This window comes from Dromiciops gliroides, chromosome 1 (genome assembly GCF_019393635.1).
Source record: "Dromiciops gliroides isolate mDroGli1 chromosome 1, mDroGli1.pri, whole genome shotgun sequence".
Classification (NCBI taxonomy): Eukaryota; Metazoa; Chordata; class Mammalia; order Microbiotheria; family Microbiotheriidae; genus Dromiciops; species Dromiciops gliroides.
The window spans coordinates 296245985-296318073 of record NC_057861.1 but is presented as its reverse complement, the minus strand read 5'-3'; the positions used below and the strand labels follow the sequence as shown (position 1 = coordinate 296318073).

The 72089-nt window shown below is 37.5% G+C and overlaps 1 protein-coding gene across 1 annotated transcript; it reads left to right on the top strand.

Annotated features, from left to right (window-relative positions):
- The first annotated feature begins 44385 nt into the window (after positions 1-44385).
- LOC122735514 (fatty acid-binding protein 12-like) lies at positions 44386-54957 on the top strand. Its single transcript, XM_043977107.1, has 5 exons — positions 44386-44458; positions 45196-45198; positions 52568-52740; positions 53923-54024; positions 54907-54957. The coding sequence occupies exons 1-5, from the start codon at positions 44386-44388 to the stop codon at positions 54955-54957; spliced, it is 402 nt and encodes a 133-aa protein (XP_043833042.1).
- Positions 54958-72089: the final 17132 nt, after the last annotated feature.

Below are 72089 nucleotides of genomic sequence, written 5' to 3'. Positions count from 1 at the left end.
AAATTGTCTATATGTTTTCCCTACCTTCCTCTAATTTCCAATGAATCACTTTTAGACCATTTTTAGCCTTATATATGGTAGTATAATACAAAATGTATCATGTTCTATTCCAAGTGGTTGATTGCAATTATCTACTTTTGAGTGGTTATCACAATGCTTTATACATAGTAGGCAATTAAGAAAGATTTGTTAAATGGAGGATACCATTGGGGTAGTTTCAAGGGTGGTCCAGATAGAGACTTTATGAGCTTTTTCATTTGGAGCCCATCCCTAACACAAATGAACATCCTGGACCAAACCAGAAGGTCCTGTCCCAACTAGACATTCAGGCAAGCCAAGATGCATCAGCCATAAATGCAGCCAGGGTTGGAGATGAGAAGAGTTGGCAAGAACACTACTGCACTGGAACATCATGGAGCCTCAGGAGGACCTTGGCCTTGATTGTTATGGGGGACACGTTATCTGAGCATGGCCTTGTAACAGAGATGTAGTGAAATGGAGAGGAAGTTTTTGTCTCTTTGCAAACAGCTTTATGCTCTTACCACATAAGGTGGTAAGGTTATTTTAAGGTGGTTTTTCCCTCTGAACAGTGTTTTTTTGTTGTTGTTCATTTGTTTGTTTGTTTTTTAGGGATTATTTGATAACTTGAATAAGTTTTCTCTTGAATAAATAAAATAGCATATTATTAATTTGAGAATCCTCCCTTATTGCTTTCTTCTCTTTTCACTCATTTTAGTAATAGCACTTGCAATTGTTTCATTTGGTCTGGAAAAGGAAGTTGTAAAATTAATGCCACAAAATCCACTGGGACATCATTAGTTTCTTATGTTCCGCTGGGGAGTGCTTTGGCCTCAAAGAGTAAGGCTTTCCCTTTGTGCTAAGAACTTTCCCTTCACAAATAAAATTGTGATCTGGACAATAAAAGGAAGCACACCACATTTTGCTGTAAATGTTCTGAGCAAGACCAGCAGGCTCTATATTGATAATGTATTGAAAAAATGTCTTTGACAAGCACTACTGACATTTAGCATTGATTTGCTGCTTAATTTAATTGCCTCATATGTGTACATTTTGTCTATCTTTACTGTAGGCTCCCCAAGAGCAGAGACTATGTTTGCTCCATTTTCTGAATATTTTCTAATGTTGATAACAAAGTAGATTCTCAAAAAATACTCGTCTAGTGGAATTGAGCTGAATGAAAGGCACAGCAGGATTTGGCTATAATTCTAATGTAGACTCATATATCAATACCCAATATGATTTTGGTTAAGTTGCTTGGCATCTCTCTGGCTTAATTTTCATGGAAATAATGCTAGCATTTATTTATGACTTTTAGACATGTTATAAATGTTGTAAAATATTATAAAAGGTGCTTTTCTCTTCTGTCCTTCAAGCTTAGATAAAGTACTTCCAGTTTGAACAGTTTCTGGAAAACTACTAAATCACAAAATGTTTGAGTTGGAAGGAACACCAAGGATCATCTATTCTAACTTGAATCAAGTCAATTCAAGAAGCATTTATTTAGTACCTACTGTGTGCCAAGTATTATGTTAATTGCTGGGGATACAAAGAAAGGAAAGAAGGAAAGGAGATAAAGAAAAAAGGAAAAAGGAAGGAGGAGGGAGGAGGGAGGAGGAAAAAAGGAAGGAGGAGGGAGGAGGAAAAGGAAAGAAAAAAAAGAACACCAAAATTCTCCAAAACACCCCCAATGACAACAACAAAAACAAAATAGTTCTCAAGAAACTCACAGTCTCATAAGGGAACACCATATACACAATTATGTATAAACAAGATAAACTGTAAATACTCAGTGTACTAGCATTAAGAAAGATTGGAAAAGACATTGCAGAATATGGGATTTTAGCTGGGGCTTGAAGTAAATCAGGGAAGTCAGGAGATGGAGATAACAAGGGAGAGAATTCCAGGCATGGGGCTAAGGGGTGGGGGTAGGGGAAACAGCCAGTGAAAATGACCAGTGTCAGGAGATGAAGTGTAATTTGTAAGGACCAGCAGGGAGGCCAGTGTCATGGGACCATATAGTATGTGGATGGGAGTAAGGTGTAAGAAGACCGGAAAGGTAAGGTCATAAAAGGGTTTAAAAAGCAAAATAGAAGAGTTTATATTGAATCCTGGAGGAAGGGAACTCTCAGAGTTTATTGAATAGGAGGGTGATGTCTTCATTTTATGGTTGAAGAAACTAAGATCTAGGGCAGCTAGATGGCGCAGTGGATAGAGCACCGGCCCTGGAATCAGGAGTACCCGAGTTCAAATCTGGCCTCAGGCACTTAACACTCACTAGCTGTGTGACCCTGGGCAAGTCACTTAACCCCAATTGCCTCACTAAAAAACAAACAAAAACAAAAAGAAACTAAGATCTACTTCAGTTATGGTTAATGCCCTAATAGAAATCTAGTAACTCTTGGTAAAGTTAATATCCTAATACTATATCAAAATGAAAGTCAATCCAAAGTCATATGGTGAGCCATTTAAAAGTCTAAAGAATTTTGGTCTTGTATGCACCACTGAATACCACTTCACATGAATGAAGTTTATTTTATTAAGGTGCCATTGTCAGTTTTAAAGCTCTATGTAGTGAGTAAGCAAACAAAGTAGTCAAGGATCGAGGACCTCATGAACTATCCTTTATCAAGCTCATAGAGAACAATTTCCAGAGATGGAAGGGGGCAGTGCGTGGGAAGTGACCCACTGAGTCACCTGCATAGGTTTCTACCACCCACTCTCTGAACAAAGGCAGATTTTCAAAAACTAAATCAAATGTGTGGTTTTGGCACAAGTCGTGGGCTGAATTGATGAGGCAAATGTTAAATGGTAAGAATGGTGATTTAAAATTAAAAGTAAGGATTTTGAGGAGTCCATACCCTTGAAGTATTTGTAAATGCTCTTATGAGAATAGAACCAAGTGTTAAAAAAGCAGGATTTAGGATTTAGATAGTCACTTAACCCCAACTGCCTTACTAAAAACAAAACAAAAAAACAGAACAAAAAAACAAAAAAAGCAGGATTTGGAGCAGAGGCTCTGGGTTCAAATTCTTTGGAATTTCTTGCCTGTGTGATCTTGCACAAATCACTTAACCTCCCTGGGTTTACAATTAAGGGTTGGATTAGATGACTTGTAAGGTTGTGTCTAGTTCTAAATCTTTGATCCTATGATCTTAATTTTACAGCTGCTGCTACCATTGATTGCCTCCCTGCTACCATCATTAGGTTGGTTTAGGCAAAGCTTGGACCTGGGATAAGGGAGAGTGAACAGAATGAACCAAGTATAAGAATGATTCCTTCTGTACAAAAAATTAATTATTAATAACTATAACTAACCTGGAAAAATTATAATATAATTGGATTTATGAAAAATTATGATTATATGAAAAATGATAAGTTTAGAAAAATTATAAGTGGGCCATAAGTCCCTTCATGGTCGCCATTAAAATGTGAAATATTTTTGACTTGACTAGCCTAATTTGGGGGGCTAATCTGACTGGAGGACTAATCTGGGGACTGTTGACTATTTAGCTATCTGACTTCGTTAATTTAATGTGGGCCGTTTATAAAGTTCCACCATACTGCTCCAATCCCAAGTTAATAAGCAAAATATTAAGAAGCCTCTTAACTAAATAATCAAAGCAGAGTTTATTTATGAGATACTATTTAAAATTAAGAATACAGGGAAATAAAATGTACAACCTGACTGCTTGCCTGCGGTCTCTTTCCACTATGTCTCTTTCCCACTGAACTTCTTGAATACAATAAGGGCCTTAGCTGCCTCAGGCCTCAGGGCACGTTACACTTTCCCTGGTTTGTAATAAGGCCTGTAACCTTGTCAGCCCCATCTCTCCTTTTCCGAACCCAACTCTCCTCCGTCCTTGTCAGCCCCTCCTTGCTGTAGTCCATCCTCCTCTAGTCCGTCCTCCTGGTCTATATATACACCTTTTCTTCTCTCCACTCAAATCTCGGGGCTTCCTTCACCCCCACAGACCAAGCTAATCCGCCAGCCAGAGCTGCAGCTGGTGGTGGTGGGGGGGGGGTGCTCTCGAGCCTCATGCCTCAGCACAAGCTATCCTTCAGATAGCTCCGCTCAGGTTGGAGGGAGCTGGGGGCTTTTTTTTCCCCCAGCTGTCTGACCTGGCGTCTTGTATAGCCCACGGGGCTTTTTCTCCTCAGCTGAAGCTGAGGAGGAGGGGGAGAGACCCTGAGGGCCTAAGGCTTTCTAATCTCAGCCTAAAGGTAGGGTCCCCAAATCAAAATAAATTTCCACACTTCCAATCTAGCCCTAATATAGAAAGGTAATTAAATTATTAAAAATTTGCTGTTCATATTCAAACAAAAACCAAAACCAAATTTGTTTAGCCCTTGCTCATGTTTTCAGGCTAATGTCTTACAGGTATAATTTTATGGTTATGAAAAATATTGTGCATTTCCCCTTTAAAAACATTATATGATACTTCTGGGGACTGTCCGTTTTAATCTGTATATAACAACTCATATGAAATCCGATATGGGATATATGAATATCATAGGATATTATTATCATGACATATGATGAGATGTCACATGTCATATGAAGTGCTGTCTAGATAAAACTACTCCATATTGTACTTGTGTTGATTGTTTATCCTTTTATTTTTCTGTAATTATCAGTTCTTTTAGCCTGCTGAAATCTTTTTGGATCCCACTTCTATCATCTGATATATTGACTATCCCTTCTGGCTTTGTATCATCTCTAGTTTGGATAAACATACCATCCATGCCTTTTTGCCATATTAAAAACATTTCACTTATACTTCTTTTAAAAAAATACCACAGTCCCTTCCTAATGCTACTCCCACTCTCCAGTAGTATCATCCCTGATCCACCCATGCCTTTTTTCAAAGCATCGATAAAATTCTGAATAGCGCTGGGACCAGGTGCTAGATCCCTGTGTTATTCTTTTAGGAAACTCCATACAAGTTGGCATTTGTCTATGGATACAATGGAAATAACATTTGTGAACATAACCAAAAAAACACAAAATTCCTTTTCTCCTATTCTGCTCCCTTGTGACTACTTCAGGACTGCTGTCAGAGGTCCAGTCTATAGTCATAGAACAGTTTTTCTCTGTGTTAAGCTAACAAGTACACGTAAGTATCAGGTCTTTGCTTTGTTACTACCGTATCCTGTCCAAAAGGACTAAGTAGAAAAAACAAGAGATACTATTCCTAAAGAGCATATAATCTAGCCAGAGATAAAATATATGCATACCTGAAGAAGACTTAAACATACTTAAAAGCCAAGAAGAGACAATCTACTTATTGATGGCCAGTGTGTGCCATGACAGTGTGGTGTGTCCATTTTAGACTTTACAGCATCCTATCAGAACAGGCATTTTCAATGGAACAAAGGTAAGGATATTGACCTACATTGGTAGACTGTTAACAAATGCAAGGAAGGTTTTCTCTGCCTTATATGCTACTTTTACTCATCATCTGAGGAGGGAAAAAGAAGTAGTTCTCATCTCAAGACTCTCTTTTTTTAAGCATTTCTCATTCCGAGGCTCATAATTTGGGGTCCCCAAACCAAAAGCCTCCACTTCAGAGTTTTCTTCTAGTAAAACATTACCTCCTTAAGGACAGGGGCTAGTTTATTCTTGTCTGTATATCTCCAGTATCCAGCACAGTGCCTTAAAAGGAGTAGGTGCTTAATAGTTGATTGCTAACGTGACCCTGAGGTAAGAATTCCCTTTCTTTTTGGTGCCATTTGGCTCCTTCCTTTTGGAGGAGTTTTGAATGAAAGAGTGTATTCCTCAATTCATTATTTTCCTCTTTTTCCAGGTCAGGGCCAGATAGTTTGGGTAGGGAGGGGAAGCTGCTGTGTAGACTCTTCTACCTACAGAACCTGGCTTTTCCAACTTGCTGTGTGATGCAATCTTACAGTGAAGGAAGGATTGTCATCACACCTTGGTGTTATCGATGTGGTATGATTTGTTTAGTATGGGCACACCCCAGTTAGTAAGCCACAATAATAAGAACCTGTTTGATGGTCATCTCAGTTTCTACTAAAGCTCTATACTGTTAAAACAGCATTAAAAACCGGACAAATGGGCAATAATGGTGTCAATAGTGTTGACAAAAGAAAAAGTTTAGTCTACTCAATCTATTTTTTTCCCAGTAGGTAGATCCCTATGTTAATAGACAACACGAAGATCATTAGTTTTTCAACCTTGGGTCTCAATCCAACTAGAATTCACGAGATTTGGAATTGAAACTCTGCTACTATATACCTTGGGTCATTTAATATTTCCAAGTCTTAGTTTCTTTGTAAAATAAAGATGTTGGACTAGATTACCTCCTAGGCCTCATCTCAATCCTATGATCATATCTACTTGAACAGATGAAGAAACATAAAAGTTCAAGTTGAAAAGAGCCCCCCCCCCCAAAAGTCAACATATGCTTTGGTATTCAATGACTTTAATAGGAAAATGAGAACAATAAAAACTATGTTGGAAAATAGAATTCAGGATTAAGAAATGAAAGAGCCAAAAGCTAAAGGATCAGGCCATGCAGAAACCTCATAACCATTTCACAAGTACTTTCTTCAGTATCCAGAATGGTGCCTGGCACATAATGGATGCTAGAAATGCTTGTTGACTAATAGATTCATTCAAGACTGGAACTGAATGTGACAAGCATTGAAGAACAAGAAACAATAATGAAATGCACTATTCCTTAACAGACAAAAAACTACTGGTTTGGTCACTTCAGAATGTACTCTGTGTGCAGTCAGGTTAGCAAATGGTTAGTGCATGCATAGATCAAAGTATATGTTTGTTGATTGTTGAAAGTAAACACTAGATTAGAGGAAAAGCTATAGTTCAGAAAGTTATATATGTATGTAATATATTATATATAAAATCATATGTGTATGTGTCTCTGTCTCTGTCTATATTTATCTAATCTATCTATCTATCATCTATCTCCAGCCTGACCTTTGTATATAACCCCAGTCTGACCTTTTCAAAGGATCTGTCAACTTTGATAGTGTTGTTGTTCAGTTGTTTCAGTCATGTCTGACTCTTCATGATCCCCATTTGGAGTTTTCTTGGCAAAGATACTGGAGTGGTTTGCCATTTCCTTCTCTAGCTCATGTTATAGATGAGGGAACTAAGGCAAACAAAGCTAAGTAACTTACCCAAGATCACACAGCTAGTTAGTGTCTGAGGTTGGATTTGAACTCAGGTCATCCTGACTTTAGGCCCAGCACTCTATCCACTATTCTACCTGGCTTCCCTAACTTTGAAAATAGCTAATGAATAAAAACAAAGATGTTAACTTTGATCATTATAATTTCCTAGAAAAGTTTAACCCATGCGAAACTAATGCCACAACTAGAATGTCAAGATTCGGTAATAGTCTTAGCCAGCAATATCCTTCTTGTACATAACTTTATTTATAGACAATGCAGAAGGAGAGGAGGGGATATTTTGCACAATGATGTCTGGCATTTCTGTGAAAAGAACTAAAGAAGAAAACAGTGAAAACAGTGAAAAGAAGTCAAGAAGAAAATTAATTTGCAGAAAATTGGGTCTGAGATCCAGCTTAGACACTTTAATGGATATATGACCTCACTGATGTGCATATCTTCTCCAACAATGCAAATTGTAACCCATCCAGCTGAACCAAATTATTCCAAAACCATTTATTCCAAATTATTCCAAAATCTCAATGGTCACCTCAGCACATCTACAACATAAATTTTAGTCATTCTGAGAGAGATAGCATCCTTAGTTAGGGAAGTGACAGTGTTGCCATAGTTAGAACACATTTTTTAGGAGGAACATTGATAAACATTGATAAACTTAAATGTGGCCTGAGGAGGGAAACAGGATGGTGAAGGGACTGGAGATCACACCCTACAAAGATAGAAGGAATTAGGTACATTTATCTTTCACAGAAAAGGCTTGGAGGGACATGATATTGGAATAAATACGTCTTGGAATATTTGAAAGGCTGCCATGTGGAAAGGATCCAAGGAGACAAGATTTGTTCAGCTTATTCCCAGAGGGTATAGTAGGAGCAATGGGAGAATTTGCAGAGAGACAGACTTTGGCTCAATATAAGGAAAAGTATCCTAATAATTTTGTTCTTGTCGTTCAGTCATTTCACTCACATCTGACTCTTTATGACCCCCTTTAGGGTTTTCTTGGCAAAGATAATGCTTTCCCATTTCCTTTTCCAACTCATTTTGCGGATGAGGAAACAGGATTAAGTGACTTGCCCAGGATCATGCAGCTACTAAGTGTCTGAGGCTAGATTTGAATTAAGGAAGGTGTTTTCCTGACTCCAGGTCTGGCACTCTATCCACTGTGACACTTAGCTGCCCATCCAAATAATTAGTGCTGTCCAAAAATGGAATTTGTTGCCCAAAGAGGTAGGGTGTGTTCTTCCTTGCTAAGATTTTCAAGTAAAGACTGAGTGACCACTTGTCTTGGATAGAAAGGATTCTTGGTCAGGTACAGATTAGACTAGATGGCTACTGAGGTCTCTTCCAACTCAGATATGATGTCATTTTATTGTCTAGCACCTGTGTAAGGGCCAGCTATATGACAAACTGGAGAAATTTGATAAAGACAATATAGATTTTCTGGCACACATAAGAGGATTCACACAAGATGGAGGCCTTAATTTAATAAAAGAGGTGGGAGTAGGAGAGGAAAAAAATACTGGATTTTGAGCCAAGATTACCTGTGTAAACACAGGCAAGTTATTTAACCTCTCTGGGTTTCAGGCAATTTTCTAAAATTATGCTATAGATAATCTGCAAGGGTATGTGTGGTTTGAATAGGTATAATGGTAAAATTTCATGCCCTTGCAGTATTGATGTTGTGAATTTTTATGTGTTTTTAACCTTATTTAAGCCCATTTGGGTCTGGATGGGACTAGGTATTTTATAAGATGCCTTTCAATTATTAAATTACTGGCTCCCATCATTAACCATAATCTATTCCTGGTTATGTATGTATGAGTGAATAAAGCATTTATTAAGTAATTATAGCAAAACACTGTGCTAAGCCTTGGGAATACCCTACCTTCCTCAGCAAAACTCCTGAAGCCTCATAGGAAAGCTCTGTTTTATGTCATATCAGTACTGTAGAAGGAAATGGAGGAAGGAAGACTTTTGTTCAAATCCAGCCTCTAATACCTACTGGCTTTGTGGCTTTTTGTAAGTCTCCGGGCCTCAGTTTTCTTTCTTTCCTTTCTTTCTTTCTTTCTTTCTTTCTTTCTTTCTTTCTTTCTTTCTTTCTTTCTTTCTTTCTTCCTTCCTTCCTTCCTTCCTTCCTTCCTTCCTTCCTTCCTTCCTTCCTTCCTTCCTTCCTTCCTTCCTTCCTTCCTTTCTTTCCTTCTTTCTTTCCTTCTTTCTTTCCTTCTTTCTTTCTTTCTTTCTTTCTTTCTTTCTTTCTTTCTTTCTTTCTTTCTTTCTTTCTTTCTTTCTTTCTCTCTTTCTCTCTTTCTCTCTTTCTCTCTTTCTCTCTCTCTCTCTCTCTCCCTTCCTTCCTTCTTTCCTTCCTTCCTTCCTTCCTTTCTTTTCTCTTTTTTTTTTGTGTGTTTTTTGGGCCTCAGTTTTCTTGCCTGTAAAATGAGGCAGTTCAACTTGGTAGCATTTAAGATCCAAACACACACAGCTCTAAATCTATTATCTCATGATACTCTGGAACTATTTCCAGTAATAATCCTTGACAATGCTAGAGAAAACTTGATTCAAAGACAAGGAGAAAAAAATTCCATCCTCTCTCCTCTGTGTGATGTCTGTTTTCCTTTTCTTTTCAAAGAACTGCCTCTGAATGTTATCACGTCCTCACTCACTGGAAGATCCCTGATTCTATACTGTAGTATGGCTGGGAGGAGAGTTCTTCAGCTGTGTTGGGCAACAGAGTTAGATGTTGGGTTTGGGGTTTATATTCTCCCATGAGTATTGGGCAAGCTAATGATAATCTATCATCTGACATCCTCTGAACATTGTTTTTATGTCATTGTGAACACACTAGTACAAAGCTTGGTAGGACAAGAGGCCTCTTTTCCAGTAGTATACATTCTACTAGTCTCTGCCTTTAAAGAAGCTATAGTTTAGTGAGAGAGATGGGTGAAGGGAAGAGTAATTTTTTTTACTTCTTTAATACCTAATATAGTCCTTTGCATATAGTGAGCACCTAGTAAGTATTATTGACAGATACAAGTGGGAATATGTACAGAGAATAAGCACAAAGAAAATATACCAGCAAGTACAAACAGTACAATTCTACAGAAACACATTGGATATTCCTTGGAATACTTTCTTTAGGATCCACATTTTTGGTTCATAAGTTCTTACACATACTCTGCTCTTAAGAAATATGCATCATGATCAACTATGGTAGACTTAGCTCTTCTCAGCAATACAATGATCCAAGACAATGCCAAAAGACTCACGATGGAAAATGCTATCCACTTCCAGAGAAAGAAATGATGGTGTCTGAATGCAGATCAAAGCATACTGTTTTCATTCTCTTTGTTTTTTTCATTTTTTTCTTTTGGTTTCTTCTTTCACAACATGACTAATGTGGAAATATGTTTAACATGATTGCACATGTATAACCTATGTTGCTTGCCATCTTGGGGAGGGGAAAGGAAAGGGAATGAAGGAGAAAAATTTGAAACTAAAAATCTTATAAAAATGAATGTTGAAAGTTTTCTTTCTATGTAGTTGGAAAAAACAAAATACTATTTACATTAAAAAAACTAAAAAAAGAGGAAGATATGTCATCCTCTTGCTCAGCTTTTGGGAGGATCAGGAAGTCCTTCAGATATGGGCCATCTCTTTTTTAAATCTCTGTAGCTATTGGTAAATGAGGGGTTTCTTTGGCTATGATTTTTGTGAAATATTATGGCAGAAAAAATTTCAACAGTTGGTGCCTCCTATTTTCACAAACCAGAGGAAAAATGACAACAAACTCAAATACTAGGGTTGGTTTACTTGATCATATAAAGCTCTTAACTGAAACTGCAGACTCCTTGAGCATAGGAACTATGTGATACATTCTGTTGTGGGCCTAGGGTAGGTCAGAAGGTTCTTTCTGTGCTAATGGGGCAGACGTGACTCAAGGGTAGAAGAAAAGTAGATGCAATACAAATTAATAACAGGAGGCTAGATATGCATATTGACTACAACCGGGAGGTTGGGATGACCCAGGAGCTCAGGAATGTAAACACAATTGTTTCAAGTATCTCCTGGCCCCTAAAAGCTTTAATTTTCCATTTTCAAGTCTTCCCCATCTACCCCCCTATAAAAAGTATTGTCTTCTGGCTGGGAGAGAATGAGGTCTTAACTTCTCCTCCAGGCCACATCCCTTCACACCAAATAAAACCTTATGCGATCTCTCTGATTGGAGTGTGTGTGAGTTTAATTCTTTAACTGAGAATATCCAAGAACCAGCCCGCCCACCTGTTACAATTCCTCTTAAAGTTTTCAATGTTTGAGAGATGGTGGTTTGCTCATTAGAAGTATTCAGGAAATGCAGTGAATACCTTCCTTCCTGCTGCTCTATCCAGTTGCCATTTAAAAAAATTTAACCTTTTGTGTTTGCAGTGCTGCAATCCATTTTGGATCATTCAGTGTTCAAAGTCTGGATCCAATCCACAGAGTCACCACTGTCCTGTTTCTATCTTATTCTTAGTTCTGATCTTTTCCCTCTCTATCTCCTCCCCTCTGAGGTGCCTTCTTAAACCAGGAGACTATACACTGTTGGTCACATTTTAAGGCTATCCCTTTCTCAGTAGAGGATCAGATCTGGCACAATGAAATATTTAGAACCTAAGTTTGCAAACAACCAGTTGCTTTACTGAGATGCATAGGAAATAAGCACCAAAGTTTCATGGTTAGCACAGACACAAAGATGGCTAGTGAAAGAAAATATGCTTGGTGATCCTGAGTGAAGGTGACTTGTCGTGGAAACAAATGCTGTTGGAGGCAATCCTGAGGATATGTAGAGGAAGCCTTCGTGGAGCTAAATTGCCAAAGGTCTTAGAAGTTTCTGAGGAGGAGGTAGGGTAGCTCTTATATTCTCCTCAGGAGGTCCCTGTCTATCAGATCCAACACCATCAGGTCTTTTCCTCTGAAGAAGGTAGCTCATGCTAACTGCTTTGGTTTTTATTGTTTAGCTCCACCTTAGCCTAACTCAGATCCCACCCTAAAATGCCTTTTATTTCCAAGTAGAATAAAGCCAATATCACCTGGGCAAGCCTTGATTCTAGTGAACTCCAGTTAAGGGTTAAGTCAAGGATTCACTCATCCAGCCTTTGAAAATGTGGTAGTAGAAAACTTCCTTCCTTTCCTCTCTCCCTCCTATTCCTCTGCCCACATAGGGAATCATACCCTTAACTGCTGGTGCTTTACCCAACGGAACATAAATTTTAATTGCAAGATATCAGGGGGTTGTGCAGGCTAGATATATTTTTTTTAAGGACCATGCCTTAAAACCAAATTACTCTGGCTCTCACTGATTGGCTAACAATAGGTCCCAGCCCAAGCCTCACTTGATCATTGTTTGGAGTTTTGATGGCTCTGAGTGAGTGTAAAGAGCAATTGTTTTTGTTTTGGCCAGAAATCCTGTGGCTTCCCATTCCAGACTGATGATGATGATTTGACTAGGTAAAGGGGGGCTTTTTTTTTTTTTTGCTTCAGTTCTTACCTAGCTTTGATTACTGAATGGGCATTGTCTTAGACAAACTGAGACCTTAAACTGAACTTAAAAAGGCCAAGGTCTCTCACTGCATTCAGGGCCAACTCCATTTGTCTTTATTTCTATCTTGCCACTGGACCCAGATGGCTCCGGAGGAGAAAGTGAGGCTAGTGACTTTGCACAGCCCTCTCTTACTTAAATCCAATTTATTTGAAAGTCATGACATCACTTCCTGATGTTACAGTCCTCTTCCAGAATGAAGAACAAACAATAACAACAGTAGAAACTAAGAGAAAGTAGAAAAGGAGAAATTCAAGAGTATTGAATTCACTTCATAGATTGTCAGCTCTTGAGAAAGACGCTTTCATTTTTGCCTTTGTGTCCCAAGAACTTTGCAGCCAGTCCCTTCCCTCCCCCCAAAGCAGGTACTTAATCAGTGTTTGTTGAATCGAAAGAGATTGGAGGCAGGTTGAAGTATAGGAATGGAGACACACTGCAAGGGAGACAGAGAGACGGGGTCCTTCCTTGTCACTTGCCTATTGCCATCTGAGCTGGTGTCCCCATCAGAAATGCCTAGGTGAAGAGTGTGAATTAAGGGGAAAAAATTTAGAGCTGTTTCTATGAGAATTGGCATAAATGAATAGTTTTTAGAGAAGAGACAGGAAAGCCGTGCCCAGAAGTTTCTTGCAAGTGAAGGGAGTCATTGTTAGGGAGGATGGCATCTCCTCTTGACCACTTCAAATCACAAAAGGAATTAATTCATTTGAATCTAAACATTCTTAAACTCTTCATATCCTTATGGAAGGTTTGGGGACACTTACCCCTCACCTCTGATTGGGTTTACATATTAATACCAATATCTATAAGGCAGTACGATGTGAGTGAAGGGGAAATCCTTATGTTAGTCTTTCCTTGAGAAGGATCAAACTCAGTCACAGGAATTAAATCATCCTTCTTATTTCCAGAGATTTCCTTAGTCAGGGGAGAGGCACCAGGGCAAACCAGTAGGCTATGTGTCATAAGAACTGGTTTTCAGTTTGATAACAGCAGCTGTAATGTAATCTTTATAGTCATATGGCCTAAAGGGAATCTTTTGTAATCCCAACCTGCTGTGTCCCAATAGCCCCTACTTGGCATTTTAAAATTCTTCTTCCCATAGAGTCAACTTCTAATTATCCACCACTGATACACTACTTCTATACCTTTTGAGTGGTCAACACCTAACTCACCACCAGTTTGAGTCATGTGGGTGGGTGTCAGGGTTGAGCAGAGAGAGGGAGAGCTTAGCATGTATTTGACCATGTTTGTGTGTGATTACATCCCAGAGTTAAATACAAATGATTTTTTAAGTATCTACTATTTTAAAATTTTAACATATTTAATAATTTAAATATCTACTATATCTATGATAGAACTCTTTTTCAGTAAACTGCAACAAAATGATATATTCTATGGTTCTGGCACCTACTAGTTAGTTGGGTGACCTTGGGTAAATTACCACCCCAAAGCCTCAGTTTCTTCCTTTGCAAAATGGGGATAATAAAATCTTACCTGTTTACCTAGAAACATAAGGTTTTAGAAATGGAAGTAACTAGAGTTAACCTTATCAAATGTCATTTTACAGATAAGGAAATTGAGGCACAGGGAAGGGAAATAACCTCCCCAAAGTCACATAGACAATAAGTATTAATCAGGATTCAAAACCAGATGATCTAAGACCAAATCCAGTAGTCTTTCCATTGTGACAGTCATTTAATCAGTTGATAAGCATTATGCGCCTACTATGTTCCAGGCACTGTACTAAGATCTAGGGATACAAAGAAAGGCAAAAGATAATCTCTGCTTTCAAGAAGCTCACACTCTAATGAAGGAGACAACATGAAAACAATTATGTACAAATAAGATAAAGGCAGAATAGATTGGGGATAATCAACAGAGAGAAGACAGATTCAAATGAAGTAATATGTATATATATGTATATAATGTGTGTATATAGTATTATGTATGTATGTATGTATGTATGTATGTATGTATGTATGTATAGGCAGCTAGGTGGTATAGTAGATAGAGTGCCAGGACTGGAGTCAGGAAGACCTGAGTTCAAATCTGGCCTCAGATTTACTATTACTATTACTAGCTATGTGATCCCTATGTGTCCCCTAACCCTTTTTGCCTCAGTTTCCTCTTCTATAAAATGAGCTGGAGCAGGAAATGGCAAACCACTCCAGTATCTTTGCCAAGAAAATCCCAAATGGGGTCATGGAATCAGACATTACTGAAAATGATTGAACAACAATCTATATAAAAGTGATCTAAAAACTATAAACTACTATAGATATATATGGTGCTATAGCTTCAATTTTGAGATCTTCTCTTTTCTAAACTAAACACAACAATTTCTTCAACTATTCCTCTTGTTACGTGGTTTCTAGATCCTCCACTATCCCTTTAGCCAATGTATTAAAAAAAAAGACACTGGTGGCCCAAAATGAACATGACGCTCCAGATGTGGTTGATTAAAGAAGAAATATTACCTCCCTTGATCTTTTCTATTAATGTAACCTAAGTTTGCATTGGCTTTTGTGGTTGCCATGGTGCATGAATAGTGCCCATTTATCTTGTAGTTAACTAGAACCCCTGTATCTTTTTCCCATGTCCTGTGATCTAGTTACATCTCCCTCATCATCTAATTGTATGCATATACAAGTACATGTATTTATAAATATATATTTTACTGATATAGCATCATTATGTTTTGTCTGCTCCTTCCTCAGCATCCAGATCAGTGGGACTTTGACTGTCCATGGAGAGTGAGAGGAAGTCCAAAGTGCCATGCATGGTTAATGTCCTTGACTATAGAGAGACAGAGTGATACCTCCCAGGATAGGTCACGTGGAGAGGGATGCCAGAGTGGAATGATAGCTCTCCTTTCTGAGGTTTACCACTGAGTTCATTCTCTCTACTTCACAAGTTAGGAGCTAGCCATGGTGAGGATCATAGCATGACCTCAGAGAACATATCATATGAAAACTAGCTGAAGGAACTAAACATGGCTAGCTGGAGAATTGAATATTTAAAGAAGTATAATCCTTCTCTTCAAGTATCTGGAGGGTTGTCACATGGAAGAAGAAGCTGACTTATTTTGCTTAGCTCCAGTGGGCAGAACAGGGACCAAGGGGTAAAAGTTGTAAAGAGGCAAATTTAGGCAAGACGTAAGCAAAAATCTGACTCTTTGTGACCTGTGAATCATAGTACTCCAACACTGACCCTGGGGTTTTCCTGGCAAAGATACTGGAGTGCTTTGCCATTTCCTGTTCTAGTGAATTAAGGCAAATAGTGATTAAGTGACTTGCCCAGGGTCACACAGCTAGTAAATGTCTGAGGCAGATTTGAAATCAGGTCATTCTGACTCCAGGTCCAGCAAATTTTCCACTGAGCCACCTAGCTGTTTTTTAGCAAGTAGATGCATACAAAAATGTAATGAAGCTTTCTTGGTAGGTAACAAGTTTTCTAGTCCCTGGAGGTCTCTAAGCAAAGTAAAGGCTCTATAAATATGTTAGATATGTTGTAGAGGAGATTCTTTTTTCAGGGTAGGAGGAAGGAGGTGGGGGGAGTTGATGGTCTCTGAGGTCCTTTTTTCAGGGGTTAGACTCCATCAAAGTCCATTCTAATCTCCCCTCATTCTGTGAAAATGGTAATAAGGATGCCTATAATACAGACCTCACAGAGTTGTGAAGATCAAACAAAATAAAATATAGGATAACTTTGCAAAACCAAAAGCGCTATTTGTCAGCTATTATTCGAAGTATACCTACCGATAATCAATCAAATAGTCTCCATCTTATACACAAACATGCAGATAAATTTAATGGTAGCACTATCAGGGAACAAAGGTGAATTTGACAAATCCTTAGTCAACTCATTTTAGCTCCAAGTGATTGCCACTTCACTTTCTCAGTGTTCACAAAATATCCACTTAATAATTCATTCTAGAGGGCAGCTAGGTGTTGCAGTGGATAGATCACCAGCACTGAATTCAGGAGGACCTGAGTTCAAATCTGGCCTCAGACACTTGACACTTACTAGCCGTGTGACTCTGGGCAAGTCACTTAACCTTCATTGCCCTGCAAAAAAGAAAAAAAAAAGAATTCATTCTAATTTTTTTCTTTTTATAGGGGTTGACATTGAGTTCAGTAAGTCATGGCTTGTGAAATTTAATTGTTTCCCCTTTTTGAAAGCAGAGCAATGTGCTCATCTCTAGTCTGTCAACACTTCTTAAGATTTCCATGATTTCTCAAGGATTATCATTACTGTATGATCAGATTGTAAAATCTTTTAATATCCTGCCACATTATCTCTATCTTTTAAAATTTTGACTCTTGACACTTTAATACATTTAAATGAGCTAGGTTCTCTCTTACTATCTCTTCATTTATCAAAGTTTTCAATTTCCTCTTTGCCAGTTCTGTCAATCCTTTTCTAGTGTGAAGATCATAGACTGGTATTTTTAATCTTTTACAATCTGATTTTTGCCTACCTTTCCACGATAATAGTAATAGGCAACATTTATCCAGCTTTTTAAGATTTACAGGACAATTTACAATCATTATCTCATTAGATCCTCAATGATTTAATACCATTTTGTTTCAAACGTTTCTTGTTCCAGCCAAATTGGACTTTTAGCCATTCCTCAAACTTAGCATTCAAACTCCTCCCTTAAGTACAGGACAAAGTGTGCCTGGAATGCTCTTCTTCCTCATCTCAAAAGCTTAGTATTTCTTCAGGTGTCTCCCTTTCCAAGGAGCCTTCACTGATGCTCTAAGTTGTTAGTGCTACTCTTTCAGTTTTTCTTGAACTAGACTGTATTTATGTATATATTTTATTCCATCCCCAATAGAATGTAATCCTCTTGAGGACAGGGGCTATTTTAACTTTTGTTTGTCTTTCCCTGGTGTCCATTACAGTGTTGTGCACAAACCAGACTCTTAACTATTTGTTTAATTGAATTGATGGTACCTTATCTTGAGATAGGTAGGTGGAATAGAGTCAGCTTGGTGGCATAGAGGTTTCAGACAGACCTGAGTTCTAATCTTACCTTAGACCTTATAAGTCATGTTACCCTGGGCAAATCACTTAATTTTTCTGTGTCTTGGTTTTCTCATTTGTAAAATAGGGATTATTTACCTGGTGATGACAGGTAGAAGATATAGTTACATGGCTCCTAAGGAGATCTCATGTTAGTTAGAGACAGAGGAGGACAAATAAAAGAACAGAAACACAGAGAAGGTGTATATGATAGAATTTAGCAATGGGAGTTCTAAGCCAAGGTGGTGAGCCTCAGAGACCAGAGTTAGGAGATAGGTTGCTGCCAAGATGGCGGAGGAGAGGCTGTGACTCCCACAAGCTCCAGATAAACCCACCCATTCATGCCCAAATAATGCGGTAAAAATCAAAACCCAGAACAGCCTAATGCACAGAAGAACAGAGTGAGACTATTTCTCTGCAAAAGAGGGCAATTCTGATCACCTACTGATCAGGCTGAACAGCTCAGCGCGGTCCCAACCCAGCCAGGGATACTGCTTCCAGCGCATGTCAGAGTCTTCAGCACCAGCAGCTTCTGAGGCTCCGATCATGGACTGGTGAGGGGGTTCGGGGGTAGGCCGGGGTGAAGTGGAGGCAGTATCTACTGGAGTTGGGGCAAAGTGCCCTGGGTCTGAACCAGTGGGCTGAATCAAGTGAGTGGTGGTGGCCCAGTGGGGGAGGGGTAAAAGCACGCCAAGCTTCCGACCATAGAGAATCAGAGTTCAATCAGACTTCTGTTTCCAGGTCAAAGAGAAAGTGGCTGTGATTACTCATAAGCCAGGCAGGCTGAGAAGAAGCCCAATCACCCCCTGGGCCAGGCTGTAGCAGGAACAGTGTGTCCTGGAAGCAGCGCTACACTTTAAGAAGGAGTAAAAAGCCAAGAAATAATAAGCCAGGATGAGTAGGCAGAGAAAGCAGAAGACCATTGAAAACTTCTTTGGGGGAAAGGTAGACCACAATACATCCTCAGAATAAGAAGATAATAATAGGGTCAAAGCTCCAACATCCAAAGCTTCCAAGAAAAATACGAACTGGTCTCAGGCCATGGAAGCTCTCCAAAGGGACTTTGAAGAGAAAGTAGGAGAGATAGAAAGAAGGTGTAGAGAGAGAGAGGAAAGAATGGAAAGAGAAATGAGAGCGATGCAGGAGAGTCATGAGAAAAAAGTCAACAGTTTGAAAAGCCAAATGGAAAAGGAGATTAAAAAACTGTCTGCTGAAAATAATTGCCTAAGAATTAGGATTGAACAAATGGAAGCTAGTGACCTTATGAGAAACCAAGACACAGTAAAGCAAATCCAATTGAATGAAAAAATAGAGGGCAATGTAAAATATCTCCTTGGAAAAACAGCTGACCTAGAAAATAAATCTAGGAGAGATAGTTTGAAAATCATTGGATTACCTGAAAACCATGACCAAAACAAGAGCTTAGACACCATCCTCCAAGAGATTGTGAGGGAAAATTGCCCTGATATTCTAGAAGCAGAAGCTAAAATAGAAATTGAAAGAATCCACCGATCATCTCCTGAAAGAGATCCCAAAAGGAAAACCTCCAGGAATATTATAGCCAAATTCCAGAACTCCCAGGTCAAAGAGAAAATATTGCAAGCAGCTATAAAAAAGGAATTTAAATACTGTGGAGCTCCAATAAGGATAAAGCAAGATCTAGCAGCGTCTACATTAAAGGACCGGAGGGCATGGAATATGATATTCCAGAGGGCAAAGGAACTGGGACTACAGCCAAAAACCACATACCCAGCAAAACTAAGCATCATCTTTCAGAGGCAAACATGGAATTTCAAGGAGAAAGAAGACTTTCAGGCATTTGTTATGAAAAGACCTGAACTGAATAGAAAATTTGACTTTCAAATACAAGACCCTGGGGAAGCATAAAAAGATAAACAGGAAAAAGACTTCATGAGGGATATTAAAAGATCAAACTATTTATATTCCTACATGGGAAGATAATACTTCAAACTCATAAGAACTATCTCAGTAAGGATTTAACAGAGGACACAGGTCTGAACTGAATACAAAGGGATGTTATGTTTAGTTCTTTGTGGGGTGTCTTATGTCTGGGGCCAGATTTGGGCTTGGGGCCTCCTGGGTCCAGGGCTGGTGCATTGTCCACTGTGCCACCTAACTAACCCATAATGACATCCTTAAAATAGGGTTGAGGTGTAGGAGAAATAGACTGGGGGAGGGGGAAGGGGAGAGATGGTCTGGGGTTGTTCACATGAAGGAAACAAGAAAAAAGCTTATAGACGGGAGGGGAAGAGGGGGAAGGAATTGGGGAGTGAGTGAACCTTAATATCATCAGAATTGACTCAAAGAAGGACTAACATACATACTCAAGTGGGTATAGTAATATATTTTTGCCTTGAGGGAGGGGAGGGAGATAAGGGGGGGAGAGGGGAAGTAGGGAAGGGCAGATTGGGGGAGAGAGCAGTAAGAAACAAAATACTTTTGAGGAAGGTAAAGATGTTGTTCATAACGGCACAAGTATGACATATTGAATTGCTTGATTTCATAGGGAGGGTTGAGGAGAGAGGGAGGAAGAAAATTTGGAACATAGAATTAGCTCAAAGACCTTAAACTCATCAGAGTTGGCTCATGGAGGGAATAACATTCACACCCAGTTGGGAGGAGTAATCTATTTAACCCTACAGGAAAGTATGAAGGGAAGGAAGGAAGGGTGAAAAAAAAAAGGGAGTGCAGAGTAGGGGAGGGGACAATCAGAAGTAAAACACTTTTGAGGAGGAATAGTTTAAAAGAAGATAGAAAATAGAGTAAATATCATGGGAAGGGAATAGGATGGAGGGAAATAGTTATGATGATTGAATATAATGGCAAAACATGGTACCTACTTTGCTGGGCTAATATGAAGAAAATTCTTTGTCAAGTTTAAGGTACTTTATTTAGGTTATGATGAACAGGATACTATCAGAAAAACCTGGAAAAACCTACATGAACTGAAGCAGAGTGAAATGTACTATATACAAAATAACAGCAATAGTGTAAGATGATCTGCTGGGAAGCATGTGGTTATTTTCAGCAAGGCAATGGTCCAATATAACCCTGAAGGACTTATGAAAATGGCAACCCATCTACAGAGAAAGAAGCGATAGTATCTGAAAATAGATGGAAACACATGTTTTTTTCTTTTCTTTTCTTTTCTTTTTTTTTGGTGAGGCAATTGGGGTTGGGTGGCTTGCCCAGGTTCACACGGCTAGTGGGTGTTGGGTGTCTGAGGCCAGATTTGGGCTCAGGTGCTCCTGGTTCTAGGGTCGGTGCTCTGTCCACTGCGACACCTAGCTGCCCCTGGAAACACATTTTTAATTTTTTTTTTCTCTTTGACAGTTCCTCAGTCTGAAGTTTGGGGAGTTTTTTGACTGTTTTCTCTGGCAACCTAGCTAATATAGGAATGTTTTCCGTGACTACTCATTTATAACTTATTTTGAAATGCTCGAGTTCTAGTGGGTGGGGGGTGGGAATGGAGGAGGAAGAGAAGTTGGACCACAATTTTTTGTTTTTAAATTGATGTTAAAATTGTTTTTTACATATATTTTGGAAAATAAAATTCTGTTCAATTAAAAATAAAAAGGAGATAGGTTGTTTTTGGATAAACATGATTTTCCAACAGTGGTCTCCTATCAAGTGAATATCTTTAAATGTGTTCCAAGAATAATTCTACCTTTTCAGTGTGATGTCTTTGAGGACCTCTTCAACTCATGGAAAAAATTTAAGACGCATTACTGAAGCAATGGTTTGTGAACCCTTAAAAGGTGAAATAATAGTAAGAACTAATATGAGTTCAAGAATAGGTCATGTCAGACCAACCTTCTTTTTTATTTGGACATATTAACTAGACTAGTTAATCAGGGGAATGTTTAAACATAACTAGATTTTGGCAAATAATTTGACACACTTACTTGTTGGCAATACTATCTTTTTGGCAAGATGAAGAGATACATAAAAGTTAGGTGGTAAAGAACAGGGTACTGGATAGATAATTGAGCCCAAAGTATAACCATTAACGAATGTTTTTTTTCTCGGTATGGACATGTAATATTATTGATGTATAATACTCTCAGTGAGGAAATTCCCTCTTGTACATTGGCAACTGTTCTTCAATGTATAGGCTTAATGAATTGCCTAGGGCATTGAGAGATCAAGTACCTTTACCAGTCTCACTCAACCATTCAGTACACATTTATTAAGTGCTTATGATGTTCCAGGCACATGGTAAGTGCTGGGGATACAAAAAGAGAGGGAAAACCCCTGCCTTCAAGGAGCTTACAATCAAATTGGGGAAGCAACATGCAAATAAATACTTACAAAGCAAACTATATATAAACACACACATATGTGTGTGTGTGTTTATGAAAAATAGGAAATCATTAACAGGAGGACGGTACTAGAATTAAGAAGGATTAGGAAGTCTTCCTGTAGAAGGTGGGATTTTATTTGGGACTTAAAAGAAGACTGGGAGGTGAGTAGTCAGAGCACACAATAGGTGTCAGAAGTAGCACTTGAACCCAGGTCTTCCTAACTCTGAGACCAGCTTTTTATGTTTGATACTTTGGTGCCTATCATTAATGTATTGACATCAACTAGCCTCATTTTCTTTCCTGACAATGTCACCAGACTAATAGATTTGTGAATGATGTAGACCTATTAGAGTATCTGGATTTCACCAAGATAAAAACTCTCTTGATAGCCTTGTGGACAAGATAGAGAGTTGTGGGCTAGATGACAGTAGACTTAGGTGAATGGCTAGATCCAAAGAATTATAATTAATAGATTAATGTCAATGTGTACGGAGATCTTTACTAGAGTGTACTAGTGATCTATTCTTGGCCTTATTCTAGTCAACATTACTATCAGTGATTTGTATGAAGTATGGTATACTTGTCAAGTATATGACGAGTATGGTATACTTGTCAAATTGTTTGATGACATAAAACTGAGAAGAGCACCCAACCCATTAGATGAAGATCCAAAAAGAGTTCAACAGGATTGAATGATATGCTGACTTTAATAAGATGAAATTCAGTGAGGAAAAATGTAAAGTCCTATACTTTGGTTCAAAAAATCAATTACACAAATGCCAGTAGAGTAGGTATAGCTAGACAATAATGTATAAAATGTAAAAAAAAATATTTGAAGTTTTTAATAGACTTTTAGCTCTACTTCAAACTCAATAGGAGTCAATAGTATTTTATGAGAACTAAAAAAAGTTAATGAAAATTTAAGTTAAAAAAATAGAAGTATAGAATGAAGAACCAGGCAATTTATGTTGTTTCTGATAATAACAGGAAATGAAAGAACTAGCTGAGCTGTGAGGAAAATGTAAACTGGGAAAGATTCCATTGTTTCTGTTTCTCGGTATCTTCTTATTCTTCATTCATATCCCTTTTCTGTTGTTTCTAACTGAGAAATAATATGCTTCTAGAAAGGTTATTGACAAACTCAAGTGCTTCTAAGGAAGAGGGTCAGGACTTTTAAAGGACATTTAAGTATGTTATGAGTAATGGGTGAAGGAACTAAGGAGGTTAAGCCTGAAGAATAGAGGAAAACAGGGTTGGGATAACTGTCTTCAAGTATTTGAAAGATTATCATTTGGATATGGTTGTGGTAGATGTACAACAAAACCAACAAGTAGTTCCAAAGAATAGTAGTAAAGTGTATTATAAGGAAGTGAATGACAGGAAGAGAAGATAAGCTTGTCATAAGGTAGGATCAAAGGATGGATGGCCAGGTTTTTTCACTGGTACCCTCTTCATTTTTTTGTTTGTTTGTTTGTTTGTTTTTTAGTGAGGCAATTGGGGTTAAGTGACTTGCCCAGGATCACACAGCTAGTAAGTGTTAAGTGTCTGAGGCCGGATTTGAACTCAGGTACTCCTGACTCCAGGGCCAGTGCTCTATCCACTGTGCCACCTAACTGCCCCTGGTACCCTCTTCATTTTGAGAGAAAGTAAGGAAGGCCTCCAACACGTTGAGTAGCAAAATTTCAGTTATGGATAAGAGATACAAAAGAGGGACAGGCATAGAAGGGCAGCAATCCTCAGTGTTGGAGGGAAACCCTGAATTGATGAAATCACAGATCCATTTGAATATTGAATCATTTGGAAAAGGGGTAAGACTTGTTCAGCTTGCCCCTAGAAGGGGCAAGAACTAAGAGCAATGGATGGAAATTGGAGTGACAGGTTTTGATTCAAGAAACCAAAAAATTTGCTAACATTAAGACCTCTTCAAATGCATGTGAGCTGTCTTGTAAAGCAGTGAGTTTTTTTTTTTTTTTTTATCACTAGAGGTCTTTATGTGGAATAGCTTGTCAGGATTGTTCCTGCTCAGATACTAGTTAGATAATTTCTGATTCTATGATATGCACCTCCTTTGAATCATGATAGAATTTATCTTCTTTACCAGATAATCTCACAACTGTACCTGTGGGTGTGAATGTATACACACACACACACACACACACACACACACACACACACACACACACATACATATATATGTCCTGAATTCTGAATATATCTGAATATAATCTCAATTCTGAAACCCAATTGTGTTATGTTTCCTGATTTCTACTTTAGTTGTGACTTGTCTCTGCAACTGGGTTATAAACTCTTGGAAGACAGAAAAGTTATAATCCAAGATCTTATTTTCCCACATGCCATCTAACAGAAGAAGTGCTTAAAAATGTTAATTTGCGGAGCTGTCACTTTAAAGAAGTGTTAGTTTTGATTTGTTTGGCTCCAGAGAACAGAATTAGGAACTAATGAATTCAAGTTGAAGAGAGGCAAATTATGCCTTCATATAAGAGAACATTTCCCCCCAGTTATAATTGTCCCAAAGTGCAATAGGCTGCCTTGGCTGGTCATAGACTATTCACTATGGGAGTTCTGTAAGCATAGTCTAGATGACCACCTGGGTGGGATAGTATAAGAAGGGATTTCTGCACAGTTATCAGTAGTATTTGGGGATCTCTATATCCCTTTCTATTCTGAAAGCCTGTGATCTTGTGATATCAATTCTGTTGGATTTCATATAAATACAAAAGAGTGATATAGGCCTTAAATCCTCAAAGACCTTAATAACCTCAAATCCTTTAGGACTTAACATCCTTAAAATGTTGATATTGCAATATAGTAAAATGGTTGTGGTTTCATCCATGTGAGCACATACAGATAATCACCTCTCTGTGTTATAACATATGGTTTCACATGTGACTGTTGCCAAAAAAGTTCATTGCTTGGTGACCAAACTTCTGGTGATGAGCCTCTTCAAGACCACAAGGCTGGTCTTGGATGATGGTTATAAGTCTTTCCATTTTGGCAAGACATCCTAGAGCTTGTGTTCTACTGTCATGGTGTGTGTTCACTTCCAAATCACTAGAAGGTATAGGAGCCAGATTTTAGTTGAGGAAAAATATCGATGTCTAATTTTGACTGGGTGCTACCCTTCCCCACATAGTTACAATGTGACAGCCATAGAACAAACCCAAACATGAAGCAATCATTGATAATTTGTATGACAATGTATCTGACAGTAACTGCTATGGATAAAAAGCTGAAACTATCACCCTCATTAAAATGAATATGGAGTACCTGAAGAAACTGGTAGGAAGTCAGATGAAGTCATTTGGCCCTAGGCTTTGCTTGTAACATCCTGCTCTAAGTGATGATGTATGCTTCCTTACAAGGTATGTCTATGAAAAGATACCTTTGGATGATTTTTTTTTTTTTGCTTCTTTGTGCATTTGTCATGTTTGAAACAAGCCTTTGACTGATCACAAAAGGAAATGCAACAACTAGTCAAGATGATGGCTGGGAAAGATTTGATTCTTTTTGTTTCTAAGTGACTTCTCACTTTTGGTTCATTTTCCTCCTTGATTCTACATGAAGAAACAAGGAGGAAAATGAACCAAAAATGAGAAGCGCTGAATGAATGCACTGGATTACATGGAATCTGGGACTGTTGCTTTCTGATTTTTGTCCCTTTCTCTCATCCCTGAGTTTCATTTTTCAGAGCAGTACCAGAAAGGAGCAAGTTTTTTAGCTTTTCCTAGGAGGTCTTGGAAAATGTAATATTTGCTTTTCAAGTGAAAGACCTGATGAGAATGGCTGTATAAATAAGGAAAAATAGCCTAAGGAAAAATGTTGCATTTTTTGGATGCCTTTGGTTCTACCTCAAAACATATAGCCTTAGTTGAGTGAGTTGCAAAAGGACAATGAAAATCCTGTGATTTAAGTAGTGGTCTGTGAAAACGTTTAGATAGTAGCATGTGCTTTACAGAATCAATAATGTGGGGCAGCTAGGTGGTACAGTAGATAGAGCACTGGCCCTGGATTCAGGAGGACCTGAATTCAAATATGGCCTCAGACACTTAACACTTACTAGCTGTGGGACCCAGGGCAAGTCACTTAACCCCCATTGCCTCACCAAAAAAACAAAAAACAAAAAAACAAAAACAGAATCAATGATGCCCAGAAATGGAAAGATAGGACATGGAGAATACCAATTCCACACTTTCTTGTTGGATTTCTATGATGGAAAGTACTGTAAGTGAAAGTGTTACAATATAATCTGCATGTAGTACATTGTAAAGTAGGCCTATTGGTTTTGGGTAAGTGTGCATTAATTAGGAACTATCCTTGAGAAATCCATTTCAACCTATCACTTGCCTACTGTGCATAAAGTAGTGTAAAGGGCATTGGAGACACGAAGACAATGAAAAACAGTTCTTGCACTCAAGGAACTTTCATTCTACTAGTATATGCAACTTGTAAATAGATCAGCATATTCACAATAATTTTAGGAGGAAGACAGCACTAAAAATGAAGTGGGATGAAGAAAAGATTCCTGTGTAGAGTGGTACTAGAACTTACCCTTGAAGGAAACTCATCATCCTAGTGCCACTGAGGTGAAGTCCATGCATTCCAGGGATGAGGGAGAGCCTGGGCAAAGGCAAATAGGTAGGAGATGGAAGGCTAAGCTCAGAAAGCCACTAGTAGGTTAAATTGACTGAACCATAGAGTGCATTAAGGGAAGAAGGGGTAATTAACTATAAATGTCAACTTTTGGGGGGGGGCAGGTCAATGGGGGTTAAGTGACTTGCCCAGGGTCACACAGCTAGTAAGTGTCAAGTGTCTGAGGCCAGAATTGAACTCAGGTCCTTCTGAATCCAGGGCTGGTGCTTTATCCAATGCACCACCTAGCTGCCCCCAAATGTCAACTTTTTTGGTATGATATCTGTCAAAATTTAAAAACAAAACAACTCCAATTAATGCTACTGTCCAAGTTGATTCCTGATAATTTTCCCTTTTATTAAATTTAAGGTATTTTATTTTTAAAAATTTAATTTATTTTATTCTGAATTTAAGAAATGAAACAACATTTCCATAACGTAGTAGAATAGAAAAAAAGAACTTTGCACATGAAACTGCAAATCTATTATGTAGAACTTGCTATTCCTTTTAAATATGTAATAAAGTTATCATGTACATTTTTCCTTTTTTCTTCCCTCCCCTTCCCCTAGAGATGTGTATCATTAAACACACACACACACACACACACACACACACACACACACACACACATATATATATATATGCAAAATGATTTTATACATACTTCAATTCATCAGTTCTTTCTCTGGATACAGATAGTATTTTCCTTCATATGTCCTTTGTAGTTAACTTGTGTATTTAAATAGTCAAAATGATTTGTTTACTCAGTTGTTCTTAAAAAATATTGCTGTTATGGTATACATCATTTTCTTGGTTCTGCTCATTTTGCTCTTTATTATTTTTTTGTGTCTATCCATGCTTTTCTAAGATCATTGAACTCATCATTTCTGTAGCACAGTTGTATTCCAGCACAATCATACAGCACAAGTTGTTCAGCCATTCTCCAGTTGATGGGCATTCACACAACTTCTAGTTCTTTGCCACTACAAAGAGAGCGGCTATAAATATTTTAGACCATATAAGTTCTTTTCCTTTTTAACTTAATCATCTTTGGAAACAGATCTAGTAGTAGTATTGCAAGGTCAAAGGGTGTAGGCAGTTTAATAACTCTTTGGGCATAATTCCAGATTGCTCTACAAAATGGCTATATCAGTTAACAGTCCCACCAACAGCGAATTAGTTTCCCCATTTTTCCCCTCCAACATTTGTTGCTTTCCCCTTCAATCATTTTAGCCAATCTAATAGGTGTAAAATAATATCTCAAGGTTTAAAAAATTTGTATTTCTCTAATCAATAATGATGTAGGGCATTTTTCATATCACTATAAATTGTTTTGTTTTTTATCAGAAAACAGCCTGTTCATATCTCTGAACATTTATCAATTGGGGAATGTTTTGTATTCTTTATATATTTGTGAAAATTTCCCCAAATTTTCTGCTTTCCTTCTGATCTTGGCTATATTTGTTTTATTTATATGAAACTTTTTAAATTTAATGTAATCAAAATTATCCATTTTATACCACACACTGCTCTCTATCTCTTCTTTATTGATAAATTATTCACTTATCCATAAGTCTGATAGGTAATATGTTCCATGTTCGTCAAATTTTCATGTAATCTCTTTCTTTATATCCAGGTCATGTATCCACTTTGACCTTATCTTGGTAAATGTTGTAAGATATTGACCTATGCCCAATATCTACCATACTGCTTTCCAATTTTCCAACAATTTTTTTTTTACCAGATAATGAATTCTTATCCCCCAAACTTAAATCTTTATAATTGTCAAATTCAAGGTTACTATATTCATTTGCAATTGTAAATTGTATGTATGCTCTGTTGGTATGATCTACCTTTCTATTTCTTAGCCAGTACCAGATAGTTTTCATAATTGCTACTTTGTGATATAGTACGAACAAAAATATTTATAGCTGCTCTTTTTGTGGTGGCAAGGAATTGGAAATTGAGGGGATGCCCATCAATTGGGGAATGGCTGAACAAGTTGTGGTATATGAATGTAATGGAATACTATCGTGGTGTAAGAAACGATGAGCAGGCATATTTCAGAGAAACCTGGAAGGACTTATATGAACTGATGCTGAGTGATATGAGCAGAACCAGGGGAACACGGTACACAGTATCAACAACATCATATGTTGATCAACTGTGATAGACTTGACTCTTCTCAGCAATACAATGGTCCAAGATAGTTCCAAAGGACTCATTCTGGAAAATGCTCTCCAAATCCAGAAAAAAGAACTGTGGAATATAGATGCAGATTGAACCATACTATTTCTACTTTTTTGTTTTTGTTTTTTTGTTTTTTTCAGATTTTTCCTTTTTGCTCTGATTCTTTCACAGCATGACTAATGCAGAAATATGTTTAATGTGATAGTACATATATATCAGATTGTTTGCTGTCTTGGGAAGGGGTGGAGGGAGGGGAGTGAGGGAGAAAAATTTGAAAGTAGAAATCTTATAAAAACAAATGTTGAAAACTATCTCTACATGTAACTAGAAAATAATAAAAAACTTTTATGATAAAAATAATATAGTACAAAAAGTACAAAAGTACAAAAATATCAAAGGAACTAATGAAAAGATGTAAAGAAAGAAGGTTTAATAGTACCAGATTATAAACTACATCATAAGGCAGTAACTATTAAGGCATTTAATTTTTAAAAGATTTTTATTTTTAATTCCAAATTCTTTCCATTCTTCATTCTCCCCTTCTCACCTATGGAGAACCAAGAAATACTATACATATTATACCTATGAAGTCAGAGTATTTGAATTTTCATTATGTATAGAATTAGGGGCATATAGGGTATTTAGGGAGCACTAGCACTTCTGCTAAGCACTTGAGTAGATGGGCTAAATTAGGTTGAGAGTAACTGACAGGTCTCAAACACATTGGTGAGTTAGGGAGATGTCTACCTCAAACATGTGGAGACTTCCCTTGGTAAAATGGGCAGATGAGAACAATTTGTTCCAATAGCCATGAAGGCGACTGAAGCAGGCACTGTGGAGTGCTTAGAGCTTGGTCAGACATCAAAGATGCCAAGGTCATCTACAGCATCCCAGGCCATCACCAGTTGTCCTGACTTTTGTTTTACCACTTGACTTCAATGGCTCTGGAAGAGAGTGTGAGGTTGGTGACTTTGTGCAATTCTGTTTCACTTAAATCTAATTCATGTGCAAGTCAACACATCACTCTGTGATATCATTGGTCTTCTTCAAAATAAAGGACAAACAGTATGTATGGAATCTATTTTCTCAAAGGATGGCTCAAACTCTAAACCAAAAATAAATGGAAACCAAAATTCACATACAGATTTTGGGTCTTTCATAAGGAAAGATTACAAATCCTATGAATCTAAGTCACTACAACCAGATTGTGAAGGGTTTTAAATAACAACCACAGGACTTTGTATTTTATACTAGAAACAATAAGGAGTTACTAAAGGATGTTGAGCTGACTTTCCTGGCTTCCTTTTAGTCCCATCTAAAGTCCTCTCTTTTCCAGGGAGCTTTTCCCAATCTCTCTTAATTCTAGTGCATTCCCTCTATTAATTATTTCCTAATTATTAATTATTCTGAATATAACTTGCTTTGTGTACATTTGTTTGCATATTGACTTTCCCTTTAGATTGTAAGACCCTGGAAGGCAGGAATTGTCTTTTGCTTGTTTGTGTATGCCCAGCACTTAACAGAGTGCTTGGAACATAGCAGAAGCTGGGGAGTGGCATATTTAGACAAAAAAAAAAAAAAAGATTGATTGATGTCTTCTGTTTTCTGCACCATCATAGCTCTCCTCAGTATCTTCTGGTTCCCCCTCTCTGAGAGCCAACACATTTAACAAATAGTGTTTTTTAAAGAGGAAGAAAATGAGTACAATCGATCAGTCCATTAAAAAAAGTATGGGGCAGCTAGGTGGTGCAGTGGATAAAGTACCAGCCCTGGATTCAGGAGGACCTGAGTTCAAATCCGGTCTCAGACACTTGACACTTACTAGCTGTGTGACCCTGGGCAAGTCACTTAACCCTCATTGCCCCATTAAAAAAAAATTATGAAAACATGCAGTGTAAAGCTTGTAGACCTGTCATCTCCACAAAAGGTGGGTGAAGGATGTCTTCTTCTATCTCTTCATTTGAATCACACTTTATTGTTATAATTCTCTGACATTCATTTTTGATTGTGTGTGTATGGTTGTTCTTTCCATTTACATTGCTATAATTATTGTGTATATTGTGTTTTTGGCTGTATTGACTTCATGTAAGCTCTGCATCAGTTCAAGTAGACCTTTTCATATTTCTCTGTATTCATCACATACCTCATATCACTTACAGCACAGTAATATTCCATTATGTTCATGTCATGAGTGTAATGATGCTGATGGATTTGTCTTCCTCAAGTCTCTCTCCACTCCAATCCATCTTCCGTTCTGTCACCAAAGCAATTTTCTTAAAGTCCAAGTCTGACCATGTCATCTCCCCCTAATCAATAAATTTTGATGGCTCCCTCTCACTTCCAGGATCAAATATACAATGCTCTGTTTGGCATTCAAAGACCTTCATAATGTAGCCTCCTCCTTACTTTCCAGTCTTCTTACCTCTTACTCCCCCCCACAGACTCTTCAATACAGTGTCACTGGCTTCTTGGCTGTTCTATGAACAAGTCACTCCATTTCTCAGCTCCAGGCATTTTCTCTGGCTGCCCCCATTCCTGGAATGCTCTCCATTCTTGATTCCTCCTTTCTATTGAATTCCCTGGCTTCCTTTAAGTTCTAACTGAAATCACATCTTTTTTCAGGAAGCCTTTCCTAAACCCTCTTAATTCTAGGGTCTTCCCGCTGTTAATTACTTTCTTTTTATCCTGTCTATAGCTTGCTCTGTGTCTGTTTATATGTTGATTTCTTCATGAGACTAAAGCTCCTGGAGGGCAAGGACTATCTTTTGCCACATTTTTGTGACCCTAGCATTTAGCACAGAGCCTGGAACATTATTAAGTGCTTAATTAATGTTTATTTTGTTTAGCCAGTCCATAATTGAGAGGCAATCTACTTTGTTTCTAATTCTCTGCTCTTATACAAAGTACTGCTATAAATATTTTGGCATATATTGGAACTTTCTTATCAATGGCTTCCTTGGGGTATTAGTCCAGTAATGGAGTCTTGGGTTCAAAGAGTATGGGCATCTTAGTTAATTTTTTGCCATTTACAAAATTTGATTTTTTCCATGTAATGTGAATTAATTTCCTATGTATACTGTATATGATGCATTGTAAATTAATATATATTTATTATGATGGTATTGTAAATTTTTAAAAAAAGTTATTAGATATTGAAACCCCTTCATGACTTTTGGCCCACCCTATATAACCTAATGAAAGGATCACTGTATTGTTTTTGTTTTGCTGAGCAATGAGGGTTAAGTGACTTGCCCAGGGTCACACAGCTAGTAAATGTCAAGTGTCTGAGGCTGGATTTGAACTCAGGTCCTCCTGAATCCAGGACCAGTGCTTTTTCCACTCTGCCACCTAGCTGCTCCCAGGATCACTGTATTGTTATTAAACCTTGTTTTTTTGTTTGTTTGTTTGTTTGTTTGTTTGTGGGGCAATGAGGGTTAAGTGACTTGCCTAGGGTCACACAGCTAGTAAGTGTCAAGTGTCTGAGGCCAGATTTGAACTCAGGTCCTCCTGAATCCAGGACCAGTGTTTTTTCCACTCTGCCACCTAGCTGCTCCCAGGATCACTGTATTGTTATTAAACCTTGGTTTTTTGTTTGTTTGTTTGTTTTTTTGTGGGGCAATGAGGGTTAAGTGACTTGCCTAGGGTCACACAGCTAGTAAGTGTCAAGTGTCTGAGGCCAGATTTGAACTCAGGTGCTCCTGAATCCAAGGCTGGTGCTTTATCCACTGCACCACCTAGCTGCCCCTGGATCACTGTTTTGTTAATGAACAAGGGTAATGTGAATGTCAGTGCATCTTTTTCTCTTATCAAGAAAAAAAAGAATGCTTAAATTCCATTTTTCATGTTCTCACTGTTATTTTTGTCAAATGATTGGAAAAGGCTGACTCTGCACTGTAGAAAGAGCAGTAATATTGACACGCCCAGGTATGACTTCAGTTTGGCATCAATTCCCAGTTAAGTTAATTAAGGCTGCATGTAGGAATCTGAATTGCAAAAGTAACCTCTCAATAAGTAGTCTTCTGTCACTAAGCAAAGAGACTGGCAAAATGGAGATGGTACTGCCAAGTAATTAACTCACCACACAGAAACTCTACCTCATGAATTATGCTGAGATCTTTAGCTAACGCCTTCTGACATCTTTGTGTTTCTCTGCTTCTCCATCTGTATAACTGGAATAACAAACAACACCTAAGTTAAAAGTAGGTCAGATTCTGCCAGATCTCAAATCTAAAACCTTTGGCAAGGGAGGACCCCAATCTAGAATCTTGGTTTTGGGCAGAGCGTGGTGGGAGAACTTTTTGCAATAATAGAGGAGTAGAGATGTTGCTTAACTATTTCAAGTCCTGATTAATACCTTCCTTCTAGAGTTAAGAAGTCTGATCACCAAATGTTTAGGATCATGGCTGAGTAAGAACAAATTCATAGTATCCTAGCAAGTCATCTGATTTTTTCAGTTTGTCATAAGGGAAAAAAAATAGGTAGGAAATCTGAGTTGGCCTTATACACTAGCAGTGTAAGAAGGTACCTGTGTCTATGATTGGAGAAGAATCTGGGGAGGTCCAGTGCCCAGAAATATCCTCCCAATCCCATGTGCCACAGCATCTGAAGTACATTATGCATTTCTCTGGATTTTTATTCTTGCTGATTCTCTTTAAAATTGCAAAGTTTTCCCAGAGAAGAAGGGAAAAAAACTCCTTCAGAAATGGGGGAATATGAGTATGGAATATTGCATAGCCTGTCAGAAATGGTTGATGTGTTGGTGGTTTTGCTGAATTGCTTTTTCTTTCCCTCTTCCTTTTAAAGTCTTTGTTATGTGATGTTTAGAATTTAATGTGTGGTCACCTTACTCCTGTCCCAAGGGTAGGGAAAATTAGCTAGGGTTTACTTATAAATTAGAAGCTTTAGCACCAGTTTTAGGCATTAAGCATTTATTAAAGCATACCAGGTATTAGCAAAAAGAGAACACCTGGTTCAGAAAGATAGGAGAGCCTAGCTAGGATCTACAGGAGAGAGAATAGAAAAAGAGCTGCTTTCACCTATGAGTCTCAGGCCAAAAAGAGAAAGTTCCTGTGCCTGTCCCAGTAGAAGTTACCTTCAGGCACAGAAGAGAGGTGGTGCCTACACACCACTCCAAACTAATTGGCTGGTAGCATTCAAGTCCATTGATTCACTGGACTTGAGTATGGTCCACGTTGAGGTCTAAATCCACAGTCTCTGAGAACACACTCTTTTCAGAGTCAGGCAGGTGTGGTTTCAATCAAGTCAACTTCAAGTATGTTAATCAGTGAAGTTAGTCAATTCTCAGTCAATCTAATCAGTCCAAATCAATCCCAGCTGGGGCCTTTGGGCATTGGCAAAGCCCATTTTCTTATAGTTACAAGGGATGATTTTCCAGGTAGGGAGTGGGGAAGAATATATTTGTTAGTAAAGGTGATATCAGAACAAAAGATCAATAAAAATAAGGGTTTCCCCCCTCTCTTGAGAGATTTATACTTTGGCATTAATGAGTTATCAGATCCTATTTTGGAGCTAATACTGGGTGCCTGACATAGGTCTAGATTTATAACATGTTCTGTTCATTTAGAAGAAATCAGTAATTTTACCCATTATATAAAAATCAAAGATCCTTTCTCCATTATTCCCAACAAGTGACTATCTTGCATCTTAATGAATATCAGGAACATTTTGTTGGAGACCTCATTGAAAGCACTAAGTTCTTTTTTTTTTTAATAGAATTTTATTTTCCAAAGTACTAAGTTCTTTTTTTTTTTTAAAGAAAGTACTAAGTTCTTACCAGAGTTTTACAGGAGACTCATTGCATATTTGGATAGCTCTAATAATTAGGAAACCTTTCCCTATCTTGAGCTAATATCATCTGCCTCCTGACATTTCCACCTACTGGTTCTAGTCCTACTCTTAGGAGCCAAGAAAAATAAGACTAATCCTTCTTTGTTAGGTGAATGCACTAAAAATGTTTGAAGATTGCATTCAATTCATTTGAAGACAAACAATTCAATTACTAATGTACTGATAGACTCAGATTATATATGATTGGAGGTGCAGGGGTGTTTCCTTTATCACTTAAAGCTTAGGAAAAGGTAGCACAGAGTAGTAGATAGAGATTTAGATTTGGAGATAGGAAGATCTACGTTCTGTAGGTAAAGTGATTTGTAAGCCTTAAAGTGCTACATAACTGTATTATTGTTATTGCTGTTATTTTATTTTTGGTGTGAATCTGTGATTTTACTTGTATAAGGTTATTCCATTTAGGTAACTCCTTCCAGCAATGCAGATCAGCAACTGTTTTGCAACTCATTGCCTCAGAAAGTTGTTTAGGGGCATGGAGAGGTCCATCATCCACCTTGTGGGAGAGGTGAGATTTTAAGCAGGTCTTAATTCTAAGGTTAACTCTTTATTCACCATGTGACATTGTTTCTTAAACATGAGCTGTAATTTTCCATTGTAAGTCAATAGTTGTTTTGAATCTCTAGTGTCTAGCACTTAATAAGTATTTATTGAATTGAACTGATAGTCAAATTGACCAGTATTTTGAAGACAAGGTTTAAAATAACTAGAGTCTTTATATTTGTATAACATTTCAATACTTGTCAAAGTATCTTCCCAACCATTATCATAAATGAGTCTCAATAGTCCAGGGTAATCGGTAGGGCAACAAGACAAAATGCAGGAATTTTGTCCAAAGGAAGACTGAGAAGTAATGTTGTCTACAAGATTTAAGTCATTATGGAAGGGCACCTTAAATGGTTAACTAAAGGGTTAGATTATGAAAGAGGGAAAGTAAAGTTAGAACAGGGGATTACCGAGAGAGTTCTGAGAAAGGGAGGGATTCCTGATCACAAAGAGCATGAGAGACTAGAGGCTGATTATAAAGTTGTTACAAATTTCTTAATTGACAAATGATAAAAGGACATGATGAACTATCTCATTTTAAAAAATATATGTATTTTTATTTAGTTTGTTAAATATTTCCCAATTCCATGTAAAATTATTTGAAATTTATTTTAAAAATATTTGAGTTCCAAATTCTTTTTCCCTCCTGCCCCTTTCCCCTCCTTGAGAAGGCAAACAATTTGATATCAATTATGATATCATGTGAAGTCATGTAAAACATATTTCTATATTAGTCACATTTTAAAAGAAAACAGAGAAAAAACTCAAAGAAAAATAAAGTTTTAAAAAGTATGCTTCAATCTGCATTCAGAATTCATCTTTCTTTCTCTCTGGAGGTAGATAGCATTCTTTATCATGAGTCCTTTGGAATTATCTTGGATCATTGTCTTGATGAGAGCAGGTAAGTCTTTCACAGTTCAGCATCATTGCAATATTGCTGTTACTGTGTACAGTGCTCTCCTAGTTCTGGTCATTTCCCTTTTCATCACTTCATATAAGAATTTCCAGGGTTTTTTCAAACCACTCTGCTCATCATTTCTTATAGCATAGTAGTATTCCATTACAATCATATGCCACAGCTCATTCACCCTTTCCCCAATTGATGGGCATCCCCTTCATTTCAAATTCTTTGCCACCACAAAAACAGCTGCTATAAATATTTTTGTATGAATAAGTCCTTTCCCCTTTTCTTTGATCTCTTTGGGTTACAGACCTAGCAGTAATATTTCTTGGTCAAAGGGAATAAACAGTTTTATAATCCTTTGGGCATAGTTCCAAATTGTTCTCCAGAATGGTTGAACAAGTTCATAAGATGAGGTAGTCTTTAAGGGAAGGAATCCAAGCTATCAACAGCTACATTAAAAAATACTAGAAAGTAAGAAAGAAACAATGAGGAAAAGAAAGAAAAATGGAAAAAATGTCCAAATCACAAATAATTAGAGAAATGCCTATTACAGCAACTCTGAGGTTCCACCTCATACCCATTTGACTGGTAAAGTTGACAAAATGGGAAAATGATAAATGTTGGAGGGGCTCCTGGAAAATTGGCATGTTGATTCACTGTCAGTAGAATCATGAATTTGTGAAGAGATTTTGGCAAGTAATTTGAAATTATACCCTAAGTTAATAAAGTCTTTGACTTAATAACACCACTAATAGGTCTATATCACAAAGAGATCAAAGAAAGAAGGAAAAGTCCTATACACACCCACCCCCACACACACACACACCATTTATAGTAGCTCTTTTGTAGTGGCAAAGGACTGGGAAGTAAAGGGGTATCCATCAGCTGAACAAATTATGGCTTTTAATGTAATTGAGTACTATTGTACTGAAAGAAATGAAGAAGGAACAGTTTCAGATAAGACTGTGAATACTTGTATGAATTGATACAGAATGAAATGAGCAGATTCAAATGATTTTGAAAGACTCAAGAAGTTTGATCAACACAATAATCAGCCATGCTTCCAGAGCATTAATAAAAAATGCTACCTACCTCTTGACAAGAGAGGTGGTGAAATAACATGCATAATGAGATACACATTTTTGGACCAATATGAAAATTTGTTTTAATTGACTATGCTTATTTATTATAAAGTGGTCTGTTTTTCATTTTTTCTTTTTTAAGGGGACAGGAGAAAAAGAAATAAATGTTTATTAAAAACAGAAAAATTAGAAGTAAATAAACCCCAAATAAGACTATTACAATTTTTTTTGTTTGTTTTGTTTTGTTTTGTGGGGCAATGAGGGCTAAGTGACTTGCCCAGGGTCACACAGCTAGTAAGTGTCAAGTGTCTGAGGCCAGATTTGAACTCAGGTCCTCCTGAATCCAGGGCTGGTGCTCTATCCACTGCTCCACCTAGCTACCCTATAATTACAATGTTAAATAGGCAAGAGGAGATTAGGTCAACATCAAGCATGGCAGCCATGTGAATAGAAAGAAGGGGACAAAGATGAAAGATGTTATGAAGGTGAAAGATGTTATGGAGGTAAAATTGACAGGTCTTTGAAACTGATTGCATATTATGGAGGATTAGGGAAAGAAAAGAGTAAAAACAATGACTTTGAAGTTTTCGACTTGGATTGTTTGGTAGTACCCTTTAATTTAAGAGGATTAATTGGTACTGACAGTATTCAATAGGATTAAGGCAATTTGTGGGTTTAGGGAAAAAGGTAAATTCAGTTTAGGACATGTTGAGTTTAAGGTATTGGCAGGTAGAGATAACAGGAGCTTAGGAGAGAGAGTAGGACTGGATATGTGAAGTTGGGAATAATTCAACTCAACAAATATTTATTTAAGATCTATATTGATGAAGGTGATGAGATCATCAAGGTCAAGAGTATAAAATGAGAAGATATCTTTGCTAATGGAGAGGTTGGGGAGAAGAAGGGAAAATCAGGGAAGTCTTCCCAAAAGGAGTGGCACAGGAGATACTTTTATAGGAATATAGCATATGAATGATATCACTGCTTGCCTCTGACACATACTATTTGTGTGATCTTAAGGAAGTCTCTTAATATCCCAGGTGTCCTGATCTGAAAATTAAGGGGTAAGTTTAATGGTTCTGAAGTCCTTTGTAATTCTAGATCTAAGATTCTATGACTTTTAGCATGGTATCTGAGATTTTATATATATGTTCCTTTCCTAAAATCCAGTCCCTCAGCAATTGCTGACAGTGCTCAATATTGACTATCATTTAAAAAAATCACTTGCTTAGTACTTGGTGCTCTTTCTTAAATACAATTTTCAGTCCTTACAGCCTATTAGGGTTACCATAGTTCATTGCTCCATGGTGCAATAGCCAAACAAGCTTTAAAAAATATCCCTTCCATGGGAACCACTATAACAAAATCAGTATGAAGTGAAATATTCTAACACAATAACATATTGCCCAAACCTGCTGAAGAACAACCATATTTAATTGTTCCTGGAGGAATTGATGTGATGTCATCATTCACTTTCAATATATCAGTTAAAGGAATATAGCCAGAAGGAATACATTTGCATTTATTACATTCTGCCTAAATAAAGGAGCAGATAACCATCCTTGGTATGACTACAGAACAAAAGAGAGAGAGAGAGAGAGAGAGAGAGAGAGAGAGAGAGAGAGAGAGAGAGAGAGCACGAACGAGTGCCTGGGACTTATAGGACCTCACTCTCATCTCTGGTGGTTTCTGAAACCGCTCCAAGAAAGCCAACAGCATTGGGTGTGGCTTTAATTTTGCTTTGAAGCCAAATGCTAGTGAGGTCTTCATAACGTTTTTGAAATTTTTCCAACCTTTCAACTTCCAACACTTCAACTTGGTTTGAAAGTATGACTGAAGTATCTTCTTGTAATGGACCACAGATTATAATTTACTTTCTTATATCTGATGGTTGATACAAGGGAATGTTCCAAAATGAGATGGAGTGTGGACCCTATCCCCACAGGTATTCTGTTAAATGCTTTCCTTAGTTTCCTTACTTGTCTTCATAACTTTGATACCATCACACCTTATTTCTTGGAGAATATTGATTCCCCCTTAATTTTTTTTTTTTTGGTGGGGCAATGAGGGTTAAGTGACTTGCCCAGGGTCAAGTGTCTGAGGCTGGATTTGAACTCAGGTTGTCCTGAATCCAGGGCTGGTGCTTTATCCACATCACCTAGCTGCCTCAATTCCCCCTTAATCTTAATGAAAGTGTGGACAAAATACCTTTTCTTTTTCTTCTATTGGAATATGGAAGTTTGTAAAAGTTATTTTTATTAAAAAACTAAAAGAAAACATGAGCATGCCACACTCAAATATGCAAAAACCCAGAAATGGGTTTGTAGGCAATGAACTATAGTAACCCTAATAGGCTGTAACAATATTAAACTATCATTAGAACTTGATAAAAGTATACAATTCATAATGTAGGCCAAAGAAGACAATTTTCAAGTTTAAAAGTAGAAGTCATACTGAATCATACTGAATTGGTTCTTTCCTGGCAAGGAACATAAAACATAAATTCATAAAAGATAAAACCATTGCAGAGGCTTATTGGCATTCTTATGTCAAACTTTAATAGAAAAAAAAATTAAAGCTACTAATTCCTGCGGAATACCAATGGACCTTTAAGGCTCTGTCTTCTCACATGTTGCGGTTTAGAACTGAAAGGGACAGAAAAGTTTTTTGTTTTTTTATTAAAGAGAAAGAATTGTATCACATTGTAGAGAATGTAAGTTATGGATTGTTCATAGGGGAATAATTGGATACCAAAAGATAGTCAGGAAAAAATGTTTATCTAACACAAACTGTTAAAATATATGGGTAAGGATCTTAGGTAAAGAGGTCTCTGAAGTCCCTTCTAACACCGAGATTGGGTGAAGCACTGAGTGAATGATGCTGTACTGATGGAGAAAGAAGCAGTTAATTGAATTTTAACAAAGGACATCATCTCTCTCTTACTTTCCTCTTGTCACTACTCTTTGCATTGTTTCCTCTTGAATATCCATGCAGGATGATTGATGTACTATAGGATTTTAGGGCAACTTTGCTAAGAGGAGCAAGAGATTTAGAAAACTTTGGTTGGATTTAATTCTCATTAGCTGCTTGCTGATTGACAAGAAGAATTTTGAGTGAGGGAAGTCATGTTTTCTGATGAGATTTTTTTTGTGTTTATCTTTTAATCACAGAAATCTAGCCAATGAACATTTATTAAGCACTCAAATATATCCTGGGTACCGTGCTAAGTGTTGGGGATACAGAGAAAGATTTTTTTTAAATCCCTGATCTTATAGAGCTCATAATCTAATGGGGGAGACAATATGCAAACTATGTACAAGACCCTTAATTTTGAATACACACACATAACATATGTTTCCATACATTTATATATATACAAATATATGATAAATTAGAATTAATCAGTAAAGGTACTAGCTTTAAGGAAATCAGGAAAGACTTTTTGTAAAAGCTGGGATTTTAGCTGGGACCCTCAGGAAACTAAGGAAACCAGGAGGCAGAATGAGGAGGGTGAATATTCTAGACATGGGTGTCAGCCAGTGAAAAGGAATAGCAAGGAGGCCAATGTCACTGCATTACACAGAATGTGGGGCTAGGGAGTGGGGAGAAAGGTGCAACATGCCTGGAAAGGTAGAGAGGGGCCAGTTATGAAGGATTTTTAAATACCAGAGGATTTTGTATTTGATCCTAGAGGTAACAGGGGGCCACTAGAGTTTATTAAATAGTGGTAGTAGAGGTGGTGGTGACATGGTCAGACTATGCTTTAGGAAAGATCAATGACAGCTGAGTTGAGGATGGACTGGGGTAGGGAGAAACTTGAAGTAGGAAGACCTATCAGCAGGTTATTACAATAGTTCAGGTGTGAGGTGATGACGTCTTATGCCAGGGTGGTGGCAGTGTTAGAGTAGAGAAGGGGGCATATACGGGAGATATGATGAAGGCAGAAATGACAGGATTTGGCAAATGAGTGTATATGAAGAGAGAAAGAGGGGGAGAGAGAGTTGGTCAGTCAATAAACATTCATTAAAGTATCACTGTGTTAAATGCCAGGGATACAAGTGGGAAACTGGATTTAAGTGAGGCAGAGTTGAGCAGTCATCAGCTTCACTCTCTCTCTTTTTTTGTTTTTTGGCGGGGCAATGGGGGTTAAGTGACTTGCCCAGGGTCACACAGCTAGTAAGTGTCAAGTGCCCGAGGCCGGATTTGAACTCAGGTCCTCCTGAATCCAGGGCCGGTGCTTTATCCACTGCACCACCTAGCTGCCCCCTGCTTCACTCTCTCTTCCAGAGAAGTCCAATAGCATGACCAAAATCAGGACTACTGGTGAAAGGAAAAATATAGAAAGACATTCCCTGCAGTCAAGGAGCTTTTAATCTAATGGGAGAAGACAACACCCAAAAGGAAACTGAAGGAGGGATGGGAAGTACTGGGAGATGGGAAATGATGGAGAATTCCAAAGGAGTTGGAGGAAGACAGTGGGAAGGAGGAACGAAGAGAAGATTGGCCTTCTTTCAATGGGAGGTTTTGGGCAGGGTTCTTCACTCTGCCCTCCAATCAAAGGGGCAGAGAATACTGATGAGGAGCACCAAGGCTGATTGCAGGGTGAGGAGGTTCCTGGGGGCATGATCAAGATGTCTACAGGAGTTCAGCCTAGCTTTGAGGCTAGGTGACTAAGAAGAGGACAGTGATGTCCTTGTTAGTGATAATAAAGTTAAATAGAAGGCAGGGCTTGGTTGAGGAAATATAATAAGTTAGGTTTTGGACACATTGAGAAGCCTATGGGAAATCCAACTAAAAATGTACAATAGGTAGCTAGAAGCATCCTTTTTGAAATGTTTTTTAACAACTGCTAAAATCTTTTCCCTTCAGAAAGTCAATTCAGTTCAAGTAAATTCAACAAACATTTATTAGAGTATAATGTAAATGTATCTATTTGATCAAAAGCTTACTAATAGGTCCCTTTTTTATGGAGCTGGGAATGTCTTATTTTATAACTTGCCTAAACCACTTGCTCCTGGACCTCCTCTTTTTACTCTATTTCACCTTATTAGCTCTCCAAGACAGATAACCATTGTGACCTACGACATAGCAACTGGATAAAAGTCATCACAATCCAACCAGTCTCCTGGCACTATTTTTTTTTCTGACTTGGGAGAATTCTGAGTCAGTGCCCCACTATACAGAAGGTAGAAGACTAGACTTTCACCACTTAAAGAAAACAGAAAGAACTCTCCCTATCACCACCACAAATATCTACATCCTTCCCTGCTTTCATGATTGCTTTCTAACAAAGGAGGGGAATCAGAAATCCTGCAGCTCCTAGGTTGTCATAAGGTAAGTGCTCCTATTTCTTTGTGTTAAAATTATTTCTAGCGAGATCAAGCCCAAGGACTTTAATGAAACAGCTGAGAATATGGTGATGGGTAGTTAGACATTAAAAGCTTTACACAAAACAATCATCTTCCATTATTTTAGGATAATTGGGATGCAGTGATTGTGAAGATAATCCATAAACCTAATTTTAATAAATAGTTTTACACTTCTTCTCCATTCAATCTTCAGCCAGAGCTGCTAATGAGTATTCAAGTTGATTCAACCCTCTGCCTACCCTCTGCAGAGGTGTTAATAAGAAATGAAATGGATTAAAGATAGACAACCTTGAGAAAAACAAAAAGAAGCCATAAGGTTTGACAAGCTGCCACCAGTCCTTGGAATAATGAAATGTAGATTGTCAAAGTTGAATCTCTTCCTTTTCCAACAATATGACTGTAGAACAAACATTCTTCTAAATGTCATCAGTTGATGAATATTTCATGGATAATTTCCATTAGATAATTAGAATTTGTTAATTTCTTTCCAAATGGAAAACAAAGTATGCCATGTCAAAAATCAATCTGATAAACAGATCAAAGACACCAATTATAGTAATATTGCATTTATGTATCATAGCTGGAGAGTACAGTTCTCTTAAGTGTATTTTTAAAAAATAAAAATGAAGATAGGGCCTTTTCTATAAAAATGCTATTAGAACTATTTTTGGATGGTTTTAAATATTGTCCTGCCTCAATTTAGAGTATATTGAACATAATCTAATATTAGATATATAGATATAGATAATACTCCAGGCCATTAGGAGCATCACATTGTGTTAAACTATAATAAAATGATACCCTATAGGAGGTACAAAAACCATATGTTTCAGATTTCCTAGAAGAGTACTTATTTATGAAAGAAACTGCTTATAATGGGGCTTTATTGCTGTTATTATTGCTGTTGCTTTTAATATTCTTTGTCAAACAATATTTCCTGGGGTTTTTTTTGGTATGGAAAATGTTGTTACCATGTATCTTGGAGTACCATCAATCATTTAATTTTCCCATCTTGATGTATAATTCTGACTTGTGACTCTTCTTCCCTCTCTCCCAGTCATCCCTCCACTACCAATTGATGCTTTCAGAGGGTATTTTATTTAGGTGTGTATAGTGCCATTCAATATAGCATTAAATGGCCCTAGGACTTCCTCCTGGCTTTCTCTGTTCTTGGCTGCTGTATCTTGTAGCATATCAGCAAGCACAAGAAAATGTGTGATATTCACAATATTGGTCCTTGAGACTTGTGAAGAGGCAGTGTTTATTAGCTACCATTTTCATAACTACTTCCTGTTTACAGCTAATTCTTCTGTTTCAGATGGTATGGGAAAAGTCAAATATGTACATAGTGAAGTTTGCCCCAATTTGTCCTTGGTAGAACTAATTCAGAGCAAGATCATAATGCATCTAAAATATCTTTTAGTAATGATCATTCTTTTTTTTTTTTTTAAGTGAGGCAATTGGGGTAAAGTGGCTTTCCCAGGTCACACAGCTAGTAAGTGTCAAGTGTCTGAGGCCGGATTTGAACTCAGGTACTCCTGACTCCAGGGCCAGTGCTCTATCCACTGCGCCACCTAGCTGCCCCAATAATGATCATTCTATTGATATAATAGAATTTAATACCTTTTTCCCCTTTTTAAGAATCAACTTGCTCTCTGACAAAATGGTTGATCACCTCCTGGGAACATGGAAATCAACTTCTTGTGAAAATTTTGATGAATATATGAAACAACTGGGTGAGCCAAGTTTTGTTGTTCTTATATTAAATTTACTGGAGGTGGGATCCAGTGCTAAGCATTCTCAAAATGTAGATTCATCCTGAATGTCTAAATTCTCATTTCTCAGTAATAACAAAAGAAAATATTATTGAATACTTTTTATGTCCAAGGCACTGTCCTAGGCCCTGTTGGGATTACCCAGAAGTAGAAAGTTCTTGCCCTGATCCAATTTTGTTGGAGAGAAAAGAGAAAATTGAATAATGATAAAAGATTTAAAGAACTGAGACAATAATAGAAGAGATTTCACAAGGTACTGAATGATTAATTTTCAAATTAACCATGCAGACAGTAATTACTCTGGGGTTCAGAAAAGGCAGAAATAATTTAGACCTTTAAAATGGACCTTGTGATAAGTGCTTTCAAAATGTGGACCACGTAATAGCAATTCCCTGGCTTATCTTTTCTCCCAGACTTTCCCCAGGTTTTTAGTGGACAATATAATAGCATAAAGAGGAATTCTAATTCTTAAACAAATTTTAAGAGGGAAGAGCTTTTCATCTTTTCCTGATATAAAAGTTTAAGGTTAATAAAGAATTGTATATGTAATTTAGAACTATCACTAATTCTGGGATGTAAGTGACCTCATTTATTTATATTAGTATTTAAAAAATGAAATATTTCTAAATAATTTTTTTTGTCCACTAACTTTTTCATTTTGAAATTCTTTAAAATAAAACATAAAATTGGGTGCCTAGGTGGTGAGTGGATAGAACATCAGGCCTGAAGTTAGAAAGACTTGTCTCCCTGAGTTCAAATGTGGCCTTAGACTCTATCTGTTTGACCCTGGGCAAGTCACTTAATCCCGTTTGTCTCAGTTTCCTCATTTGTAAAATGAGCTGGAGAAGGAAATAGCAAACCACTTCTGTATCTTTGCCAAGAGAACACCATATTGGGTCACAACAAGTTGGACACAACTGAAGAACAACAAAAATCAAGTTAATATAGATAGGAGCAATGGCTTGAATAGAGTAAGCAGTTGTTTGCTAAATTTAAAAATTCAATAAGGTTCTAATTTGAGCTTGAAAGGTCTTTCAAAATTATTGACTATTTTCAATATTTCTTTTTATAGGTATAAAACTTCAGGGCATAATCTATTCCATGATCTAGATTTAGACAGAAGAAATTCCATTTCAGCTTGGGATATGATCAGTCCGAATATATTACAATGTATTGTCATGGAAAGAGTATGGAATGACATTAGGCTATTGAATGATATCAGATAAGAAATCTCAGTTTTAGATCTGGCTGTACTAGGAGCAGGGTGTGTGGTGTGTGTGTGCCTGTGCAAATGAAAAGGATGTGTCAGTGTGATATGATTTTATTCCAGAGAGTTCCTAGTGTGACAGTTAAAAAGGTTCAAGAGACATAGTTTTTGGATAATTTAATCATTTTACTAATAAGGTCAGCAGGTTATAAATAAAAGGATTGTCATTTGGCCATCTTTCTTTGACAAAAGACAATCATGGCCATGGGCTCACAGTTTATATAGCCTTCTGGTAAGGGGCTGATGTCACCCATCATCATGTCACTCTTGGACTGAGAAAATATATCTACATCAGACCACTCCCAGCCTTGGGCTATTATCAGAATGAAAGGATCTGTCTCCACCCAAAATTGAGTATAACATAATAGGCTTTCCCACCTTAGATTAAATTCCTTTTAAGGTTGGGTGGGGTCTGACCCAGATCGGGAGAGTTAATGCAATCTCATTATCAGTAATGTCCTTCAAGAGACAACTTAAATCTGGGTTTTGGAATAAGGAGAGAGCTCGGAATCTCCCCAAGATATTGATTATTAATAGTCATCTCTCACACTAGATGGTCATCTGGGATGTCTGGAGAGAAGCATTTTGTCTTCCCCAGAGACCAAGCAGAAGGTATCGATGTTGCAGGAGGTGGATTATCCAGTACAATTATCCCAAAGTTGAATGAATACTCTTTTAGTTTCCTGGCTTCAAGAGCCATTCTGACTTCCCATCAGCCTTTGTTTTTCGACTAGGAGGTGACTCACCTCTTTAGAATTTTCCTTGGGCTTATAAATACTTTGGAATGCAACCATCCTTTCTGGGCTGTATATGGCATTACTTTTTAACATAGGGTTGACACCTTAATCTACAATAATACTATCAAGTAAATTATTTATTCCTTTTACTAAATAAATAGTTCTTTGTTTTGGGAGTCCCCTCCCACAATGCAGGCCACAACTCATCCATATCTTCTCATCCTCTGAGACTCCTGTCTATGTTTTCTCATAAGGTCACCAAACAGAAGTAGTGCATCCAATGTGCTGAAAGCCTTCCTTGCTCTTTCCCATGATTATAAAGGATAACAGTGGAATACTTTGGCTGTCCACCCATCATCCTTTGCCCTCTACAGTGGCTAGCATCTTTTGCTCCTGTTCTTCCAAGTTCTTAACTAGTTACATATTGCAGCCTGCTTATATCCACTAAGAGTCACCACTATAATTGTTCTCATGCTATGTTCATCTTTAACTCTATAGATACTGTTGGACCCTGTGCATTACAACCATATAGCAATACCAGTAGAATATTGACTTTAAAAAGATGGGTCTTTGTTTCCATGGTGAATTTGGGTTCAGTAAAGGAGTTTTGCAATTTGTGGAGGGTAATAAGTCTGCTGTCCTACTCCTGTTTAACTCATTGTCGATCTGTACTATTTGTCCAAGATATTTATACTGATGGACAAGCTAGGTTCTGTAGTTGTCTTCAAATGCTTGTCAAAATCTGGGCAATGGATATTCTTCATTCATTTGGTATTTTCTGTTGTTAACCTGTAAATTAATGAAACAATAAATATAGGAGAAAATAAGGTCTTTAATTAGGACAGAGGAACTTATAGCTCATGGTATTGATGCGGGCTGGAATTTGGGGTCAAATTGATCGTGAGTTGTCCCAAAAGAATTACAAGACTCAGTAACTCAGTTTCCCAAGTTTTATTGCAATACTGTGGGTGACCACAGGGAGAGAACCAAAATAGTAGATAGGTATCTTTCTAATATGAAAGAAAAGACAGTTATATTTATAGTATAGATAAATTGATTATCAATCTCATTATAATAATCTCCAGCTTTGGGAGGTACAAGGGAGGGCTTATCCTAATTTGGAGTTCCTGGGGAACTAAGCCAACCCCCAAGGTGGGTACCTTTTTCTGTGGAGGTGTGTTTTGGGGGTTTACACATCATAAGGTGAATCTCAGGACAAATTTGGCCTTTTTCTGTGTAATGATATACCAACTTCCAATGCTTCCTCTATCTTAGAGGAAACAACTAATGTACCATTAATTGCTTTGTTTCCAATATTTTTAACACATATATACCAATTTAAAAGTAACTTTAAAACTCTAGCAGTATTCCAACAATATTTTACTTTTCCAATCAAACTAAATTATTCCTTGGTTTCTTCCAGAATTCACAAACCTTGAAATGGCAGGTGAGCACTTAAAGTGGCAGTGTACCTTAAATACACTCCCCTTTTTTTCCTTCAGATTCCAAATTCTTTGAACAGTCAGTACAAAACGGCACAGCTTTCTTTCTATTTGCTTTTACCAATTATTTAAAATTCTCTGGACAATTTCTTATGATTTTCTAAACATTCTCTCACCCACCACTTCACTCTGGTGCTGCACAGTCAGCCAGCCAGCACCTGAGAAGGAGGGGAGGGGGGGAGAGAAAGAAAGCAGCAGCGCAACCACAAGTCAAGTTGGACTTATTTCTTTGAAACTTTTACACTTTACAAATAGTTCCTGATTTTTAACCATCCCACTACAAAAGATTTCAAAGTAGCAGCATTTTCAAACCAGCTTTTACAATGTTCATCTAAGGCTATGAATGCCTAGCAAAGAATTAACATTTCAATTTAAGTAGACACATACCTGTAAAGATATCCAGAAGTCAGAGACTTCCCTTCCCCTACCTTCAGAGCCTGGCCATTCCTCTGAAAGCCTACAGGGGTACAACCAAAAATTCCCCACAGATTTTACAACACAATTACAACATTTGACAGACATAAATGAGTGAGACACCAAGCAGACTAGTGGCTGCATACAGACAAGCAAACAAACAGCCATAAGATATTACTTCTTCCTGACCAGTCCACTCTGGTAGGGCTAATCAGGAGGTATGTTACCTTAAATCTTTCTCTTGCAAATAAGTAATTTGTTTCTTTTCACCCATGTCCAATTTTTTCCTTTTTCCAAATTTGTAAGGATACACCTGAGGCACCTGAGGAGTCATGCAGAATGTTTTTTCTCCCTGTCCCTTTAAGGTGGGTTGGGCTAAGACTGCACCTGAGAAAAATGCTACCTCAGACCTTGGGGGCCCACTCAATGTGACTGAGGTTTCTGAGGCAACAGAGGAGAAAAGCACAATGCATACTCCATCCCAGGGAACCCAAGAGCTGAATGAGGGGGTTGCTGTGGCCAGAGAGTATTGCAATAAAACACCTGCTTTCTTTTCAAGGTCAGTGCAATTAGACTTGTCCCAATTTGTCAAAATGTACCCCGTACTACCCTAACTTCCTGACCCATCCATAACCTCCTGCAGGTTACTAACACCACACCTGCATCCATGTGGGTGTCCATCAATCAGCAAAACTCTATCCAGGGCATCCCCCAGATTTTTGAGTTTCACTAGGGGATCCCTTAACCAATTGCTTGATTAAAGGGAAATCCCCTGGGGCAAATCTCTTGATCCTGGACCAATGAGAAAATAACCCCACTCTGTTGGTGAGCTGGCCGGTCTCCCAAAGGAGCAAAAACCTAGCACATGAGTTAAAAGCAAATCCCAAATTTATCTTAGCAAGATCTCAAAAAAAAGAAAAAGAGTTTGAGTCTGGGACTAAAATTTCTCCTCACATGGGGCACCAGATGAGGTGGGATAGATAAGGGTCAAATTGATTGTGAGTCATCCCAAAAGATTTACAAGACTCAGTGACTCAGTTTCCCAAGTTTTATTGCAATACTGTGAGTGAACACAGGGAGAGAACCAGAAAAGTGGAAAGGTATCTCTTGAATAAGGAAAGGAAAGACAGTTATGTTTATAGTATGGATAAATTGATTATCAGTCTCATTATAATAATCTCCACTTTAGGGAGGTACAGGGGAGGGTCTGTCCTAATTTGGAGTTCCTGGGGTACTAAGCCAGCCCCCAAGGCATGTATCTTTTTCAGTGGAGGTGTTTTTGGGATTTACATGTCATAAGGTGAATCTGGGGACAAATTTGGCCTTTTCTGCAGGTCTCTTTCTGATTCCCATGTTTAGTTTAAAAACACCTTCATTTATCATTTATTTATAGTCTGAATTTCTATAGCCTGTCATTTTATTTAAGGTCTCCATGGCCTAGCTCCCTCTGTTTGGGTACTGATTCCTGTGGGTAAGAGAACTTAGCATAATGACTTGTAAGTTATTCATTAACTGGGGTCTGAATCCCTCTTAGAGCTCATATCTGAATTAGAGCTTGGGTCTTAAGTTTTTCTATTAACCCCCTTTTGCCTCCTACATCATTATCACAAAGCAAGAAGCTAGGAATACCCAAAGATAGGAACTGAGGACTGGGTTTTTATGGAGTAACAGAACAAAAGGAAACAAAAAGACTGTTCCAGAGTCAAGTACAACTACTTAATGAAAATGAACTTTTGACAAAACAAACTATAGAACTGCTTCTGAGTTTAAGTATAGATGCTACTTAACTCTAAATAGAAACTACTTAATGTAGGTGGACTCTTTTACATAATAACATAAAGTCTAAGGAGTAAGGTGGGGAATTGTTGGGAGGGGATAGTTTTCTTGGGGGAGATCCATAAGTCAATAAAGAGTCTGGAATTGACAAAGATTGGTTAACCCCAGGCAATTCATTGGCCTGGGAATGTAGAGTAGGTAGGGATCAGTCAGTTCCCAGTAAATTTGTAGTTATCACTATGTGAATAATCAGACCAAACTCTTTTGAATGATCACTAATCTCTTCCTGGAGGCTCAGAAATGTTCCAGAACTCTGTAGAATTCCAATGTGATTGCAACCAACACAATATCACTCACAAAGAACATCTGTAGGACTTCACTATTTACAGAGAATCCCCCTACACTTGGGGTCTGTGCTGGATCTCTTTCATCACAGCTATGAACACCTCCTGGCAAATACACATCTTCCTGTTTCTTTCTTTGCCTGATATTTATGATTGGGAGGATGGTTTTGAAAAGAGTTATTTTTTTGTTTCTTAAAGATTCTTGAATGATTTCAATGTGTGGATAGGAAACATCTTGTTGAAAAGTGTCATTTTGTGGCATTTTGCCACATTGAATCAAATGCTTTTTTGTAATTAGCAAACCATGAGAATGATTGGATCTTGTAATCTTTGAATCAATCAGCTAGGAAATGGTAAAGATGTGATCCATTGTTAAGTATTGTTTGTAAAAGCCTGCTTACTCCCTATTAACACTCTCATTGAGGGGCAGCTAGATGGTGCAGTGATTAAAGCATTGGCCCTGGATTCAGGAGTACCTGAGTTCAAATCTGGCCTCAGACACTTGACACTTTACTAGCTGTGTGACCCTGGGCAAGTCACTTAACCCCCATTGCCTGCAAACAAACAAACAAACAAACAAAAAACCAAATACTCTCATTGAAGATACTTTCAATTTGTGTATAGATAATTTACATAAAGATTTTCTATAGGTTGGAGAATAAATATATATGTTGGTAGTTTTATTGCCAACTTATTTGGTATTATCAATAAGGTCTGAAAGGGCCAGGGCAATTTGAATCAGACTTGATTTTGAACTCAGGCCTGGATTCCTCTTCCCCCACTTTGCCTCCAGGCACTAGGGGATTAAAAGCTTCTAGTGGGTGGGTCGTTGCCTCCAGGCATGCAAAATTAGAGCAATAATTAGTGTTAGAACTGGGAATAGCTGCAGGAATCTCTTCGGTTTCTCTGAAAATTTGTAATTGAATAAAACCTCACATTTTAAAGTACAAATAGATTAGTATCATAGGTAGTCTGAAAATTACAGGATTCTTGGTAGCCTCTGATCAATTTTTCAACATTTCTGGACTCTACCATGATCACTGCAGAAATGAAAGGGTATTTTGTGGAATTGAGGGCTCTTTTGAATTTTTATTTATTTAATGATGAAAGAACTGTGATTCAAGAACTAGTGGCCAGGGCAGCTAGGTGGCACAGTGGATAAAACAACGGCCTTGGATTCAGGAGGACCTGAGTTCAAATCTGACCTCAGACACAACTCTTACTAGCTGTGTGACCCTGGGCAAGTCACTTAACCCCAATTGCCTCACACACACACACACACAAAAGAACTAGTGGCCAACCTGATGTCATGGACCTCTCTAAATTTAGCTGGAGAAGTTCTTGATCAGAACACATATCCTGCTGCCAAGATGATATTCTAAGCCTTTCCTGTTTGGCATGATCTGCTTGAGGTTATGTTTTATTGGCATATTTCCTTTGAAGCCAGAAAGTCAGCTCTGGGACATAAGGAAGTGTTGGACAAGGGCCTTTATGGATGGATTTTTACTTTCTTTTTTCTTTCTTTCTTTCTTTTTTTTTTTTGTGTGAGGCAATTGGGGTTAAGTGACTTGCCCAGGGTCACACAGCTAGTAAGTGTGTAAAGTGTCTGAGGCCGGATTTGAACTCAGATCCTCCTGAATCCAGGGCCAGTGCTCTATCCACTGTGCCACCTAACTGCCCCAGATTTTTACTTTCAAAAAGTCAACCATTAAGTTCAGGATTCTGGAGGTGTATGATTTATGAACAACCTCTACATCTTAAGGACATTCATGAACATTTTAGAGGTTTGGGAGCTAATCGAAATAATTTTCTCAATCTAGTCATAAACTTATTATTTCCTCTTCTAGAGTAGTGGAACTACTAAATTTTGATATTTGGCATCATGAAAGATGAAATCTATAGGCATTAGCCAATAAAATCCAGCAATTTAAAGCATAACACTCTCTGATAGCAAGATGTTGGACAACTCAAGGGAATCCTTATTAGCCAACAACAATACTGGGCATTGACTCCTTTTGTTTGGTTTCTAGGAGTGGGATTAGCCACCAGGAAGCTGAGCAGTCTGACCAAACCTGTTATGACCATCAGTGCACAAGGGGATTTGATTACAATCAAGACCAAAAGCATCTTTAAAAACAATGAAATCTCTTTTAAGCTGGGGGAAGAGTTTGAAGAAACCACACCAGATGCCCGAAAAACCAAGGTGAGGTCGAAACCTTTCTTCTTGAAGACTCTTCGACAAATAACAAAAATATATCGTAGTTCAAGAAGTGGACAGTTAAGTAGTTAATTAAGAAGACAAATTATTAATACTAACTACTGCTCCAAAAACTCGTCCAGATTATAATTCTAGAATAATTCATGGGCAGTCAGATGGCACAGTGGATAAAAACACCGGCCCTGGATACAAGAGGACCCAAGTTCAAATCCAGCCTCAGACACTTGACACTTACTAGCTGTGTGACCCTGGGCAAGTCACTTAACCCTCATTGCCCTGTGAACATACAAACAAACAAAAAACCAAAAAAGATAATTCATATTATTTTACCTGTAATTTTGCAGCAGAATTACACCGAATAGAATGAGTTGATAAATAACTTTGGTTGAAGGCACAAGACTGTGGAACAGTATGCTCTGAGATATATGTACATCACATAATATAGTATAATAACATTATTTAATATGTAATTATGTGTAATTAATATGAAATTATACATATCTCAATAAGAATAAGATTGAAATGTGAGAGAACTCAAACTTCATGTAATTATAGAATTTGGAAAGCAAAAAAAGCTAAAGATTCTAACTTTGATGATTTTGTGTTGGGGAAAAGTGGGATGTGACTATGAGAAGCAAAATAGTGCAACAGAAATTGTATTGGAGTCAAAGGAACTGGATTCAAATCTAGCCTCTGTCACTTACTGTTTGTAACCCTGAACAATTCACTGAACCTCTCTTGACCTCAGTCTCTTCACCTATAAAAGGTTGAAGTTGAACTAGGTTTTCTCCATTGTCGTTCTGGATCTATGATCTTATTTTATCCCTATCGTGTTAGCTCTGGAAATGGGAGTTATAAATTTAAAACCACTTATATCTTAAAATACTGAACTATACATGTGCATATTTATGGAGAATATGACAAAACAGTACCTTCGTTATCAAGGATTACTCTGCCCTAATTCACCTCCTCCAAATGTCCTCCAATGGAGTGTGAAAGAATTTTGAAAATTTCTTTTATTTATTTAAAAGAATTAGCTAATAAGCTTATCATGTTTTGATTGTAACCTATGTAAAACCCCAGAAAATTCATAGCAGATGACTAGCATTTGAAGTCTATAGGACATCCTGGACCAAATGACTGGTATCTTTATTTTGTCTTCTTCAGAGTATTATAACCTTGGACAGTGGCTCTTTGACTCATGTACAGAACTGGGATGGCAAAGAGACTACCATAAAAAGAAAGCTGGTAGATGGGAAAATGGTGGTGGTAAGTTCTTTTCTGTGCCAAATATGGCAAAAATAGGAACCAAGTCTCTGTGGAACATGTCATTCTAAAATAATAAAGAAAAATGTTGATACCCTTTGTGGGAGATTTATGTGAAAAATAAAGTTTTGAGGAGTGAGAGAAAGACTTTTAGCAGTTAAGTAAATAAATGAGAACTGTAAATATTATAGGATATTGATTAACTGAAAAAACATTATGAAATGTCCATAATTTGATTCTAAATTATAAATCTGAAGAGGAAAGCCTTTTATGGTTTTTCTTTTGACAATCTCCTGCACTCTCCCCAGAAAATGTAGTAGGAAGATTGTGTTTCTTTGGGGCATGTTTTTATTTCTTATGAATCTACAGTAGGAGAATCATTGGGCCTGGTTTTTTTTCTTCTCATATAACATTAGTCAATAAACAAAATAGTTTGTCCTTTATTGATAAATGATATGTATGTGTGTGAGCATATATGGATAGAATAGCAAAAAGTACTATGTGCTTCCCTGTAATGGACTTTGAAAAATGGTAATACGCATTTTGATTATCTAGATAAGTGCATTCTTTCAAAAATATGTAATTAGAAAAGAAGAACCACAAGGTACAATCAATTAAGAAATGGATGCTCTTGTTCTCTTCCTATCTTTGTTTCTGCGTGTGTGTGCGCGTTCGCCAGATGTCACTTAATGGATTTCCAGTCCTGCCTCTGCCAAAGAGTCTATGTGCCCCTGAGTAAGTTACAGAACTCAGTGCTTGCAGGCAGACTGTAAATTACAGAGAAGTCTTTTATAAATTATAGGTCTAGTTTTTTTCAAGTATTATATGTATTTATATATGTACACAAACATATATTGTAAAAAATATCTTTCTTTTATTTTTTAGGAAAGTGCCATGAATGATGTTACCTGCACTCGAATATATGAGAAAGTGTGAAGAAACTCAGTCTCAAGCGACACACAAGCATGAAACAATGACATCCACACTTCTGGGGGCATTTCAATAAAACTCCAAAGCAAAATGTCATGACAATTAATGCCACTTCAACTCTGAACGAAAGGTAACAACTTTGGTTACCATGTCAGATTTCCCTATGGTCAAGGAAGTATTCTGAATGGTTATAAATAAAGCAGAAGCCAGGCTGCTATAACCTCCTTCAACTCAGGATGGATGGAAAAAACAAACAAACAAACAAGTATCCTAGAGTAATTTCAACTTTGATCAGTCTGACCCTTGGGGGAAGCATCAGAAAGTTTTCTAAAGGGGTCCTTTGTCAGCCAGGAAAATTCAATATAATTTGTGGCAGAATGGAAAAGTAATGCAGATTTCTTTTTAAACAAGTGAAGACACAGTCTTCAAAGAGAATGTGCTAGAGGCATATGAAGGGAAGCAAGGAAGATTTTCAAAATCATACCCATGAACCTATAGTTGGACATGATCCAAGAATGTTTTGAGGGAAAAAAAACCCACCATAACCATTAAATAAAAGCTAACAAAGGAGGAGAGAACTTTTGTTCTATCATTCTTTTTAAAAAATAGAATTTTATATGCAGAATCAGCTTTCAAGGTCAACTAGGTCAAACCATTAAAAAAATGGATAGCATTTGTAAAATGCTAAAGTAGGACTAATATAGTGGTAATATAACATTTGTAATAGTTTTGGTTGTTTTTACATGTAACACTGACTCCTGACTATTGGGTAGATTTATGAAATAGGACCTGCATTTGTAATAATTCTGTTCTTAGCAGGCTTATGCTTATGCCCTCAGAGAGCATGACTTTGTAATAATGAATGGACCAGAGGTTAAGTTCCCAGGCAGGAACTAAGAAAATTCTCTTTCTTCTGTGAGGCTCTCCTTGAGCCTTCATGCCAGAAACAAATGATTACGGATCATCCAGCAACACAGGTGTTTATGAAAAGTAGTATTAAATCTGGCAGATGTATTCTTTTTGTTTTGTTTTTTTTTTTATTGAGGCAATTGGGGTTAAGTGACTTGCCCAGGGTCACACAGCTAGTAAGTGTTAAGTGTCTGAGGCCAGATTTGAACTCAGGTACTCCTGACTCCAGGGCTGGTGCTTTATCCACTGCGCCACCTAGCTGCCCCAGATGTATTCTTTAAGAGAATAAAATTTTTATAAAATGTCATCATTTCACAATTAACCAGAAATAAGGCCAAGTTGGGGTACAATCAAGTAGTAAGAGTACCGGCTCTTGGAGCCAGTGGTCTATTATAAAAACACAGTCACACACCTTCCAGCTTGTCTATTTAGGAGTCATTCTCATGGCCATAAGGAAAGGCCCTGCAGATGTGGTAGACACTGGCTGTTGTCATGATCATCTTGCTATTACAGTAATACTATTACCATTCTCTTCCTCCTCCTCCTCCTCCTGGTTCTTGACAGTCCCCTAAACTCCTGCCATAGTCCTTGTTGGGAAACCTCTGTCCTCCTGTCCCGGGCTGACCTCAAGGTAGTTTCCTCTTTTCTAAACCTGGGGAGAACTACAAATCTCACATATAGTGACTACCCTGGCCTCCTTGGCCAGAAGTTCAGGTGTGTTACTTTTAACCCCACTCACTTGTGAGAATCAGAGTGCCACCCCCCTGCTGAAAAAGACATTGTGAGAACCAGGGCAGCGCCACCCTGTGGAGAAAGCATGTGACTAGCGTCTGGAAGTTACATCTATTCATAGAACCGCTTATAAGTCATGTGAATCAATACTACCAGCCAATTAGCTTGGAGCTGTGTGTGGGGACTGCCCCTTTTGCAGTCCTGCAGGGAGCTTCCACTCTAGGAGAATGGGAGGATTCAGCTTTCAGTTGGAGGTCTCAGTGGTGGCAGAAGAAGCAGGCCAGGGGAGATAGGCTTTTTCTTAAACTTTCTGAACTCCACGTGTTTGTTCTCTTTACTAACCCCTAATATACTTTAATAAATGCTTAATGCCCAAAGACTAGTACTAAAAGCTTCTAATTTAAGGCGACCACACATTAGATTTTTAGTCACACATTTAGATTTTAAACATAACACATTCTTGGGATAATTCAGTACCCTTATAGGAATTTGGTGGGGTATCCAGTCTCTTGGCTATTGACTTTAGCCCCCATTCATTATGTTCCTCCAATTTAGGAGCCACCTGAATCCCAGTTGCATTTGACCACTTAACAGATTAGCTTTTATGAAAATAATTTACTTCAAAGTTAAATTGAACAAATAAGCATCTTTCCCAAAATCTAGGGAACATAGTTCTTCCCAAACCACATTAGGGAGAGGAGGAGGATTAGGTTTCCAGCTTAATTTAGTTCCTATAGCACAGTCCCACCAAGTTCTAAGTCCAAGGCCCCTCTTTGGGCTCAAATCATGGGTACCCTGGCTTCCCAGGACCTCCCTACTAGGCTGGTAAGCAACATCTGGCCTGGAATTCTGTCTCCAAGGTTGCCATGTCTTGAGATCCTGGGTGCAGGGATTCTACTGCCTGCACCTAGGATTGTAAAGGATAAATAAAACAAATTCTAACAAAACGTCAAACCCATTTTTTGAAGCCATATGTCCTAAAAAGGGAAGAGGAGCAGGTCATTCTTCCCCTTCCCCTGCTCCATTTTTGGTGTACAAATGTATATGTATATGTACGTATATGTAAATGTTATGTGTAGATGCGTATTTAATAAACATTAAGCACCTTCTATGTGCCAGTCACTGTGCCAAGTGCTAGGGATACAAATATGAAAAGGGCAGGCCCTCAAGGAGCTTAATGGGGGAATATAGCACACAAAAGGAAGCTGGAAATCAGGCCCAGTTGGGATGGGGGGGACAACCAAAGGTATTTTCTGAATGCAGTTGAAAACAAGCAAAGCTGCAGAGGAAGAGTGGAATGAGTTAAAGACCCAATTTCTGCCCTCTGTAAAGGAAAGCTTTGGGGGGGGTTTAGTTCTCCACCCTCCAACTCTTCAATCAGAGGAGAGAAAAGGCTGAGGGAAGTGGTGTCCAAGGCCTGTGCTAGTAACATGGTGAGAAATGATGAGCTTATCTTGGGAGGGGCATTTTGTTCCTAGGAGTGGAAACCAGGCAGAGCTGTAGATGGAAGGTGGAGTGTATATGTCTATGCATATGATAAACACATGTATACAAAGTATATGTATATGATGTATGTAATCAGTTCTTAATAAGTGCTTCTTTCCTTTCAATGATCCTATGAAAACATAATTCCAAAGATCACAGTTCAGTAACTATGATGCTGAAAAAATTTTTTAAAGAATTATTTCATTAAATATTTCCCAATTACAATTAGAAAATTTTAACATTCATTTAAAAAAATTTTGACTTCTAAAGCTTCTCCATCCTTCTCACCTCTTGAGAAGACAAGCAAAATGACTTTGATTATACATGTGAAGTCATGCAAAATATTTTTCCATATTAGTCATGTTACAAAAGAATGCATATACAAAACCAAGAAAAAAAAGTGAAAAAAAAAGCTTCAATCTGCAATCAGCGTTCATTAATTCTCTCATTCATCATGAGTCCTTTGGGATTGTCTTGGATCATTGTTTTGATCAGAGCTAAATCTTTCACAGTTCATTATCCTAACATTGTTGTTATTGTGTATAATGTTCTCCTAGTTCTGCCTACTTTACTTTTTCTCAGTTCATATAAGACTTTTAAAAAACAATCCTGCTCATCATTTCTTATAGCACTATAGTATTCCATCACAATCAAACGCCACAACTCCCTCAGCCTTTCTCCAATTGATGGATTCCCCTCAATTTCCAATTCTTTGCCACCCCACCAAAGGGTACTATTTAAATATAGAGATAGAGATATATAGATATTTTTGTACAAATTGGTCCTCTCTTCTTTGATTTTTTTGGGATACAGACCTAGTAGTGGTATTTCTTGGTCAAAGGGAAGGCACAGTTTTAGAGCCCTTTGGGTATTGTTCCAAATTGTTCTCTAGAATGGTTGGACCAGTCCACAATTCCATCAACAGTGAACTAATGTCCCGATTTTTCCATATATCCTCCATCATTTGTTATTTTCCTTTTCTGTCATACTAGCCAATGTGATAGGTATGAGGTGGTATCTCAGAGTTTTTTAAATTTGCATTTCTCTAATTAATAGTGATTTAGAGCATTTTTATGTGACTCTTGATAGCTTTGCTTTGTTCTTCTGAAAATTGCCTATTCATAGCCTTTGACCATAATAATCAATTGGAGAATGTTATCTTTATAAATTTGCCTCAGTTTTCTAAATATTTAAGAAATGAAGTATTTTTCTGAGAAACATGCTGAAAATCCTCTCCCCCACCCTGCCCCATCAGTTTCCTGCTTTTCTTCTCATTTTGGCCACATTTGTTTTGTTTGTGCAAAACTTTAAAAAATTTCATGTAATAAAAATTATTTGTTTTCCTTCCAATGATTTTTTTCTTTCTCTTTTTGGTCCTAAATTCTTCCCTTATCCATAGATCTGACAGGTACATTTTTCCATGCTCCTCTAAATTATTTATAGTATTATACTTTATGTCTAAATCATTTATCCATTTTGAACTTATTTTGGTATATAGTGTGAGATGTTGTTTTACACCTAGTTTTTGCCAATCTGTTTTCCAGTTTCCCCAGCAACTTTTGTGAAATGGTGAGTTCTTGACCCCAAAGCTTGAATCTTTGGGTTTTTCAAACACTATATTATTATGGTCATCTACTACTGTATACTGTGTACCTAATCTGTTCCACTGATCCACCATTCTATTTCTTAGCCAGTATCAGTTTTTTTTCATACCATATAGTTCTTTATTACTGTTCTGTAGACATTTTTATTAATGGCTCACACCTTGTACAAGACTGGAATATAATCTAAGCTCCCCATTGGTGGCTTCAAAGGAAAGCCTCTATTTTTCCTGAGATACTGGTCATCTCTGACTGTTTTTGATCCTGTATTCCATGTATTGAACATTTCTTGATTCATTTCCCACATGCACACTGAGGCTGACAGCCCTCTCCTCCCATTCCAGGGTAGTTGAGCTCATCAAAGATTATCTTAAAATGTGAGTTTAGGAAATTTTAGTTCTAATTTTTTTTTTTGTAATTTTCAATATTGTCTCTGTTGTGTAAAAATAGGCCCAAACTTCAAGAGTCCTATTTCTTTCTTTACTGTCACTGCTTCTTTTGCTCCAGCTTGTCTTTTAAATTCCTTTCATTCTTTTCTTCATCCAGTCTCCTTCAATTACTACTTTAATCGGCTGCTATGCCTGACTTGAAGGGGATGCCATTGCTTTCTGAGAGAAAAAGGGGAAAAGAAAGATTTCAGCACTTTTAATTGCCAGAAAAAGTTAAAAACAGTATTTCTGCCCCCTAATAACATATAATGTAAAAAGACCTTCAGGTACGCAGGCACAACTTCTATTTACACCAAACTGAATTAAGCAATTTATTGGGAAAAAAATAAATAAAGCAAATCCATCAGCTTAGTCACCAAAATGAACATTCAGACATTTCAGAAAGATATAATGTATTTCTTTCACTAGGCAATGGTATCAGTGATTCCTTTTCCATGGTGTGCTGTGGGAAAAGTAGTCACCTTCTTTTCAATTAGTTGGGAAAGAATTACTCACTAGAGGAGCTGGATTGGTTTTAAGAAAGTTCTGATGATGGACTGGAAGAGCATAGCTGGAATGAAGGCTCCAAGTGGAGTCTAAAATGATCCAAAGAGATGTCAAAGAAATTTGCCTAGAAGAAGGAGCTGCACAGAAGATTTTGGTTGATAAATAGTTAATAATAAAGGGAAATGTGAGTTTAGAAAATCTTGGTCCTAGAGCATAGGTAAAGAAACATATCTTCTCCTTCTCAGTAGAAACCTATGAACAATGGCTGTAGAATGAAGTATATACAAGTATGTAATTGCTGTGGCTATAAGCTTTGTCCATTTTTTATTATTGTTAAAAAGGTTCGATAGAGTAGGAAGTAAGCAGAAACAACTGGTATTAAAAAAAGATAACAATAAAACTTTTAAAATCGTGAATTCAGAGCAGTTTGATGAATGTCTTTGAAACTAAAGGTAAGGGGACAGCTAGGTGGTGTATAAAGCACTGGTCCTGGAGGACCTGAGTTCAAATCTTATCTCTGACTCTTGACATTTACTAGCTGTGTGACCCTGGGCAAGTCACTTAACCCTCATTGCCCTTGAAAGAAAGAAACTAAAGGTAAGGTTAAAATACTGTCATGTAAATAAAAAGATTACTGAGTTTGAAGACAGGAGGCTTGGGTTTTTTTGCTTTGTTTTGTTTTGGTTTTTTGTGGGGCAATGAGGGTTAAGTGACTTGCCCAGGGTCACACAGCTAGTATGTGTCTGAGGCCGGATTTGAACTCAGGTACTCCTGAATCCAGGGCTGGTGCTTTATCCACTGCGCCACCTAGCTGTCCCCGAATACTTTTATAATTTTTTTTTTTTTTAGGGCAATGGGGGTTAAGTAACTTGCCCAGGGTCACACAGCTGGTAAGTGTCAAGTGTCTGAGGCCTATTTTGAACTCAGGTACTCCTGAATCCAGGGCCAGTGCTTTATCCACTGCACCACCTAGCCGCCCCCTAGGAGGCTTGGTTTTTAATTCCAGTTCCCAGATGTCCTAACCACTGACAAGTCATTTAACATTTCTGAGCTTCAATTTTCTTGTTAATAGAATAGGAGTAATAATAATCATGATTAACCTCACAGGTTTATTATGGGGAAATTATTATGTATTATTTTAAATGTATAAATACTGGCTCACATTTCTTATTTTAAACATAGCAGCCTTGTAAGGTATGAAGCATAAGTGATATTATCCCTCTTGTAAAGATCCTTCCTCTACCATTTCTTCCACCATCTCTTCAACAGACCAATCCTGTGCACACTGGAGACCATATCCTGGAGAAACTTCTGCCCTGTGACTACTCTTTCCTTATTGATAACTGTGTCTTTTGGAAACTGGTCAGGTTTCACTTCACTTCCTCCTTACTGGTTACTTCTTCCAAAATGGGGGCATACACACATTATAAAGGACCTACTATGTGCTAGGCATTTTACAAGTATTATCTCATTTACTCCTCAAAACAACCCTAGGAAGTAGATGCTATTATAATTCCTATTTTGCAGTTGAGGAAAATGAGGTAAACAGTGGTTAAGTGATGAGCCCAGGGTTGCACAGTTAGTAAGTATATGAAACCAAATTTGAACTCAGGTCTTCCAGACTCCAGGCCCCATGCTTTATTTACCTATGTAGAACAGAATTTACAAATAATAATAAAATATACAATACTCTTTCTTTTAAGTTCCACATTGCTAATTGGTTCTCACAGGATTCTTTTGATGATATTTTTCTGAACTCTTGTATCCATAGCTAACCTATGGTTGCAATTCTTTAGCTTTTTATTTTTTTCTGTGGGGCAATAAGGGTTAAGTAACTTGCCCAGGGTTACACAGCTAGTAAGTGTCAAGTGTCTGAGGCCAGATATGAACTAAGGTCCTCCTGAATCCAGGGCTGGTGCTTTATCCACTGTACCACCTAGCTGCACCCTATGGTTGCAATTTAACCATGATTTGATAAATGGAGTTACACTCCAATCTACTAAGTTTTCCTAATAAATTTATTGTCATTAATTCTAACTGGGATCTATTGATAAATTATTTCTTATCTTTGTACAATTTATATTCATTAAACTGAAACCTCTTTTAGTTTCAACACTGCTAATTATAAAAGGGCTATCAACACTATTTGTATAGTTACAGATACTGGAACACAGAATCTATAAAATTATCTACAAAATTCTGAAAACTATTCAAATCAATCTCATGTTTTAAAATTTCACTTAAATTATATAGATTTTTTTTTCACCAGCTCTCCTCAGAATAGTTAGTTCTTCATTAGAAGAACCATTAAGAAATTGGTTTTAGAAGAGGGGGCAGAGCCAAAATAATGAAGGAAAGGCAGTGACTTGCCTGAGCTTTCCCCAAGACCCCTCCAAATACCTTCAAATAATGCCATAAGACAATTCCTGGAGCAGTACAACCAACAAAAGGACAGGGTGAAATAATTTTCCAGTCAAAGACGACTTAGAAGATCGGGAGGAAAGGTCTGTTGTACCAGGGTGACAGTGGAGAGCAACCCAGCACAGGCCGCATAAGTGCAGATCCAACCCCAGAGCAGGTCCAGCTCTGGCGAACCAAGCCTTGGGATTCTCTGAATTAGCTGTGGCAGCAGCTGCTTCTGGAACTCAGCCCACAGATGATGAGGGGGTTGAGCGTTTGGCCAGTGGGAGATTTCAGGCGTCTCTTGGCTGGCATTGAGGTGGGACTCTGTTGTTTTGCTCATGCTCACATCTGGGTGACAGTCTTGGGTGGTGGTCCCAGGTGGGGAAGGAGCACAAGCAGATCAGAGCTTGCAGCCACAGTGGAGCAGGATTCTGTTCCAGGTTCCAGGGCAAAGAATCAGGCTTGTGGTTGCTTGTAGACCAGAGCACAGGCCAGGAGAGTGGTGAACATACTTCTCCTTAAATAATATCACCTTGGAAGAACTAAGGACTTACAAATTCCTAGAAGTATCTCTGAAAATGGCTGGTCAAACCCCCTGAAACTTGGGAGAGTGTGCCCTCCACCCTGGAAGCAGTGCCCCACTTTATCAAAGTGTTAAAAGTCAAGAAATAGGCTGGAAAAATGAGCAAACAGAAAAAAATGCTGACCCTAGAAAGTTTCTATGGTGACAAGGAACACACCTTCATAAGAAGATGACAAGGTCAAAGTTCCTACATCCAGAGCTTCCAAGAAAATTATGATGTTAAGGGTTAAAATTCTAGCTAGTCTGTCTAAAATATCTAATGAGTGGTCGCCAATAAATTATAAGCTTTAGCAAGAGTTAGATTTTTAAGCATTTATTAAGGAGAATAAGAATTTGGTAAAGAGAGAGAGAAAGGCCTAGATTCCTATCTATTAAAGGGAGAGCACATTTCTAGCTCCCTTCTCCACCAGAGTCCAGAGGAAAGAGCTCGAGAGCGAGTGCCAGTCTCTTCCTTCCTCCTCCCACTAGCCCGCGTCACTTCCTTTTCCAAAGAAAAGACTCCTGGTCTTGCCCTCAAAGACCTTCGCTTCATGGGCAGAACTCTTCTACAGTAAGTCTCCAGCAGGTGGCGTCATTCCAATCGTTACAATGACTTGGCTCAGGCCACAGAAACACTCAAAAAGGACTTTGAAAATAAAGTAAGAGAAGTAGAGGAAAAAATGGAAAGAGAAATGGGAGTGATGCAAGAAAATCATGAAAAACAAGTCAACAGCTTAAAAAATAGAATTGGCCAAATGGAAAAGGAGGTAAAAAAGCTCTTTGAGGAAAATAAAATTTCTTAAAAATTAGGATTGAATAAATGGAAGCTAATGACTTTATGAGAAATCAAGAAACAATAAACAAAACCAAAAGAATGAAAAAATAGAAGGCAATGTGCAATATCTCATTGAAAAAAACAACTGATCTGGAAAATAAATCTGGGAGAGATAAATTGAAAATTATTGGACTATTTGAATGCCATGATCAACAAAAGAGCCTAGACATCATTTTCCAAGAAATTGTCAGGGAAAATTGCCCTGATATTCTGGAAGCAGAAGGCAAAATAGAAATTGAAAGAATCCACCAATCACCTCCTGAAAGAGATCCCAAAATGAAAACTTCCAGGAATATTATAGCCAAATTCTAGAGCTCCCAGGTCAAGGAGAAAATATTGCAAGCAGCCAGAAAGAAACAATTCAAGTATTGTAGAGCCACAGTCAGGATAAAACAAGATCTACCAGCTTCTACAATAAAGAATTGGAGGGCTTGGAATATGATATTCCAGAGGGCAAAGGAACTGAGATTATAACCAAGAATCACCTACCCAGCAAAAAATGGGAATTCAATGAAAGAGAAGACTTTCAGGCATTCTTGATGAAGAGACTTTAGCTGAATAGAAAATTTGACTTTCAAATACAAGACCCTAAAGAAGCATGAAAAGGTAAACAGGAAAAAGAAATCATAAGGGATATTAAAAGGTTAGACTGTTTACATTTACATGGGAAGATGATACTTGTTACTCATAAGAACTTTCTCATTATTAGGGCACCTGGGTGGAGTATATTTAGAAAGAAGGTACAGGTGTGAGTTGAATATGAAAGGATGATATCTTTTAAAAATAAAATTAAGGGAGAGGAATGCACTGGGAGAAAGGGAAAGGCAGAGATGAAATAAGGTAAAGTATCTCATATAAAAGACAAAACAATAGTTTATATAGTAGAGGGGAAGATGGGGGAGGTGCTGGGGAGTGAGTGAACCTTACATTTATCAGAATTGACTCAAAAAGAGAATAACATACACACTTAATTGGATATAGTAATATATCTTACCCTGCAGGAAAAGAGGAGAATGGGATAAGGTAGGGGGCGGTCAAAGAAGGGACAGCAGATTGAGGAGGGGGCAGTCAGAAGAAAGACACTTTTGAGGAGGAATAGGGTGAAAGAAGAAAGAAAATAGAGTAAAGGTCATGGAGAGGGAATAGGATGGAGGGAAATACAGTTAGCAATAGTAACTGGGAAAAAAATTTGAAGTAAGTTTGTCTGACAGGCCTTGGTTCTCAAACACGTAGAGAACTGAGTCAAATTTGTTAAAATAAGAGCCATTCCCCAATAGATAGATGATCCAAAGATATGAAGTTTTCAGATGAAATAATCAAAGCCACCTATAGCCATATGAAAAAAAATGCTCTAACTCACTATTGATTGGAGAGATGCAGGTCAAAACAATTCTGGGGTACTACCTCATGCCTATTAGATTGGATAGTAGGACAGCAGAGGAAAATGAAAAATGTAGGGGATATGGGGAAAATGAGACATTAATACACTTGGTAAAGTTGTAAACTCATTCGAACATTCTGTGGAGCAATTTGGAACTGTGGCCAAAGGGCTATAAAACCATGCATGCTCTTTGACCTAGTAGTAGCACTACTAGGTTGATATTAAAAAAGGGATCTAAAGAAGGCTGAATCTGAAATTGGGGAGATGCCCATCAATTGGGGAATGGCTGAAGAAATTGTGAGATGAGATTACATTGTAACACTATTGTGCTATAAGAAATGATGAGCAGGATGCTATCAGAAAAACCTGGAAAGACTTATGTAAGCTGATGAAAAAGTGAAATGTATGGTATACAAAATAATAGCAATATTGTAAGATGATCTGCTGTGAATGACTTAGTTTTTTTCAGCAATACAATGAACTAAGACAACTTTGAGAGACTTATGAAAAATGCAATCCTTCTCCAGAGAAAGAACGGATGGTGTCTGAATACAGATTGAAACATAAAAAAAAATTGATTTTATTTTACTTTTTATATTTTAAATTTTATTTGTGATATATAATTATATTTTATACATATATCAAACATAGATATAATATACACAGACACATATATGACATAATGTAAATTTTCTACATTATTACATTTAGATATACTTAGATATATTGTAATACAAATAACTTAGTATTTTAATTCCTTAAATAACTGTTTTATAAATAACAAATACATATCAATTTATAGAAACAATTTATATGACAAATTTGTTTAAATATAATTACTATATAAATACTACCTAAATAACTCATAAATGCACGACATATATATATGTGTGTGTGTGTATGTGTATAAATACATATGTACCTCCTGTACCCTTCCCAGCACACCCTTCCCCCACCTTTCCAGATTAAACAATTTTATTTATATTTTTCTATTCTAATCTCTATCCCTCCCCTCACCCCTCCCCGAGGTGGTAAATAATCTGATATGGGTTATATATATATGTGTATATATATATGATCATGGAAAACATCACTATATTTGTCACTTAATGAAAGAATGTGAAAAATAGCATGCCCCAATCTGTTCCATCAATGTCAGTTCTTTCCCTGGAGGTGGATAGTATGTTTCATCAATAGTCCTTTGGGATTGACTTGGATCATTGCATTGCAGATAATAGTCAAGTCATTCACAGTTCTTCATTAAACAATATTGCTAACTCTGTAGAGTATTCTCTTGGTTCTGCTAACTTCCCAATACATCATTCCATATATGTCTTTCCAAGCTTTTTTGAAGCTCTTATTTTGTCAAATAATTTATATAGTATTGGGATTAATTGTTCTTTAAAAGTTTGGTAGAAATTCACTTGTGAATCCATCTGGTCCTGGAGATTTTTCTCTCTCTCTCTTTTTTTTTTTTACGGGGCAATGGGGGTTAAGTGACTTGCCCAGGGTCACACAGCTAGTAAGTGTCAAGTGTCTGAGGCCAGATTTAAACTCAGGTACTCCTGAATCCAGGACTGATGTTTTATCCACTGCGCCACCTAGCCGCCCCCCCCACCCCCCGAGATTTTTCAACACATTCAGTTTCTCCTTCAAAAACCCAGATGCTGGGGGCAGCTAGGTGGCACAGTGGATAAAGCACCGGCCCTGGATTCAGGAGGACCTGAGTTCAAAATCTGGCCTCAGACACTTGACACTTACTAGCTGTGTGACCCTGGGCAAGTCACTTAACCCCCATTGCCCCGCAAAAAAACAAACAAAAAAAGGAAAAAAAAAAAACCCAGATGCTATACCACTTGGCACATACATGTTAAGTATTGATATGATTTCATTGTCCATGGTACCCCTCAGCAAAATATAGTTTGCCTCCCCATCTCCCCCAACTAGATCTATTTTTGCCTCTGTTGTGTCTGAAATCATAATTACTACTCCTGCTTTCCTTGCTCCTGCCGAAGCATAATAGATCCTGCTCCAAAGAAATTGTTTTTTAAAACAGTATGATTAAAAATGCTTTCACCATTTTCTTTCTGTCTGATAAAAGACAATTTAATGTGCTAAATGACATTTTCTAGTAACATTACTAGGAAGAACATTTTATTGATTGTTTTTTATTAAATGGAATATCTATAAACATATTTGACCTAATGCTTCAACTTGAGATTCATGCTTTCCAATACCGATCTTTAAATTTACTGAAACTCATGGTGCATTTGATTAATTTTTGTGCTTTGTGAATGCTATTTGATCTTAACCTAAATGTAGATGAAAGTAATGAAAATTCCTCAAGAATGTTAATCATTAAAGCAAGTTCTTGCAAGAAATTAATATTAGCTAATCTTTTTACCAAACCCCAATTAGAAGAAAAATGAGAAAAATGCATATATAATGTAGGACATGGGCACTGCACAGCAGTAGCAGCAAATATACTACACACTGTCCATCTTGGTCCCAGTACTCCACCAATTTTAGTAATTTCAATTTCAAGTTCTTTAGCTATACTTCTAACTTGGTTTTATTTTTATCAAATTGGTGATAGATGGAACAAATTTTATCTGGAACTATTTTAAATAATTAACTTGTTTTATTTTAGATATAGAATTATCAAGTAGTAATTGTGACCCATTTTTTAAGCAGTGCCAAATGATGGTTTTAGGCAAATTTTCTAACAATCTTATAGCTACTCCAGACTTTCTAAAATTGTATTAGCATCATCAGTAAAAATGAAATTAAATTCACTTTCAGACATTCATTATTAGAGCCACAATCATTTAAAGTAGACAAGACTCTATTAAAGATACAGTCTACTAATGGTGGACACAAATTCTTTTAAAGCAACAAATAGCATCACTGCTCAGAAAATTCATGAACATTTAAATCGGTTTGAGCTGGCTCAGAACACACCACTTGCTGTTTACCCCATGAGAATTTAAATTCTTTGAGGATGATGATTGCCTTTGTTTTTCTATTTTTATCCCTAGTACTTAGCACAAGTCTTGGCACAAAGTAAATGCTTAAATGTTTTTTGCATTTATTCATTCATGAAAGAAACCAAGACACAGAGACTTAAAGCAATTTGACCATGGTTTCATAGCTACTAATTGGCAGAACTGGGAGTCAAACTCAGGTCTTCTGGCTACATGATCATTTTTTTTCACTGTTCCAAGGCTGAATGACTTGTCCAAGGTCACAAAATCTAGGAAGGATAGGAGCCAGGACTGGAATTTACTTCTTTTGATTCCAAGGTCAGTGCTTTTTCCACTTTATAGAATGGAAGGTAAAATGTCCGTACAATGCAAGTAATGGGCACAGAATTGAACTTTGGTAGCAGATTCTTGGAAAACCTTTACTTTTATTCATGACCATCATAATTCTTAATATTTGATCCTTATTAAGGAAAGCAGAACTTCTCCATTCTATTTTTTATGATTCTGACATTTACTAATGACAGTCATAGCATTATATGGTGCTTAAAGTTTTAAATAGTGTCTTCTTCATATTTAATACTAAAATCATACCAGTGTTTTTACCCTCAATTTACAGTCAAGAAAGCTAAGACTAAGAGTGGTCATGTATTAACCCACATTTATACAGAAAATGTCAAATCAAATGCTGCTGACTGAAGCTGGAGTCACCTTGTCTTTTGTCTTGCCACTGGACTTTGATGACTCTGGAGGACAGATGTGATGAAATAATGGGATTTAGCAGATACTCAAAGACCCACCTGGAGATTAATCTATACTGATTGAATCAAGTGAGAGTGATTGACTGCTGATTAAGCCTACTTCAAGTTAATTGGATTGTAATCACACCTGGCTATCCCTTAAGAAGGTATTGTTCTCAGAAGCTAGACTGTGAACTCAACTTGAGAACACCTTCAAAACCAATGGATTTGGATGATGCCAACCAATCAGCTTGAAGCAGACCTATAAAAAGTTTACACAATCAGTTTGCTGGAGAGAGATGGTGATTTAAGCAGGCTTGTGGCAGAGGACTTGAGAAGAACCAGACCAGGCTGGAACTCTAGGCTAAATAGGCTTTTTTCTTAACTCTCTGAACTCCATGGGAATATCTGTATGCTTTAATAAATGTTTAATGCCCAAGGACTGGTGCTAAAGCTTCTAATTTAAGGTGACCACAATTTAGATTTTAAACATCACACAGAGGAAGACTGCGTTCATTCCATTGAATATTTCATTCATGATTTTAGCACATATTAGTGTTAAACCTAATGACTTGCTACCAACTTTTTTTCCCAAGCCACATAGTTAATTTCAACCCAGGTAATTTTCTTCATTAATTTACCCACTATAATTGTCATGGGGTAAATAGGTGGTAGGGGTCCTCAGGTATTCCTCTGTAAAGAATTACACTCTTGAACACAGTTCAATTAGAATTAAAATGGTCCTTTATTGGGTACTAGAGAAAGTGACCATGAGGGAAGTCAAAGACTTAGCATCAAGGGGAGGAGATGCCTTAGAAACCTCTTCCTCCCAGAAAAGAAGGAAGGCAAAAGCTTTTATAGAGGATAGATGGAGTGACCATCTGACAATGAAAAGTTCCTTTTGGGGGTGGAGTGGGGAAATATTCCTGAGAGTCAGGGGGATTTTCCTTTTGGAATGATAGTCCTGACCTCTGGAGTTATCTCTGTCTCCTAGCTCAGGTAGTAGCCATGCCTAACTGACTTTCCTGCTATAAAATTTTATTTCCCCTTACTTCTTAGGTATGTCCGTCCTGATATCTAATTGGCCAAATTAAATTTTAATAGTCCCTTAATTCCTTGATGTCTGTCCTATTAACTGGTCATTTTTGGTTTTGCTCCTCAAAGGAGAAACTTCTGACTTATCCTAAGCTCATGTCATTAATCATACTCTGTCGCTTAATTAGTTTTAAAAAAATACATTGATATTTTCTTAGTAATTACAGAAACTTTTAGGAGGCCCACAGTGGCTTATGCTCCTTTTAAAACATAGGGTAGGGTTCTGAGTTCTCCCATCCCTGTTAACAGCTTACAAAAGGCTTGATTGCCTGATTAACAATCAGGGTCTGTTATATTGCCTACAAAGATCAACTTGAAGTATTTTTCCAAATTAGTCATACTTTCTTCTCTTTTCTGTTTACTTACTCTTTACTTTTCAAAATAGAGTTAATGATTTATAACTCAGAAATCGAGTTGTATTTTTCAATTCTTACCAACATTTCTTATACAGCTTTTACAGTAGTAACATACATTTTAAACACAAATTATTGAAATTCCAAATTGATTCCATTCAAGGCCATTATGGAAAATCATTGATCAAAGTGTGTCTTAAAGAATAAAAACTTATTTTGCAGGGTTTTTTTTGTTTTTGTTTTTTTTAGGGAGGCAATTGGGGTCATACAGCTAATAAGTGTCTGAGGCCAGATAACTCAGGTCCTCCTGAATCCAGGGCCAGTGAGCTAGCCACTTAGCCACCTAGCTGCCCCTTTGTAGTTTTAAACACATTGTCCTGATGTCATATATTGGGGTAGGCAAAATGTCAGGGAATAGAATCCTGGAGCTAGAGAGCTCCTCAGATTTAAATTATAAGTAATCTACAAACTTTAGTTTGGGGATCTACTTAAACCTGGGTTTGCAAACTTTTAGGATTCAAGATCATTTTAAAATTAAAGTTTTAGTCTCAAAATCAGGAAGCAAACTTACCCTCTAACTGCTGCTTCTCCGAGTTAAAATATAATTTATTTCCTCACTCAGCTTTAGCTAGTTAGCATTTGTTACATTGCTACAATATGCCTTCTCAGTCTTCTAAATGATGGGAAAAAAAGGTGAAGTGAACACCTGGAGAAAGACTGGGGCAGAAGTCTTGGAGGCTGATCTTTCTCTAAATCTTGCTCCTCTTCTCTTTTCTCCTGTCTCTCTTTTCCTTATACAAAGGGTATAAAGCAACATATCTGATGTGTTCAATAGGCATACCATATTAGCTAGGGTATTGGTTATAGAAATGTTTTTTAAAAATAAGTGTAGGTAATACTTGCTATTCTTTTTTTTTTTTTTTTAGTGAGGCAATTGGGGGTTAAGTGACTTGCCCAGGGTCACACAGCTAGTAAGTGTTAAGTGTCTGAGGCCGGATTTGAACTCAGGTACCAGGTACTCCAGGGTCAGTTCTCTATCCATTGGGCCACCTAGCTGCCCCAATACTTGGTATTCTTAGTTCCCATTATATGTAAAAATTCTTAAGGAGGCTTAAATCTTTCAGTT

Bases quoted from the DNA above. Each gene is read 5' to 3' on its own strand.
- LOC122735514 (XM_043977107.1), top strand. From the start codon at position 44,386: ATGGTTGATCACCTCCTGGGAACATGGAAATCAACTTCTTGTGAAAAT. The intron at 52,741-53,922 runs GTGAGGTCGAAA...TGTCTTCTTCAG, and splicing joins CAGATGCCCGAAAAACCAAG to AGTATTATAACCTTGGACAG. The intron at 54,025-54,906 runs GTAAGTTCTTTT...TTTATTTTTTAG, and splicing joins TAGATGGGAAAATGGTGGTG to GAAAGTGCCATGAATGATGT.